This window comes from Myxocyprinus asiaticus, chromosome 1 (assembly GCF_019703515.2).
Source record: "Myxocyprinus asiaticus isolate MX2 ecotype Aquarium Trade chromosome 1, UBuf_Myxa_2, whole genome shotgun sequence".
Classification (NCBI taxonomy): Eukaryota; Metazoa; Chordata; class Actinopteri; order Cypriniformes; family Catostomidae; genus Myxocyprinus; species Myxocyprinus asiaticus.
Genome location: NC_059344.1, coordinates 20,559,372 through 20,620,319, shown reverse-complemented (window position 1 = coordinate 20,620,319; position 60,948 = coordinate 20,559,372). Strand labels below are relative to the sequence as shown.

The following is a 60,948-nucleotide window of genomic DNA, read 5'->3' as shown; positions in this document are numbered from 1 at the left end:
GGGCAAGGGGGAAAAACCAGAGGGGATAGTGTGACGTCTCGCTCGAAGCAAACAGATCCACTTCCGCTCTGCCATATCTTCTCCAGATTTGTTCCACAATCTCAGGATTTAATGTCCATTCTCCGGGCATCAAGCCCCATCTGGACAGGAGATCCACCCCCCATATTCAACCGGCCCAGAACATGTATGGCTCATAGAGACAGTACAATGTCCAGTGCCCACAGAAGAATGTGCCATGCCAGCCTCAGCATGGCATGAGACTGCACTCCTCCCTGGCGATTGATGTAGGACACCAACGTCCTGTTGTCCAACTGGATAAGACATGGCTGCCCTGAATCTCCGGGAGGAAAAATTGTAATGCCAGCAGCACCGTGAACATCTCCAGACAGTTTATGCACCAATATTGCCGCTGACCCATCCAAACCCTGTAGGCTGGATGCCCCTTGTACACAGTGCCCCAACCCGTGGAGGAGGCATCTGTCATTATAACTTTTCGGTGACACACCTGTCCCAACGGAATGCCTGACATCAGAAGGCGAGTCTGTTTCCATGATAACAGTGTTCAGTAGCACCCATGTGTCACTTTGAAGGGACGGGACGCATGCATCAGTGATTGAAGTCCCTTTGTGGTGTTCATCCAGCACTGAAAAGGTCTTGCATGCAACATGAGCCCCAAAAGCCTGTGAAATGTTCTCACCTTGGCAACAGGACACTCTTGTCTAGGTTTACACACAGCCCTAGATTGCTCAGATGGCTGAGAATGGCCTCTTGATGTTGGGCAGCCAGAGACTCAGAGTGGGCTTACACCAACCAATCATCGAGATAATTCAAAACACGGATGCCCTGAAGCCTCAAGGGTGTGAAAACCACATCCATGCATTTTGCGAAGTTCGTAGTGCTAGTGCAAGTCTGAATGGAAGGACACAAAATTTATACACTTTGCCGAAAGCGAATCTGAGAAAGAACCTGTGCTTCGGCACAATCTGAATATGGAAATAAGCGTCCTTCAAATCTATTGTCACAAACCAGTCCCCCGGCTGCACTTGTGACATTATTTGCTTTTGCATTATCATTCTGAATTGACATTTCATTAGCTTGGAATTCAAGCGTCTCAAACCCAGAATGGGACGGAAGCCGCCGTGCTTATCTTTCGAAGTACCCAGTTCAAAATGCCCTTCAACTGCTGCCAAGCCGACAGACGGGCAGACAGAAGGATTAATGCATGGCCTTTGTCTGCAGCGTGATTTGTAACCACTAGATGGCGGGCTTGACTTATTTTTGGTGGCTGCCCCTGAACCTGCGGCACAGCAGAGGGGAATCTTCTCTCCTTAATACCAAGGCTGGTTGAGGGGGATTTGATAATGTTTTGCCTTTATTGTATTCAGGTATGAAAAATTAACATCCTGAGATGCCTTTGCAGCAGGGATGCTGATAGAATAAACCTTTCCCTGGTATTTTGAACGGGGAACATTTTTTGTTTGTTTTCAAATTCTGTTAAGCATGTCTCAAAACCCTTGGTCATGGAGACAGAGGCCGAATTAGATCAGGCAATTATAAAGGCTGGTCACTCTGAATGTATTTACAGCAGAGGACGCCAAATAAATAATCTTCTCTAGCATAGAACCAGGGAAGAATGCAATCATGAGGGGGATTAAGAAAACAAGCAGGCTCGCACAACGGCCCCAGCATTCTGTATGGGGGGATAACGTGTGGTGCTTATGCTCACTGTGTGTTATGTGTACATAAAATTCTGTTATGCATGTCTCAAAACCTTTGGTCATGGAGACAGATGATGAATTAAATCAGGCAATTAAAAGGGCCGGCCACTCTGAATGTATTTACATCAGAGGACGCCAGATAAACCACCTTCCCTAGCATAGTAATGGGGAAGAATGCAAACATGAGGGGAACTGAGAAACAAGCAGGCTCGCACAATGTTCACTGTGTGCCTTTGCGTACACTTGTGCCTTGATGAACATCGAATTCTGTTACGCACATCTCGAGACCCTTGGTCATGGAGACAGAGGCTGAATTTTTTTTCGCTCCCCGGCAAGCTGCGGGGGAAAACTGAACTATATTCTGGTTGTCGTTCATTCGAAGCGCATACAACGGTGAACTAATTCCGATATTGACCGATGGGCAGATAGGAGAGAAACTGATACATTTATACAGTCCAATTTCGCTCACTGAATAGAGGCTCATCCTTCCCGTAGGCTCATGTGTAGATCTATTTTTATTGTACATTGAGTTATATTACACATAGTCATGGAGGCAGTGGCAAAACTCAAGCTGAAAAGTTTTGCCTAAGTTATATTACACTTAGTCATGGAGGCAGAGGCTAAACTTAAGCTGAAAATATTCAATGATCGTTTGCCAGCGTAATTTACAGGAGAAACGGAACTAAACACTAAACCAGTCCCAGCATTTAATGGGGGAACCATGTGTAGTACCCGGATAGCACGAAACATCCTCGCGGAACAAAAGCATCGCCTTGACCAACTCATTCCCCAGCGCAAGCAGCGGGGGGAAAACAAGGGAAATTTGAAACGGAGACAATATTAGCTCAAAGTATTCCTTTACACGATGTACTTGGTTGGACTGCAAAACCATCGTGTGTAGATCCAACAGCTGACTGAAAGTGGCGACATCCATGCCACTACCGAAAAATCGAGCAGAGATAACAGTGCACATCTCTTGCTCGCCAGAATGCCCACGTGGTCCATGAATGGACAAAAGATGAGAAAACGTGTTAAAATACCTCGCATCTCCTGATAGAATCCCGAAAGAATAATGGCACTGACAAAGCACCCTGTGCGCTGGTTTGCCATTACTCCACTGGGGAATATTATCTTATTCCAACCCCTTCGCTCTGCGGCTGGGTACACCGGTCCCTGCATGATCCCTTCTGCCGTGAGCAGTGCGCTTCTAACTGGGAGGGGAGAGAGAAAAGGCTGAGGCCGCTCCTCCATTGCCTTCTTCATATGTATTCTCCCAGAATGATAGAAAAAGACAATGAGGACAAGGGGCAAATTTATCCCTTACCTTCCGACAACAAATTCTCTATACAGCGGTTTTTTTTTAATAGCGTTGGATCAAGACGCACATGGGAACTCTTTGATAGTCAGAAAATGCCCACCAAGCTAGGCTTCAGAGCATGTCCGACGAGACTCGCACTTTCGCTAAGAGGGAGTGCGACAAACACGAAGAAACTGCTGTCCGTTCGCACTCCAATTTCTCAGACACAGAGCCGAAAATCCCAAACGGCTCCCACACACAGAGGCCGTGGAACTGGAACAGGTAGGGATAACGGCACGTGCGAGAAATTGCAAACCTCGAAAAGCGCAGCTGTCCCCATTGGACCCCTGTAACGTTTAGTAAAAAGGCTACATTAAATTGCTCTGAAATGTATGCTGTATAATTGACATCCTTACCATGTTCTCCACTCAAAAGGTAGGACAAAGAAAGCTCGCTTCGACGTGAGTCATTGGAACAAACACGGGCTTAGAAAAAATCGTGCACTGAAGAACAAAAAATTCGACGGGGATTGTATTGAAAGTTTAATGCCCGTAGATGAATAAAATCAACAATTTTATCTTTGTATTGGACTGTAAATCCAATCAGTGTAATAATCTCTCAATGTGATCAGTGTAATATACACACACTAAAGGAAGCAGCTTCTCACATATTTGCTCATTGTTTTAACATATACCTGTAATAAATTTCAAATAAGAATATGACATTAATAACATGGAAAAATAAATAAAAAGTATAATAAAATATCTGCAAAGAAATGTACAGTAATTCAGTACATTACAGAATTGTGACTGAAAAGGAGCACCATAATGCATAAGTAATTAAGAAAAACAAGTCCACATGAGATACGCAAACAGTTAGGTAAAATAGTATTATAATAATTATTATTATCATTATTATACAATATTGAATATCTTTGTGTCATATGATAAAATATGTTTTAGATGCTAAATGTTTACATTCTTCACCGTATTCCATGAAATTATTAAGATGCTCAAAGGGCAAGACCTCTGCGCTGTGGAGTCAGCTGCAATAGTTCCTCATTGTTTATACATGTTTGTTTAGTTCACTTTTATGCCACACTGTAATCTGTACAGCATAGAAAAGAATGAACTCATTAAAGATGAAACAGAAGAGCACTAAAAATGATCAACTTTACCTCCATGTTTGAATTTCATTGAGACAAAGGCTACAGTATTCAATAGAGCATGATACACCACACCGTAAAATCATTAAAAAGATTTTTTAACTTTATATTTTTTGCCAAATCAACTTAGATTCACAAATTTGTTCAGATAACATAAGAATGTGTTTTTATTGAGTAAACTAATAGCACAATGGCAATGCACTGATATAATGTAATAATAATAATAGTAAAAATAAATTATTATTTATTTATTTTATTTAATTATTACATTTTATTTGAAATTAACTCAAAATTTTAAGGCAACCAGGTTACTTAATTTAAGTTAAACCAAAATCATTTCTTACAGTGCATAGTTCAGCACATTACCACGTTCACCATGGTCAAAATACATAAAATCCGATTTGTCCCCTTTTTTAATAAGTAACATGAAATTTCAATGACCTATTGACCACTGAACTTGAAATGTCCCCGTTTTTCATTTCAGAAATCTACCCACCTTCCAAGGGAGGTTTTTGTCAGATTTAGTTAACTTCTGGAGACAATTTGATCCCCAAAGTATAAAAAGTAACCACACAGATGTGCATACCCTTGAAGCCAAGCTTAAGATTATTTCCTCACTCTCTGTTCTGATAAGTCTTCCAGACAACCTAGCTATGATTCACCATCATTCTCAATTCCGCTTGAGGTCCCAGTGTCTCACATTCACAAAAACAAAACACACTAACAGGCCACACACACATCCCAATTTGACTAAGCGATCAGTGCAGACCACACACCAGTCTATTCAGTTCCTTAGAAATGGCCACACACATCTCTTCAAACTGTCAGAAACACACAGACAGACTCATTAAGGCAGCCCGCCTTGAGCACCCAGACTGCTCGTTCCTGGCTTCAACAGACCCTCAGTCAAAACAATTCAAACACTTCATCACACATTCTGTTGGCCGGCTCTCCCTAGCAATCAGTCAGTCATATGTGTCATCATTAAACCTTTTCTGCCATTCATTAAGACCATCAGGCACTCCTTAAGAATTTCACAAACCCATCCTTGTCCTCCTGAATTCCCAGAATCCACCAGAACACTTTGGAATGTCACAGGAATTGCATCCATGCCAGGCCCTGTCCAAACCATTCAACGTCTCAGCACACAAGCATGGGCCTCACTTATCTCATTCATTTGCGCAGGGCCAAATAAATACAAACAAACAAACAAACAAACAGGACAGCTGGCAATGTGAGGCTGAAAGTCCTTCTGGTCAGTCAGATCGTCGCCCTAAGAATCCATCCCTATAGCCCACATTTGTCTCCTGTCCTCCCTGAGCAACATAAATTAGGCCAGTAAAACAGTGTTTTTATGACTGCTTGGACTTAGTGGGTGGTTACCAGGGTGTTGCTTTGCGACTGCAAAGTTGTTCTGACTGTTCTCTTTCATACTGTATATATCCATACGTAGATACCTCATTCAGCTGGTTCAGATAAGTCAACCACACACCTTGGAGCTATAAACAAGGAGACTTGTTTGATTCTAAGTTAATGGAGGAGATGCCTCAGTGTACTGACTAAACTGCTTTAGTGTGGAAACAGTTCATCATAAAATAAAAATTGGCTGTCTGGGTGCTAAACGTTAGTATGTTTTCCATGATATAATCATTAGTTGAAAAAGTTATTTGGAGTTTTATCCAAACATTTTTTTTGTGCTACTCTAAAGGAGTCATGAGAATTTTGCAACAAACAGGATTTATTTACAACACTATCTATTGTAAAACTCTGAAAGCGTTTTCAAATCTATGGTTGTAATTATCAGAAATATATTGACTGGCTAACCTACTGTAAATAATGTATACTGCACTGTAATTTAAATATCTCAGTTTATCAAAATTTTAAATAAGGCCAGGTTCTGTTTTATAATATATATGGACAGAAATTAGGTACAACGTGAATGATTGCTGCTATATATGATATGAACTGATAAGAAATATTATTTGAATAAGAAAATATATGATGGATTTTTTTTGGAGCTAGATTTCTTTATGGCTTGAGTCTCTCCTTCACTGAAAGTCTATGTGATTTTTCTCCCATTTTGTCAATTTTCTCATCTGCTAGGCCAAAATTTGAAGTCTAATTGCTTTAAAAAGTAATAGTACACCTTTACACAATCAGTCTCACGATTTTAAGTAACATCCCATCGCACAAACAGTGCAGGAGTAAAGCACTAAAGTTTAATACATTATCAAGGTTTAGGAGTTTAAAAGAAACCATAGCAAGCCCCACTAATAAAGGCAAATTAATCTGAACTAGAAAAGAATCATGAAGGAGATTCACAATACGTAAAATTATCCTCTTAAGTCATCCGTTAACAACCCCCCCCAAAAATGTTTTTGTCTGAGACACATCCTTTAACTTAGCAACTTCACTATACATTCATCTTTTAACAAAATACAAATGTTCAGATAATAAAGCTACAATATAATCATTAAACAGTCACTAGATGACCAAATATAAAATACGACTCGGCCCACAATCCTGTGGTGTTTTAAGAGACCCTCAGCAATTTCCTTTAAATACCACATTTAACACGAAGCAGCGTGGGCCTGCTTCTACAGCCACCAAAGCAATTTGCAATTTAGGGGAATAAAATGGGATTAATCATATTTCTGGCATTTAAATTCAGGTTACAGCTGATTCTTTACATACTTGAAATTGAAGCATAGACACATATTGTCTAAAAAAAATTTTTGGAATGCAATATTCTGATTTATTCAAACGAACAAAGGTGTGTTAAAGTTCATTTGACATTATGACATATTACAATCATGTACAATTACTGCAATGTAATACATTCTTTGGGAAAAATAAATATATTAAGTTCTCTCTTTTTCTACTCATAAAAAACGTACAAATTCTTCATTTCTGAGGAGTGCTTTGGAAAACCAATTTCGTAATAACAATATTGCCTTTTTGGTCAAAACAATTATGCTTTCTCAGTTGTATATCGTAAACGCACTCAGTGACGCCTGTAAAAGCAGTTCACTTAAGTTTAGCATTTGTCCTTGAAAAGGCAGGCACATTCTCAAGCAGATGACACCGAAGCAACTGTTTACTTGCTTCTGGTTTGCTTGTTTGCTTTACCGAGTTTGAACAGCATGTGAAACTTTGAACTAGTTTCAACACGTCAAGTTTTAACAGAAGAAAAAGGTATTAAAACAGAAATCCACACAGAAGGTGGAAGCCCATGTTCTGTCGATAAGAGCATAGGAGGTCTGTGGCATATCCTGTTTTACATTACAACATTTCATTTGGTCCTGGCTCGGGTCCTTCTACACCAGTTGTTGGGTTACAGTGCCGAGAGTGGCTCAGCACCCACCCGGACTGCAGGAATGAGTGGAAGTCCTTCATGCCAAGTTTCTCCAATAACCCTCCGTGTGACACAGAAGGGACCTTTGTGAAACGATCCTTCCACTGACCAGTAACACTGTTTAATTAACCTTTTCTCCTCTCCCTCATTCCCATGTTTTCCTAGGAGGGTATAAAAAAAAAAAGTCATAATCCCTCCTTCTGACACCTGCACAGTCCCCTCACACACAAACACCTTTACTTTTAGTAATCAGAGTGCAAGAATGTATTTTTTCCCTGCTGTATTATAGCAGTGTACAATTGCCCGTTGTTTAAAGGCCGAACCGGAAATTGTCTTTCTAAGAGTGGAAGGCGGTCGGGCTGCGTGACGGTGCTTGAGGGAAGCAGTCAGGGGACATCCTGGCGACTGAGAGCCCAGACGAACAGAAGCGAGCGGGAACAATAGCCCTCTCCGACCTCCCTACCCCGAATCTAACTCCCGGGAATTACAATGAGCAGGGAAAGACAAAGCATGAAAATAAGTAGAATGTCTTTAAGAGGCCATAAACTCAAACTGCCAAAGGGGGTAAAACATGCATTGAACTGACAGGGGGTGGGAGGGAAGAGGTTTCAAAACATAAAGTCGAACAAAGAGACTACAGTACATAACTATCAAACATTTCGCCCCTTTCATTACAGGGAGGATCTTGTTAATTCATGATCAAATCCTCATGGTCAAAAAAGGGAGGTGTCGGATGATGCTTCACTGAGGTTGTCTGAGGACAAGTGCATGGTTACGTGGGAAGGACTAGTGGGTGGTAGATTAAGAATGAGAATTTATGTCTGAACAGGTGCGGAATATAAAATCACCTACACATCACCAAAGATGTGTAGTATGTAAGGGTTCAGGCGCTCAGACATGAGGATAAAGAAACCAAGGGATTGCAAAAAGAGTCCCTGAGGTAATGACATGTAAACTTGCTGTAACCCACCCAGTGAGTGAACCCGGCCAAGAGTCAATCAGACGGCACACACAGTTCAGACTGGCGATCTGTGAAATAGTGCCTCCTTGTGGCTACATTGGAGATCTGTACAAAGTTTGTTTCATTTTGGAAGCAGAGAGGACATTGGTCATTTTGTAACCACTACAGATTTACATTTTGGAGAACATAAGACACTGCAAAACTCAATATGCTCACAACATTTGTGAGAGAGAAAAAGACAAAGATAAGGCCTCTTCAACATAAAGCATAACTAAGAACTATTGAGGCACATAAAATGAACACTGGCTGCTGTCCAACTTGAAGTCAAGCGTACACATAAACACTTAGACAGTATGGCACACTAAGTCTTCAGAGTGAGGAATGAAGAAAAATAACTACTGAGGTTAGTTAGTTAGTGAGTATTAGTGAAACACAGGAAGAGCATTTGTGACTTAACATGATGCACCAAATCTCTTTTCCACTAAATCAAATGCATATGTACAAAAGACCGGTACATCTTCCCACGGGGATTGCTCGACACACACAGGTTCTGACATGACACCATCAGCACATGTTCCCAGATCCTCTAAGGAATGTTCTCACCCTTCTGAGTTTCCTTTTGAGGTCAGACATCACTGCAGGATGACAAATGCACCATAAATAATTAAACAGCTCAAAAAAGTCCTTCAATTTGAGTGTATGCGTGAGTGAGAAAAGCATAGTCCACATAGGAAGTTGTCAAGTACTGCAGTCTTGATGGCAAAAGTATGTATCGGGGCTGATATGAGGTTTCCATGGGTGAGAGGACAACAGTTTCACATTAATGTCTTTTTAGCCTCAGGATAGGCTAATCAGCCACAGAAGTTTCAGGAGTCGGGACTGCTGCTCCTGTCAAAACATGTCCAGTTCTAGTGCCGTAGGAACCTCTCACACAGCTCTAAAATAGCAACAGTGACATACACACACATACTCCTACCACCATCATCACAGGATAGTTCAGCCATCAGTTTGTGCAGAAGAGTGGGTTTGCCCTTTATATTGAGTCTTGAGAGCCTTCAGTTAAAGAGGATTGAATCTGGATCTCTGTTGGCCAGCTGCGCCATGTGTTTCAGAATGTCCTTTTTAGTAATGATTCCCAGCAAACGCCTGAAACATAGAGAGAGAGAGCAGAGGTAAGGAGAAAAGGATTATTTTTACGGATCTCTCTGACAACTAATTGAAAACTAGATTTACATTTCTGGCAAGAAAATACCAGTGATTGCAAGACAGCAAAACTATAGTGTTCAGTTTTATGTAAGCTTAGGTTCAAGACTTTGGCTCTGTGTTAATGAAATGCTGCAACAGAGCTGCTTTGATGTTGTCTTGGCACTTCTTGTTTTCTGTCGGCTGTGGAGTGTGCCTTTGTGGCATAATGCTGACAACCACAAAAAATTATTGACTTTTCTTAAAAAAAAAAAAAGAAAAAAAAAAGCAAAGATTTGGCCTACAGTGAGGCATTTAGAGTGGAAGTGAATGAGGCCAATCTGTAAATGTTAAAATACTCACTTTTTTAAAAGTATAGCCACAAGACGTGAACAGTACGTTTTAACATTATTTTATTGTGAAAAAAATTGCTTACTAACCTTTTCTTTGTAAAGTTTTATACAAATTTTACAACTTTGTTGCCATGACATCATAACGTTGTAACTATAAATCCCTAAAATTACTGTAAAAATTACTATTCAAAAAGCTTTACAGCCCAATTAACATACCAGTTTTAACAGAAAAATTAATATAAGTGCTTTTATAAAATTGTAATTTTAACTTTAAACACTGGTCGTATAAACTTCCATTGTCAGTGCCTCACTGTAACCTTGATTTATTTCTTGTGGTAATTAACATTATGCAACAAATGCTATTGATTGAGCTTAACTTGTATTGAACCCAGAATATTCCTTTAAGTATAAAATGTATAGTATCTAAAAAAGATAACACAGCTAAAGCTGAAATCATGTAGAAAACAACGTTTCAAAGAAGTCTGTATGTCAAGCAGTTAGGACTGAATAAACGGCGAAGAAAAAGAATTATAAGATAGAACAGATGGTCCTAGTTAGTATATGCATGAGAGAGACCAGTGCAAATGGCTTCAAATAAATATGCTAGGCCACGTGTACAGCTTTTATTGTATTGAGTTTTTATTTTCCCATAATTATTTTTCTCCCTTTCTCTTCTATGTCATTTCCTTTTATGGTCTAGATAGAATAAGGGTGGATCACAGGGACAGAGAAAGACAAACAGCAAGTTTCATCCACTCAACATCAGGAGCTGATTAACACAAACACTTTAAAGGCAAAACAACCACATCAAGAATTAGCTTCAGCCGTTTTGAGAAAATATGGCAGAGAGGGCTCTATCAGGCCAGAACCTTTATGAAAACAGAAGAACAGAAAACAAATATGGACTTTTACAGGATAGAAACATGCTGAGGAAAATGTCCTTATCTCAGAGGTGCTGAGACGATTTTATTCAATCAATGCTACAATGGACATAGGTTTATTTTTTTTATTTTTTTCAATTTGGAAAAGCTCTAAGTCCTCATGGTGGCGTAGTGACTCACTTCAATCCAGGTGGCGGAGGATGAATCTCAGTTGCCTCCGCGTATGAGACCATCAATTCGCGCATCTTATCACGTGGCTTGTTGAGCACGTTACCGCGGAGACATAGCGTGTGTGGAGGCTTCACGCTATTCTCTGCAGCATCCACACAACTCACCACATACCCAACCGAGAGTGAGAATCACATTATATCGACCACGAGGAGGCTACCCCATGTGACTGTACACTCCCTAGCAACCGGGCCAACTTGGTTGCTTAGGACCTGGCTGGAGTCACTCAGCACGCCCTGGATTCAAACTTGCGACTCCAGGGGTGGTAGTCAGCGTCTTTACTCGCTGAGCTACCCAGGCCCCCTCAACCGCAGTGCTGAGACATACTGTATAGCTGCCTTGCTGTTTCTGCCTTCTAAGACAGCATCCTAACTGAAATAGGACCTCAGAAGTGACTGATTTGGAATGCTCTACACAGCAACTCAGTGCTCCACACAAATAGTGCCCCTCACATGACACACATGAGAGATGCAACATAAATTGATTACAAAAGTTTGATGTTAGCATGTTGCTAAGCTAACAATGTGACGGAAATGAAGCAACAATTCTGCCATGCATGCATCTTGTATACTCCTAAAAACAGATCACACTGCTGTACACTACATCCACACCTACATAGACCTTATTCATGCTAGCGCCATCGTTGATTATTAATGGGAATGACAACGAAGCTGTGAGGGATAGACTTACCATCTCTTCAATGGACTGTACTGCAGTTTAAAGTGTTTTTGGATCGTTCCATGGACAAAACATTGATAAAATATCTGTCCAAGAAGATTCAGTATACAAAGAACTCCGTATAACATGAGTTGTGGAAAATCAGATGTGATCTAGGAGCTTTATCCAGCTTTATACCATTCGTACCATTGAAGAGATGGTAAGTCTATCCCTCACAGCCTCGTTGTCATTCCCATTAAAAATCAAAGATGGCGCTAGCGTGAATAAGGTCTATCCTCACCCATTCTGAGTGACGAGGCACTGGCGCAGGCCAAGCTTGCGGAAGATGTCCACCACGATCTCCATGGGTGTGTGAACAGTGATGGTTGAGGGGCTGAGATCTAAGATGCTGCGCAGATTTACTGCAGGAGGAGCGTTGGGCGTCGAGGGCGGAGTACTCTCTGTGAACAGGATGGTAGACACGCTAACCACACCCTCCTGATGTCTGCATGCATTTTCTGAAATTAATAAGAGAGAGCGTAATGAAGGAGTACAAGAAGACAGACAGAGGTTACAGACAGACAAAAATCTTTTAATTACCAAATGTTTTGACTCAGAGCCAACAGACCATCCCTTTTTTTTTTATCCCCCTTTCTCTCAATTTGGAATGCCCAATTCCCACTACTTAGTAGGTCCTCATGGTGGTGCGGTTGCTCACATCAATCCGGTTGGCGGAGGACCAGTTGCCTCTGCTTCTGAGACAGTCAATCCACGCATCTTATCACGTGGCTCGTTGTGCATGACACCGTGGAGACTCACAGCAGGGGGAAAGCTCATGCTGCTCTCCGCGATCCACACACAATTTACCACGTGCCCCACTGAGAGCGAGAACCCCTAATGGCAATCACGAGGAGGTTACCCCATGTGACTCTACCCTCCCTAGCAACCGGGCCAATTTGGTTGCTTAGGAGACCTGACTGGAGTCACTCAGCACACCCTGGATTCAAACTCGCGACTCCAGGGGTTGTAGTCAGCGTTAATACTCGCTGAGCTACCCAGCATCCCCAACAGACCATTCCTAAACAAGCTGATGCATATTGCACACAAAAATGGCAATAACTGGCTGAAATTGCTGGCTCCAATCTGTTTGGCTGGCTGCTTTAAAATGTCCTGGAGTCAGGGTACAAAGGTTTTTATCAGTCAACCATGAAACAAAGTTGCATTTACAAGGCATCAGGCTGTCAAAGTTTCCAAGGTTTGTGGTATCAGATCTTTGTGTTCTGGTTTGAAACATTTAGTAGCAAGAAAACTAAATATCCTCAAGCACAACTTGAGCTTTACACACTCCCTAAATATATCACCAAAAAAAGGAACTATTCTAGATAATTTTACTTTTTGGTCAGACCGCCAGTTCCCAGGGTTCTTAGCCAGAATAAACTGTAATGTGGACCAGATTTATGCTAACGCTAAATATTTGGAGTAGCCAATATAAAAATAAAAAAAACATACACAAACCTAAAGATATGACTAGATCCCTTCTCAACACAAAGCCCACCAGTCTCTGAGACTGATGTGAGATGGTGACAGGAAAGCCGCTGTATGTGGTGTCTGCGATGACCCTCTCCACCTCCTCTACCGTCATTCCACTCTGGGTCAGCACAGATAGTGGTGGGTCACTCCGCCGCGGGCGCATCACGTCCATGGCTAGAGTCTTGTGGCGGAATTCCTCTTTGGGCTCCAGGAAGGGGTAACCATTAAGACGGATGTGGGCCTCGTAGATGCTCTCACGACCCAGAGCGTCCGAGACCCATTTACTGGTCATAGCGGCTGCCATGAGGGGCACAATGTACTCTAAACCACCCGTCAGCTCAAACATGATGACCACCAGAGAAACTGTCATACGGGTCACACCACCTGGAGTGGGAAGTGATAACTCAGTTTTATTAAGCTGGGTGATACATTGTGTTCTCAATAAATATTTACAATGACTGATGATAATGAAAGAATGACAACCTAAAATTGAGCAACCTCGTGAATATGCAAAATTAGAAATAGTTTTGTGACCCTTCCATGTCTTGCGATTTGCAAGTATGAAAGCACTAAAAGCCCTAGCACACTTTCTACAAAATCAAAGAATGAATGGGTGTGACGTAATTTAGAACAAAATCTGGCCAAAAAGAAGGCGTTAATTTCGGTGGTTCGTAACAGCTCGCCATGGCGAACTTTCAGGTAAATTTCTTACTGGCCATTAAAACACCTTACTGCTATTGGTCCACATCATCAGTAGGTGTGACCAGGATTTTGAGGCAGACAACTAATCTCTTTCAGTCAGTTAAGATCAGATGAACCAACATGAACACACCGGCGAGTTATTAGTGAGCTGGTGCCAACTTACCTACATACAGTGCTGGGGAGTAATGGAATACATGTAACAGGATTATGTATTTAAAATACAAAATATAAGTAACTGTATTCCACTACAGTTACAATTTAAAACATTGGTAATTAGAATACAGTTACATTCAAAAAGTATTTTGATTACTGAAGAGATTACTTTGCATTTTATTGTCATTTGCTTCATTTAATATTTAGTCCTTTCAGATGGAAAACATTTATCCATATAAATGATGCGATCCAAAGTGCATTTGAACAGCGGTGAAACACTTTCTTATGATGTGTTACATTCATACAAGCAGACAGAGAAGTAAGTTTGAAGTAAGTTTGGAGCAGAAGAAATAGAAATAAACCTTGTGTAAATTGTCAGATTTACACTAAGCTATAATGCTATTTCTAGCCATTTTACATGCAGATGTTAACAGGCACGATAAAACATTTTTATCAAGAAAATTCACGTTCATAATTTCTTTTTTTCTAGTAAGATCTTTGATATTAGGGCAAAAATCGTATTCTTGATAATAATTTTTTATTGTTTTCCTGTAAAAATATCTAAAAATCCTTAAAACAAGATCAATTTGATTTAGAAACAACACTGCATAAGATATTTAGGTTTTTCAGAGAATGTATTTTTAACATGTGTATTTTGTCTTACTGTACTGGCAGAGTTTTTATAGTAAAAACAAGTGAAAAAATCTACCAGTGCTGAAGAAGTAATCCAAAGTATTTAGAATACGTTACTGACCTTGAGTAATCTAACGGAATACGTTACAAATTACATTTTACAGCATGTATTCTGTAATCTGTAGTGGAATACATTTCAGAAGTAACCCTCCCAACCCTGCCTACATATATACAATCGTTTGTGTAGAGACATTTTCCAAGAACATGTCATGCAATTTTTTTTTTTATTAATCTACAAAAGGGATCAAATATACTCAAATATTCTTAAGTACCCATTCACTCTATTGTTTGATATGCTGCTTCACTCATTTGCCATCTGCAGCCGAAAGCCATTCACACATCTGCCCAAACTAAGATATGCCTATCATCATTCTTTTGTCTATATTCTACCCATTAACACTCTTTTATATAGCTGAAGTCAAAAGTTTACATACACCTTTACCAAATACATTTAAACTCAGGGGCCGTTTACACGACAACGTTTTCAACTAAAAACGGAAAACTTTTTATGGATTTTGGCTGTTTGTTTAGACGACAACGGCGTTTTGGGGCCTGAAAACACAGACTTTTGAAAACGAGTTTCAAAGTGCACGTTTTTGAAAACGATGCCGTTATCGTCTCTGTTTAACATACAAAAACGTGAATTTGTGAAAACGATGACGTCATGCGCACGCGTATTACGTGTTCAGTCTATAGGCATGCGCGCGAGTGCTTCAAAACAACGCGCGAGACATTCAAAACTGCAATGACGGACTACAGGACTGTGTTTGTGCTGCTCAAGATTTTGTCCAGACAAATTGCTCGATGCTTTCGCCATCTTCATTGTTTGTATTCACCGCTCTGTGGAAGAATGCTTATGTGCGCAAGTGCATAGTGTTTCTTTACAAAGTGACATCGCCAACTACTGGCCTGGCATGCATAATACAGCGTTTTTAGTCGTTTTCACGGATCCGTGTGAAGGGGGATCGTTTTGACAATGTTGTCGTCTGTACGTGAAACTTTAAAAAAATGCAAAGGAAAAACTTTTAATTTTTAGTACATCGTTGTCGTGTAAACGTACCATCAGTCTTTCACAATTCCTGACATACTCATAGAAAACATTCCATGTCTTAGGTCAGTTAAGATCACTGCATTATTTTAAAAATGTGAAATGTTAGAATAATTGTAGAGAGAATGATTTAGTTCAGCTTTTATTTCTTTCATCACATTATCAGTGGGTCAGAAGTTTACATACACTTTGTTAGAATTTGGTAGCATTGCCTTTAAATTGTTTAACTTGGGTCAAACGTTGTGGGTAGCCTTCCACAAGCTTCTCACAATAAGTTGCTGGAGTTTTGGCCCATTCCTCCAGACAGAACTGATGTAACTGAGTCAGGTTTGTAGATCTCCTTGCTCGCACATGCTTTTTCAGTTCTGCCCACATATTTTCTATCAGATTGAGGTCAGGGCTTTGTGATGGCCACTCCAATACCTTGACTTTGTTGTCCTTAAGCCATTTTGCCACAACTTTGGAGGTATGCCTGCGGTCATTGTCCATTTGTGATGAGCTTTAACTTCCTGGCTGATGTCTTGAGATATTGCTTCAATATGTCCACATAATTTTCCTTCCTCATGATGCCATCTATTTTGTGAAGTGCACCAGTTCCTCCTGCAGCAAAGCTCCCCCACAACATGATGCTACCACCCCCATTTCTTTTGATTTTCCCATGATGTCAAGCAAAGGGCACTGAGTTTAAAGGTAGGCCTTAAAATATATCCACAGGTACATCTCCAATTGACTCCAATTAGCCTAACAGTAGCTAATTGGCTAATTAGCTAAAGGCTTGACATAATTTTCTGGAATTTCCCAAGCTGCTTAAAGGCTTAGTGTATGTAAACTTCTGACCCACTGGATTCAATTAAAATTGAAACACCTGTCTGTAAACAATTGTTGGAAAAATTACTCATGTCATGCACACAGTAGATAGTAGTCTTAAATGACATGCCAAATCTATAGTTTGCTAATTGAAATCTGTGGAGTGGTTAAAAAATTAGTTTTAATGACTTCAACCTAAGTGTATGTAAACTTCTGACTTCACCAAACTTTGCAATAGTTTCAGTGTCATTATAAATTACAATAACAAGAGCCTAACTGACACATATTATGTCTGTGTTAGCGTTTTGGCATATTAGCGCCATGACTGTAAAACATGCCAAATTACACATTATTTAGTGCATCTATACTACTTGAATTCTACTCATAGATTGAGGCATGAAGTGATTGATAACACATTTTAAGAAGTTACATTAGTTAAGGTTTTACATGTAGTCTTGAGGGACCTCATATTCAAATGTAATTCTATACGCGTCCCACAGCGTTGTGGCTGGTGTCTGAATGTTCGCAAACAGTGTGTCTTTGCTCAGTTGTTTCAAATTTCTTTTTGGCTCTGAGCACTGAATGAAGAAGCACTTTGCCGTGAGTGTTCTGGGGCCTTTAAGACAGACTTATCTATGATTTAAACTTAAGTAGCAACAATGCGTTGGCAAGTTCACTTAATTTCCATGAATCATTCAAATTGTCAGTTTCAAAAAATTATTTGAAAACTCTAATTCAAATCTTTGCTTGTGTTTTCGTTCAAAAATATTCACAAAAGTCGAGTGGCATTTTTCATATTTTACCATTTTCATATTTAAAATTTTTACTGTGTTTTAGTTCTTACGTGAAACATTTTTAATATTTAATAGTTTGACAAAGCTGCAGAATTGTAGCTGGATATGGTGACACAAGAGTTTGAGTTTGTAGAAAATAAACAGAAGGGACAACAAAAGTGAGTGTAATCTAGGACAATTAGGATGTATTAAGGAAATAATTAATTAGAGTACAAAGGAGTCAATGATTAAGCAAGGTCAAGCTCCATTCCTCTAAAAGGCTTCTCCATGGAAGACTGCACGAGGAAATTTTGTTATAATTGACAACTGTAAAATTAAATAATCTGGCAAATTAATCTTCAGTATATTTCATATGAATGCAGCTGAATCACTCCTCACCCAGACAGGCTGCCGCGCCCACCATGGCATACAGGCCTGGTGTGATGCAGTCCGTCCCAGGAGAGCACCAGCCTCTGAAAACAGGCCAATCATGGTGATAGATGGCCAGCTGTTCCATGCCAACACCAAGCAGTCGGCCAGCTATGGCACCCACAGCCATACTGGGGATGAACAGTCCAGATGGCACCTGAAGAGAGAACAAGGGACAAAAGACAAGTCGTTGATAAATATGGAGCTTACCTGATATGCAAGCAGTGATTTGATCAGAATCTGTTTTGTGGACAACTACCTATCAAAAAAGTCCATTACCTTCATGCCAAATGTAACCACAGTGATGAATGCCTTAAAGACCAGTGCCAGTGATAGCTGCCAGATTGCCGTATAGAGGCCTGGTCCAGCCGGGCGATCCGCCAGACCGTTAGCAGCCTCACTAGCATTAACGCTTCCTGGTCTGTTTCCGATAAAGCCGGTGTAGTCACAGAGCTTCGATGAGTCCAGCAGACCACAGTCGTTGAACAGCTCAGAGATCAGCTCGCTACTGCTCATCCGGGTGTACTCGTTTGGGAATGCCAGTAATGCTGTAACCAGGGTCACCACCAGAACCTCCACAACAGGGTAGTGCCCAAGGCAGGTGGTCTTCCGCCGACGGCACCAAGCAATGTTAGCACGAATGAAGAAAGCCCCCCAAAGGCCCCCAAAGATGCCCAGTAGTAAGAAAGGTAAGAGTTCTAGAAGGTGCCAGGGAGTGTGAAACTCCACATAAAAAAGAACCAAACGGCTGTTGCCAAAGGGATTTATGGAGCGAAGGGTGAAGGCAGCAACCAGAGCAGCAAAGAACGAACGCCACAAAGTCTTCAGAGGGAAGTAGTAACTGACCTGAAAAACAGAAAAAAAAACGTGAGAGAGACTGTACCGATTAACCTGAGATATCTATTCGATGTGAGTTTTCATCTGGAAGATGTATTTTTGAGAGCATTTGCTCCTTTGCAACACGTCAACAAAACGTTTCCTGTCGCAGATTAGAACAGCATTCGGCGGATGTTTTCGTAACGTATGATTTAAATGCATCTGAATCAGCTATTTTTAAAGAGCACCTATTATGGTTTTTCAAATATTACCTTTCATGTAGTGTGTTATATAGCTGTTTGTGAATGTAAAAAAGTCTGCAAAGTTTCAAAAATCAAAGTGCACGAAATATGGAGTTATTGACACCCAAAAGAAAGAACCGATTTTGAACATCTGAAACAAGTCGTTAGTAATTCCAGATTTACTTCCTGTACTAACCTACGAAATTTGGTAACAAAAAACCCGCCTCTGGTCTGTTTACATGTACAGCCAGTGCAGGCTGTTAGGCTGTTAGCCTCTGCTAACCGGCTAACTCACGTTATTGTCAAACTACATATAAACTTACCAATGAGAAATGTCCTGTTCTCGTCGTGCTTGCGATGGTGGTTCGGGTTGATCTTCCGATGTATCACTATCAGACTTGGGCTCAAATTGGTAAGGTAAAACAGACATTTTTTTAGACGGAGCTGAAACTCGGATATGGTAGTGGGCATTTCCTTTCCGACACACGCTGTAAGCGGTAGACCAATCACAACAGACTGGGACATCTGACCAATCAGAGCAGAGTAGGCTCTCTGAAAGGAGGAGTTTAGAATGAATCCTTTAGAACGGATCATTGAAGGAGTCATTTTTGACACTGGGGAAAAAAAGGTAATGCTTTTGAGCAATTAAAGTGTTTTTTTGACCTTGGATGCATGTAAATCTATTGTATGAGACCTTTAAAACAAAATTAGGCATGTTTATAAATCATAATACGTGCACTTCAAGATGTTTATAAGACGTTTGTATGCTAATATGATGTTTACAATAGAATGCAACCCAGACAGCACACGTTCTGTATGTCACTCGATTTGATGTGCAATTTCCTCTATAAGATTAAATTTTTGCCGTGTTTGATAATCTGTAATATGTCAATAAAACGTTCCCTTTTGGATGTTGGAAGGACATTCAGCAGATGTTTTCACAATGTTCCGAATGTATTCAGAATGGATGTTAAATCACTCTTTTTAACCCTCTTATTCTGTTCAAGAAGAGCCACTTTACTGTTCACGGCCATTTTTGACTGGAAGCACTAAGGGGAGAATTTTTTTTCCATTATAATCTTTCTTCTTCCCTGAAGTAAAAACAATAAAATTATGCATTTCTTTTGGGATTTTATGTTTTTTAGATCTTATTTACATATGTACAGTATTTATCAATTCACTATTTATTTGTATTTGCAAATAAGCATATTTCTTTAACTTCACTACAGTAAACACTTAATTGAAACATGAAGAAAACATGAGAATATCTCATTTATTGGGGGCAGATTGCTGCCATCTGGTGAAAAAAATAAAAAAATAAAAATCATGTTATAACAATAATAATCAGTAGATGGCTGCTGTATGGGTGTTCTATGCAGCCATCTACAGAGTAAGTTATGCATTTGGATATATATATACACATATATAGACATTACCAAACTATTATATGTCAAAGTGTAGAATTGTTTTTATTTTATTTTTAAAGTTTCAGTTTTTGTGTGTGTGTGTGTGTGTGCGCACGTTTGTGTGCATGTGATGTGTTCTGTAAAAAAAAATGCTCTTTTTTTTTTAGTCTTTCCCATTCATTTCCTATGGCCGGTCAATTTTGACCGTGAACAGAAAAGGTGTCCCATTTTGTTTTACAATCACATAGACGTATCGAATCAAGTCGATTTTTTTTGTGTGTGTTCAGTTGGCAAGTGGAGGAAAAGTCACAAAGTCACAAAATTCATCCAAAAAATTTAATTATGTCATGATTTACTCACACTCATTTAGTTCCAAACCCGTTTGAGTTTCTTTCTTCCGTGGAACACAAAAAGGAGATATTTAGCAGAATGTCCAACCTGCTCTTTTTCTTTCAAATGAAAGTGTATGGTGATCAGGGACAACTGTGGTCACCTTTCACTTTCACTGTATAGAAAATAGCAGCTTGAAACTTCTGCAAGATAACTTCTCTTTCATGATGGAGTAAACTCTCCCTTTAAATCTATGTAACAGAATACAGTGCTTACAGGATGCACTTTTTCTAGGTAGTAAAACAGTCCATATTAAATCATTTAAAAAAAAACTCTAGTAAAATATAACATTTTCTTTTGATGTGGAAGGACAGCAGAAATAAAAAGTGTTGCTCACCTCCTCCAAACTGAAAAGCACCCCTCCGATAGGAGCACCAAACGCAACAGAAACCCCCACTGCGGATGCTGCAGACAAAACCTGACACACACATACATTTATCTTATTTACAATCCATTCCAATCCCATTTCAAGTAAAATGCCTAATAAAGAGCATATTAACCCTCCTGAATTGATTAAAACAATGAATTATACAATCCTGATAAACTAGAAAAAGCTTTGACTGTTCAAAATGTCTCCTGCCTGTCCAGATTGGCCCTGGCAACTTCCAGCACATCAGCTAACAGAGACCAAGCCAAGAGGCTTATTTCAATGTATTACATTACGTTTTTTGATCCAAGACATAAAACACACTCTCCCACCTTCTTCCCTCTCCCAAGCTCTCTGCATCCTCTCTAACCTTTCCTTCAATGTATTGCATACTCCCTTCTTCCTTATCTCTCTATCACTCCATTCCTTCTCTCCTTATCTTCATCCCTGTTCCTCTCACCTCTCGTCTCTTGGCCTCGTTCCGACGGTATTTAGTGAAGAAATGGCAGAGGATGTTTGCGCAGCAGCAGGCTACGTGAACCAGCGGGCCCTCCTTCCCCAGACTGAGGCCTGACGAGACAGCCAGCACCAGTGTGATGGTTTTTATGATCAGAGTCCACTTCCCCAGGTACCCTCTGATTATAAAGCCACTCAGGATGGTCTTGATCTGCAGGAATTAAAACAGCATAACATCGAAATTTAACGTTTCGTGACTTTGAGTCCTTTTAGTCCATGTCTGTTAGCTTTGATGCCATCTACAGTATATGCTTGTGTACTCCTAAAAGTTGACAAATTAACTTTTAGCAGATATAAACACTTAAAATGTACAGTCTCTCTCTTTCTGGGAAAATTACCCCAAATACTGATGTCCCCTCCCCTAGTGCCACCTGTAACTGACAAAAGTAGCAAATCATTGGTTATGGCTGTGACATAAACTAAAGGCTCTTGGCCATTTTTTCCCCCAAATGTCATGTTTCAATAGTAAATATATCAAAACAGTCAGTCGTCAAGCCATTTCATGGGATCTTCAAGGATTCGTTTTGAAAGGATTGGAGAAATTATCCACAAACTAGCAATTTCCCTGACCTAGACTTGAGTATTTAAAATTGGCCTTAAACCTCCACTGAAAACTCCTCCATAATAATTTAAGTCAGTAGAATCAATTCAATCAACTAACATTTTCAGACAGACTGTGTGGCCTATGAAAGAGAACTCTTCATTGTTCTCTCTACCAGGGTTAAACATCTGAAAACATTAAAGAAAACTCTAAAACTGATGAAAAGTATAAAACGCATAAAGCATATGATCCAACTCCATGTCTGTCTCGCTGCCTCTCACTTTACACAATGGTTGGAAAGCAGTAAAATTGTCTACAAAGGTCTGGCTCACTATTTTGTGCTTAAAAAGAGAGTGTAACTGTCTACAGAGCTGCAGTATGAAACTTTCACGCCACTTGCACCATGCTAGGGTGTTGTGGGTGGTTGCCAGGGCATTGCTATGTGGTTGCTAAGGCTTTCTGTTTGGTTGTTAGTGTGCTGCAATGCGGTTGCTTGGGTGCTCTGGGTAGTTACTAGGTGGTTGCTCACTGGCCCAAGTTAAACCCCCAAGTCTCTATAAAATTCTAGACCCTAGATATGGCTCGGGTCCCTCCTTCAATGTAAGTATAGGGCATTTTTTTTTTTTTTTTTTTTTTTTTGCCTGTTTTACCATGTGCCTGGTGAAAATCACCAGTTTGAACACTTAAAGTATAAGTACACCTCTCCTCAAGCCATTCAATTTATCATTCTTGTCCGTAGCACAAATAGAGCAGGATGAGTTAAGCAGGTGTCCCAATAGCCAATTTTTCAAGCAATTTTCAGGCTTAAGCTTCATTTACATAATTGTTGGCCAGATGGAGGGAGGCGGAGCTCAGATATTTATCTGCCAGCGGGAGGTCATTAATCCTTGAACAACAGGACTCTCTGATGAGGTAACGGCTCCGACAACTGTAAAAGCAGATTGAACTTGTTAGAAAAAAATTGTTCTGTCACTGGGCTGGGCTCTTGTGGTCTCGTCAAGGGACCAATAAACTTATTTTACTGAAGAACTTACAACACACTCAGCCGCTTATCATACCAAACGCGGATTGTACCATAGTGATCCTGTCAACAAGTGTTTTTCTGGAGTTCTCCTACACTAAAATGACTAATGAATTAGAAAGCCCCCATATGCTCAGAAACGGCCCTGGTTGTGCCCTATGTGTTAACTCAATAACTGCAATGGTTCTTGACAATAAAACTCTTTATTGCTCCATAACATTCAACACGGTAGATCCTTTTTCCATAGGATGCCAGACTCTCTCCGCTCCCAGAAAAACGCGCTAAACCAAAAAAGGTGCTCTTCGCACATGCTCAGTAAACAAAACATAACTTAACAATCTCCCTTTTTTCCTTTTAAGAAGAAAACTGTTCAAGTTTAGAACATAAGCATTTAACATGTTAACAGAATAACAGGTTAACTTTAGAGTTTTAGTTTAAATGACTAGACATTGACAAAACATAAGCTAATCATTGTCAAATCCATTCAGCCCTTAAGATAGCAAACACCTGTGCTGAGAGCTTTCAGAAGGCCAAGTCCAGATGCCCCCTTTTTTGTCAAGCAGTTAGCTAGCTGCTCTTTGGTGGTTGACCACAAGATCTGCTGAATGGTTCCAGAGTGTATAAGCTCCTTCATACTGCTGATTTCTAGGCGCAGTCTCTTTTCGGTGACAGATTTTGTAGATTTGAGAGCATCGAGAAGGGAATGATTGTCTGTTACACACACAATAGGCACATTGATGCATGAGCAGTCACCAGTGGTAATCTCAGAGTATAGTGTAGCGAGGAAAACTGCACTGTCAACTCCATCTGGAAGTGCCAAAGTCTCTCCTGCTAAGGTACTCCGTACAACTCTCCTGATTCGTTTTGACTGCCAAGATATAGGTGAAAATTTTCCATTTTCTCCCATAAGCATGATGAAATGTCCACCCTGTGTGCCACCATCCGGAAGATTTCCCATTGAGGAATCACTGTACACCACCAATTTAACAGAACTGTTTATTCCTAAGTACTGGAACCTCAAGATGACTTCTTCTGATTTCAGTTTTCTGACAAGTTTATTTGCACAATGCAGGGTCTGAACAGTAGCATGCTTTGTGTTAGATGCCAAGATGGATATGTCATATATTATGTCAGGTCTGCTTTGCCTGGCAACCCACAATATTTGTCCAATCTTTGATTTTAGGATGTCCATCTCAACGTCTGTCAATGAAGCTTCACGCTGTGTTGCTTTGGTGGAGTCCACTGGGATAGGTTGCAGATTTTTTATGTACGTTCCTTGTTGTACTTGTATTTCATCCTCCTTAGAATGTACTTCTATTCCAACGTAGCTGAAACTGTCATGTTCTTCCCGTCCAACTTGAAAGGCAGCTTTCAATTGAGGAATGATGTTTATGGTGAATGCATCTGTACCACCCCAAATAAAGTCATCCACATGTGATGCAAGAATTCCCATCACCTTGCAGGAATCATCCAGCCAGTAAAATACTGCTGGATCTACCTTTGACACTGTAGCTCCCAATTGTTGCATGGTGTCTTTCACCCTATTATACCAGAATAAAGAAGCATCTGTTAGGCCATAAACACATTTTTTCAACTTCCATATGGTTCCTTTGTTCTGCACTTCTTGTGGTGGGCAAATGTAAATATCTCTGGTTAACTCTTCACCTTGTAAAAAGGCTGCTTTAATGTCCATGGAGTTTAGCTGCCATTTATTTTGACATATGACTGCCATGATCATTTTTAGAGACTCTGAGGCACATGTAGTGGGGGGTCTTGAGTGTTTATTTCTTCAAAGCCTCTCGCAACTAGTCTAGCCTTACGTACAACTCCAGCAGCTGTTTCTTAAAGTGTGCACACCCACCTCGTGGAGATGCACTTCTGGCCTTCATCTTTCACTTCTTCATAGACGTTATTTCTCTTCCAGGTGCTGAGTTCTGTATTTTTTGCCGGCATAAAGAGATCATCATGTACTATCAATATATCATCTTCATTGGAGTCAGTGCTCAACTTAGCATGTTCGGATGGAATCACCTGAACATTGTCCATTTGTCCTAGATTGACTGATGTAGTTGTGCCAGCAATTTCCTCAGGCTTACTGTACTGCAAATTGTACCAGTTTTTGTGTTTACTGGTTGCCTTTCCTGCTTGGCTGAGGATTTTCCCAGTATGGATTTGTCCAATTTGATTATCTGTGTATTTAACTATTTGGTCTGTTTTCAGTCTTAGACCTTCACAGCTCATGGATGAGTGGGTTTGTGGCGTGTGGGATTGATCAAGATTATCCCCTTCAGGTAGCACTGATGCAGAAGGTTCACTGTCATTAAGACGTTCATCATTAGCTGGTGTTATTTCCTCATTTTCACTTTCAGTGTCACTGAGAACTGCTGCTGGCGTTACTGTGGGATATTCATTTGTTTTCATTTGTTCCCTTTCTGTCTCCTCCAGTTTTGTTTGTGGGTCATCCACCTTTCTTAGTCTAGACTGATGCACTCAAACATAGGTTCCACCATGCCTGACAAATACAACCACATTATCTTGGCCTATGACTACACCTGGACCTTTCCACTCATTACAATCTACTCGCTTATAATACACTTTGTCCCCCATTTCATATCTGTCATGAATGGGCCGCAATTGCTTACGAAGGGCTCTTCTGATTCTCTCTTGCTTCTGTGAATGCTTTTCTCATTGCATGTAGTGTGGTGATTTGTTTAGCTATCCAAGTACTCATACTTATTTCCAGAGCTGGAGGCTTATTAGTGAGGACTGAGGGCAGATTTGGGTTCTGCCCAAACACTAACTGGTAGGGACTATAACCATGCACATTGTGCATAGAGTTCTTTGCCATCAGTGCCCAATCTAGAGCTGTCTTCCAGTCACAGTTGTTGTCCTTCTTCAGCTTCAGCAAAATTTCAGTTAGGGTCAGATTGTGCCTTTCTACAAGGCCATTACTCCATGGACTGTATGCTGCAGTTGTTTTAACTTCAATATTAACTTTTTCAGCCATGTCCCTCATTTCATCATTATTAAATTCACCTCCATTATCACTAAACAGTCTGCATGGAAGACCATGAACACTTATCCAGCAGTGAATAAAGTGCTTCACTATCTCTTTTGGGTTCTTTGTTGTGACGATACTCCCTGCACTGAAGCGTGTGAAGTGGTCAATAGCTTGCAATTACCATACTCCCGTCTCAAGCTCATGTAAGTCCACAGCCACAGTCTCAATATAGGCTGATGCCATAGGCAAACCCACTACAGGCTTATGTTTTTTCTTTTCCAGGTCAGTAACACGTCTCCAAATTTAAATCTCATTTTTCCAACTTTCGTAAGCCGTCTTCTCGTCAAACAGTGGGGGATTTTTGTAATTCCCAGCAGCAGCCATCCTCTGCTACCAATGTTAACTCAATAACTGCAATGGTTCTTGACAATAAAACTCTTTATTGCTCCATAACAGTCAACACGGTAGATCCTCTTTCCATAGGATGCCAGACTCTCTCCGCTCCCAGAAAAACGCGCTAACCCAAAAAAGGTGCTCTTCGCACATGCTCAGTAAACAAAACATAACTTAACACTATGTTGCAGCGTCTATTTTTATATACCTCCTATTTGCATTTTGTGTAGTAATCAGTTGACCTATTGTATGGGTGTGCTTACGAGTCCATCACTGATTCTTGAGATAAGGGACAAAACATGTCCTACATACAAAAATCCTCTTTATGTTAAAAATCATGAAATTCATAATAATAAATATAATGAAAAAGATCAATATAAAGGAAATGCATATACTCTGGGCATTTATCACTTACATTTTTAAATAATTTTATTGTAATTTTTTTAAATGCATACTCTACACTTGGAAGCACATAACTTAACCTGTCCTCAGCAAGAGGTCACAATGTTAAACTGCAAAAAAAAAACAAAAAAAACAAAAAAAAATTAAAACTGCAACAAATTCATAAATATAAACATCAAATGAAAGGATCTGTAAGATATCAAACAATACATAAAGTAAACTTTAATTTTAATGGCAGCTTTTTATGGAAAATATAATTTAAAGTTGTGTCCTCACTTTACATCAACTCTGTCAGATTATTAAAATATCATGGTCAGCTATAACTCTGAGTACCGCTTTCCCACCTCCTGCTCATAGTGGATGCAACAGTAGGACACATGGTCTGGTAAGTTTCATATGTTTTTATATTTTAAACAATGTTGAAGTCTCTGAGGTCACAGCTTCAACATGTCAACTCCGTCATTCCCATTATGATTATTTATGTTAGAATTGTGGAATAATTTTGGCATTTTAGTTTAGGTTTAAAAGGCAGCTTTGCTCCAGTGCACAACACATGTTTAAGATGGAATATTACATTTTGACAAAAAATTACAGAATGCGTTTTATCACTTAACTCCTTTACTGAACACCATTATTAGATCATTAAAGACATTACACTCTTGTTTGATGGATCAAATTAAAATAGTATGCTTTTAGGTGTGTCTGATGTAGTTGACACAAATGACATTAATATGTAAGTTACGAAGTGAATAAATGTCAATTTTCAGAAAAAAGCGTTTTTATAAAAACCTGTTCCCGTCTACAAATATCTCCATTGCAAATTAATTTTGTATTAATCATAGAGCGATAGAGAGTCGGGGTAGGTTGGTTTGTTTGTCACCCCTCCACTATTCTAAATCAGCAGGTGTGTCATACCTCTGATTAAAGGGTGTAAAATGTTCACAAAACATTTGGTAAGTGTGACACCCCCATCCAAAATTGAGCTGTTTGCAGTCAGCTAGTGTGACGGCAGCTTTACGCACCTTCGTTTAATACTTAGGATTAAAGGATCAAATTTGAGCTAGCACAATTAATGATTTTTTCCAAATATAGGTTATAATGCCCTCAGAGGCTATAACAAGACTGAGGAATAAAACTAATGCATGGTCTCTGTATGTATGGAAACCATCACTATTTGTGCAATTCCATTTGGTGCTGCTAGAGGTGCAGGAATTACACACTTCACTGATAAAGTACTCCAGAAATGATAAAAAGCAGATACTAGACATAGAGTGGGTGACCCCCATCTCTCTGTCTTTCTGTGCTTGTGTTTCTCTCTCTTTCACCATGAAATGAACTTCCAGCTGCCCATCAATAACAGAGGTTCTCAATTTGTGCATTTGTGTGTTCCTTTGGATCCAGATCAGAGAGAGAGAGAGAGAGAGAAAATCACAGAAACTGTTCAGAATGATTTACACTGTGATGAGCTTCAGGCACGATGTCAGAGTCATTTCCAGACAGACCGACCACACGTGTGCAACCTCAGATCTTTGCAAACCTACTTTTGCAAACAATGGTTTGACAGATGATCAGAGGAAAACACTTCATGAACACTGGTAATGAACTATAAAGTTACTTTGGCAGGAGGAAAGTTGGAGGAGGTCTAGACATTGCTGCCCATGTGGAATGATATAACCACCCACAAGTAGGACAGAGTGTTTCAGGAGCATCTCACCTCTGGTATTCCTGAACCACAAGCATAGGGGGCGAAGGCTCTCACCAGAGACACAGCCAGGAAGGCGAAGAGAAGAGCCCAGCACACATACATCAGATAATTCACCACATATGCACTGGCCCCCTGCAAGGACACACACAGGATAAAGCTGAAGTCAAAGCAGCTGATACACTGTCACCCCCTACAGGACATATACAAACTTAAAGGCCACAATTATTCAGTGAACTTATTATTTAGTGAACTAGTGGTCAGAGAGCTGTAAATCACTATGTTTACTTTCTTAACACACGTTCCAGGACTGATTATTAATCAGTGAATCATGCACATTGTTCCAAAGAAAAAACATGCTTGTCTTCGTAATCTTTCATCAAATTGATGTCACCTGGCTGCTTAAAGGAATATTCCGGGTTCAATACAAGTTATGTTCAATCGACAGCATTTGTAGCATAATATTGATCACCACAAAAATTTATTTCGACTCGACCCTCCTCTTCTTTAAAAAATGCAAAAATCAAGGTCACAGTGAGGCACTTACAATGGAAGTAAATGGGGCCAATTTCTGAACGGATATGCATGTAAACATGATTTTAGTGTGATAAAATCACTTACTAAACTTTTCTGTGTAAAGTTATAGCCAATTTTACAACTTTGTTACCATGGCGATGTACTGTAATGTCAACAAACCATAAAACCCTAAAAAGACTGTAAAAATGATGATTTAAACAACTCTACAACTCAAATAATACATGAGTTTTAACCGATGAATTAATGCAAGTGATTTTATAAAATTATAAGATTCACATTTCTGTGTTTAAACCCTCCAAAAATTGGCCACATTCACTTCCATTGTAAGTACCTCACTGTAATGTCGATTTTTGCTTTTTTTTTTAAAGAAAAATAGGGATGAGTCGAAATTATTTTTGTGGTAATCAACATTATACAACAAAAGCTGTTGATTGAGCTCACTTGTATTGAACCCGGAACATTCCTTTAAGTCTTAACCCCTCCCCTCCATCCACTTCTGGTGTGTAACACCCAATTTCATGAATCAATCAAGTCCCACCCTACATTACTTTAAAAGAAAAGCATCACATTACGCAAGTAAATGGGTTGCTAATGCCATTTCCCCTGATACCACACGTACATCACCCAGACGTCAATTTGATGTGGGTGTTTACATCTGGAAGACATATTTTTGAAGTTGTTTGGTCATCTGCAATACATCTATAAGACGTTTCCTCTCGGATGTCACTAAGACATTCAGCAGATGTCTATGAGACGTTTATGATTAAGAATGTTTGTAAATCTGATCTCTTTAAGATGTTTAGCAGATGTTAATTAGAATGTGAGGCTCTCCAGATGAAACTATTTAAATCACACATCTCGGAGATGTACGTGTGCTATCTGGGTCATATTGACTGTAATGTTAATTATTTTCTACATAAAAGCCATAAAATATTTAATTTCACAATTCAATTTATAACCACAACAAAGAAATATAAAAAAATGCTGTGTCTATTCAAACAGCAGTATTACAAAATTATCTAATATGGAAAATCAGTGTTGTGTTATCATCAAAGATAAGTATTACAGCTTTGGCTTTACACCACAAGGGGGAGATATTCCTGCTAGAGCAGACCACGAGCAAAGATGAATTGCCAAATGAAGAGCTCTAATCCACAGGAAAGTGAGCCACCTGGAACTCATTTCAGTTTGTTTTCACAGAACACATATGTTTGGAAATCCTGGAGCTAAGCTGTAAAACTTGGATTCTGCTGAATTAGGGAGATTTGTTATCAGAATCAGACAAAAAATGTGATTTCTCATGTCAATGAAAACATATATGAAACAAACTCCATATTTACTTTAAAATATGGCATTTAAAGTAACGTTCCTACTTCAATACAAGTTAAGCTTAATCGACAGCATTAGTGGCATAATGTAGATTACCACAAAAAATGATTTCGACTCGACCCTCCTTTTCTTTAAATAAAAGCAAAAATCTAAGTTACAGTGAGGCACTTACAATGGAAGTGAATGAGGGCCAGTCGGTAAACGTTAAAATAATCACTGTTTCAAAAGTATAGCCACAAGACATAAACAATATGCATCTAAACATGATTTTAGTGTGAGAAAAAAAAATTAATCTTTTCTGTGTAAAGTTATAGCCAATTTTACAAATTTGTTGCCATGACGATGTAATATCAACAAACCCTAAAACGACTGTAAAAATGACAACTTAAACAACTTTACAGCTCAAATAATACATGAGTTTTAACAGAGAAATTAATGTACGGGCTTTTATAAAATTATAAGCTTCAAATTTCTACCTTTAAACTCTCCAAAAAGTGGCCCCATTCACTTTAACTGTAAGTCCTTCACTGTAACATCAAATTTTTTTTTTTTTTTTTTTTTTTTAAAGAAAAGGGGGTCGAAATAAAATTTTGTGGTAATCAAAATTATGCCACAAATGCTGTTGATTAACTTGTATAACTTTAAAAAAGCAAAACACTACATTGCACTTTACATGTAACACTCTCTCGTTAGACTTTTACCCTTTTGCTTTTACTATTAGTAACACAGATCTCTGCCATGTAGTGTGCCCATGTGGATGGAATACAAAACCCACCTCATTGAATCCAACCATGAGCTCCGCCCAGCTTCTCCACTGAGGACACTTGTCTCTTTCCTGGAAAGTGGTCTCATTGGATGCCCAGCAGCAGTGCTCACGGTTAAACCAAAACCCGTTCAGGCACACGCCCTCTTTAAGGTCTGTCATCCAGTGGGCAGCAATGTCTATCCCTCCAGCCAAAGCCCCTGCAAAAGGAAGATATGGAACAAAGAGACCTTTAAATCACAACCTAAAACACATTTTCACAAAATAATGAATCCTCACTACTTTTACAGCTAAAATAACTTGTTAATTACACAGCAGGTGTGGACTAAAATACTAAAAGCATCTAGGCCTTTGAATACAAAAACTTTACTGTACTTAAATAATAAGAGGCTAAAGCGAAGGATCATTTAGTTGATGAAAAAGAATATGTTTGACTATAATCAATAAGTGAGAATGCAAATAGAAAGTGGGCAAGATGTAGGCTGACCTGACATGAGTCCGATGAGGAGCATAAGAAGCCAGCCAGAAAAAGCATCACTGATGCTGAAAAGAAGTGCTATTGTAGACTGCTTACTCTTGTTTGTGATCTGAAAGAAAAAGAAGATATTGGAGCAGGACTGAGGAGTTTCGTTTCATATGCATCACTCAGTACTTTTACATGCACTTTAAAAGTTCAATTTGAGTAGGACTATAACAATAATTATTTTTAAAATGTCCTACACTTTAGTACAACTGAAATCGTTCCAGTCTGTTTTTTGAGACGTCGGGCTAACAGACCTAGATAACATGTCTGTAGCTCAGCTTCGCCCAGCATTAAAGGGATAGTTCACACAAAAATGAAAATTGTCTCATTATTTACTCACCCTCATGCTATCCCAGATGTGTATGACTTTCTTTCTTCTGCAGAACACAAACAAAGATTTTTAGAAGAATATTTCAGCTCTGTAGATCCTCACAATCCAAGCTAATGTTGACCAGCACTTTGAAGCTCCAAACGCACATAAAGGCAGCATAAAAGTAATCCATAAGACTCCAGTGGTTAAATACATATCTTAAGAAGCGATATGATAGGTGTGGGTAAAACAGATCAATATTATGTCCTTTTTTTACTATAAATCTCCACTTTCACATCTTCAACTTTTGTTTTTGGCGATTCGCATTTTTCGAGCATATCGCCACCTACTGGACAGGGAGAAGAATTTAAAGTTAAAAGGACTTAAATATTGATCTGTTTCTCACTCACACCTATCATATCGCTTCTGTTGATGAAGACTGAACCACTGGAGTCATATGGATTACTTTTATGCCGCCTTTACGTACAATTTGGAGCTTTAAAAGTCTGGCACCCATTCACTTGCATTGTGAGTATGAACAGAGCTGAAATATTCTAAAAATCTACATTTGTGTTCTTCAGAAGAAAGAAAGTCATAAACATCTAGGATGGCATGAGGGCGAGTAAATGATGAGAGAATTTTCATTTTTGGGTGAACTATTCCTTTAATACATGTTAATCAGACCACAACTGACCTCAGAATTGTGCACATACATGCTCCAAAAGACTTGGTGACGTGCAACATGTATTTAACACTTCCTCAGCTGACGTCCGTCCTTAAATTATTTGATTACGCATTGTGTCATGTATACTTGGACAAACGGTTGAAGACTGTAGCTCGAATACACAAAAAACTGCTGTAGCTCGGTTAAAACTGTGCATGTAAACATACTGATTTATCCCAATAGAGCGCACGATGACCGGACAGTTTTTCAGTGGTTTTGGTTCTGGAAGTATTTTACCCCATTACTTTTTCCATTGTGATCTAAAAACAAAATCTCCAGTAAAGAGTTCTAAGCCATGAACCAAACCAACCAGCTCCGAGATGCATCACAAAATCACAAGCTTTGATTTGAACCAAAAAGTTTATAGAAATCAGAAAAAAAAAAGAGAGAATGGTAGAAGACAGTAATTAATGTCTTTTATGAGGAAATTAACTACAGTCCCCTGAAGCTTTGCAAATTATATAATCAAGTGAAAAACAGTGATACAATATAAAACTATTGATTTATAGTTAAATTAAAACAATATATTTTATGCTTATTGCAAAATATTCAGATATATACAAATGTAGAAGTAGTTTCAGATAGTAGGAAGATTTTTTTTTTATTATAATTTTTTTTTTAAACAGATGTTATCAGTGAGTTTTTCTGATTGGTGGTGCTCTCTTCAGGATTTATGGGTAGATTAGTTCTTGACCAGGAATTTGTTAAAATCACTTGAACTGACTACAAAAAACTCTGAAATCATGGTAGGTCCATCTTGAAAGGCTTATATGTCATCATAAAAAAATCAATTTCTCTATGCAGAAAATTAATTTGATTTTACCTGACTCCTCACTCACCTCTCTATGCCGGTCTCTGTCTTTTGACTTCTCCCTAACCCAGTCAATGGTGTTGAAGTCCTCGTAGGTTCCAATGCCAGGAACAGTCTCATCTAACAGATCTATCAGCTTTGGACTGCTGTTGTGTCTCCACTCTCCTTTACAGCGACCTACAGAGACAAAAGACAATAGCTGGACAGTTGGACTCATGGGAATCCAACCAGCAGCCGATCTACTGGTTTTATCATGTGCAGCAGTGCATGATTATGCATTTTTTCCATTGTGGAAGCAGAATGCAAATAAAATGGCAATAAACTATGGACGATTCTCATTGTGGCATGAGAGGAATTACTGATAACAACAAATTCATAGTTTCATTCTCATGCAGAGCTGTTAGAGTCTATGTGATATCACAGCTTGTGCAATTTCAAAGTGCCATTCAGATTCAACAAAGAAAAGGGCTGGAGTTGCCCACAGTGATGCTGGCCACAAATAATAGTAGGCGTAGTCATCGAAATACAAGCCAGTACGAGCACAGAGATACACAGAGAATGACACGTATTTACATAGTACATAAATGTATCAACTTTACTTTTCAAGTTTACTTAGAAACAATCACTAAGCTTCAGAACATGAAACCCTTGAAGGCTTTTTAAGTAAATGATTATATCTATAATTTCTGCACATAAATAAAACAAATAAATTCTGCCCTATTTCAAGGTCAGTAATCAAATACCAGTCAATTTGACTCTGCTAACTCTTCCACAAGGTCAGATTTCCTTACTTCTACTGAAGTAGACAAATATATGCTGTCTAGAACATTCTCAAATACTGCCAGGAAAATATGGATCATGTTGTTGTTGGCAGTGGTAGCACCAGCGCGTGCAGTGCAAAATGGAACAGGACAACCATTTACTGTTGGCATGACGCAAATCAAATGACACAAAGAAGTTAAGCACATGACTTTGAGTCATGTAAAATGTTACTAATCAAACAAGTACAGCTGGTTTGACAGATGTAGAGGCAGAGACACCAGGCTGGTTTTGAAACAATGTGACATAGGCACAAAGACTCAGGTTCAACTTGAAACACTGACAGTTCAACTGTTAGAACTTACAACAGGATAGGGTATGTTGATATTTTCAACATTTCGCATGGCTTCATGCTGATCTAGGTCCAGCCTTTTGAAGCCATATGATAACTTTGTGTGAGGAACAAACCAAAACTGAAGTCAATATTTGCTGATAATCAGCACCATTTGCTGTAGATCTAAAATGCCATTCATGCTTGCATATTTTAATACACGAAACACATGAAGCAATACAGTAGGTGTGTCCCAAATTGCACACTTCTGCACTATTCTATGCCATTTTGTAGTGTAAGTAATCTGAGTAGTATGTCTATACTGAAAATGCAACAAAATAGAAGTGTACTACGAGTACCCAGATTATCAAAATAATGGAGTGTGGTATGTCAACATGATCACACAAAGTCGGCATGCTGTTTCCGAAAGTTCCGGTACCCTAGGATTAGCGATAGTATGCAGACTCACTGACATGCGACGACATCTACCATATTATTTAGCAGAGACGGGACACTTCTATTGAAATGAATGGGAGAGATTGGAACGCTCAACCAAGGAGCTGTGAGCGCCCAACAGTCAGCAGATGTAGAAAGGAAGTCCCACCTTACAGGTACAAGAGCCAATCACCTTTTAGATACAGATATCACCTGTCAATCAACTCTAGAACGTGCATGCACATTAGCTATACAAGCTGGGAAATTGTGTTTTTTTGCGTAATATGAGGCAAAGAATCACAATTTATGATTCCAATATTGTCAAATTGTATTGCTGACTTGAAATACGTTCTTTGATTGTAATATTGACCATCCGTTTTTGAGATTTCGGTCTTTCCCCATTCAAATAAATAGGAGCTGCACTGTCATGACTGGAAATAGTCTCCCGAGAGCATTCCAAAAAATGGCAGTTACATCAGCTGGCCTGAAACTCTCATCAGAACATCCTTGCTTTTAAGCCCTGTGCAAGAAAAAGGCCTGTTTCCTTAATAATAAACTTCAGTAGAATTATTTTTTTAATTCAACACACACAATCTCAAACAAATCTTTGCTTCAAACACAGTGTAATGTACAATTAAACAGATTTGCTTCATCAGATTTTATCCTTCTGTCAAACCAACAATCTGGTCAAACAAACTATTCTATCCCTAACCCCAACCTTAACCATTAACTGGCCCTAAAATCAGTGAGAAATTATAGGTCGGAAATGAAATGTTCAATTCGATAACAAAAATGTTCAATCAGTCCCAGACCAAATCCTAACCCTAAAATCGGATTGATTGATCAAAATATTGTTCCATGTTGATTGAGGAATATTCCAGTTACATTGTCTGATGAGAAAGAAAAGTTAAATGAGGAACAGAGCACATATTGTGAAAGACTAACAAAAAGAGAAATTCCTGGTATAATAACAGCCTGTTTGTGACAGCAACGCAGCATCATCAGTCTCTGTGCAGACAGAGAACAGAGAGATCCAATCTGTCTACAATGACATCTATGTGGTGATGGGGGCGTGGTCATGTGTCTGTCTGCGGGAGAGAGGGAGTGGTGTGGCTCATCAAGCTGGCTGACATGATTTCTAACAGCTATTTCTCATTACAGTGATAGCGGAGAGACGCCTTAAAACAGCTGAACATGCCAGAAAGAGTACGCAAAACCAGAGTGCCAGACTGGCGTGCCTTATTGTGTGTTTTATTGTTATTATTGTGAAGCTGAAGTGTTCAAAACGTTTATTAAGAGTTTTGTTGCATTGAGCTGACAAATAAGAAAGCCCTGAGAAGGCTGCACTCAAATGAACTGAAAGCAGAGAATAAAAGCCTACCTGAAGTGTGTCACTGCTCCCCGTTTCCTCCTTTTCCATACCCAAACTGAAGTTATATTACAATCACCAAAAGACTGCACACAGATAAACTGTATGATATCACTTTCAGCCATAAGTATGGCAGCTCGGATCTGTTGTCTTTATGATGCACTTATCAAAATATGTACAATACTCGATGTCTTTAACCCCAAAAACCTAGATTAAAGGGATAGTTCAGCCAAAAATGAAAATTCTCTCCTCGTTTACTCACCCTCATGTCCTCCCAGATGTGTATGGCTTTCATTCCTCAGCAGAACGCAAATGAAGATTTTTAGAAGAATATTTCAGCTCTGTAGGTCCATACAATACAAGTGAATGGTGACCAGAACTCAGAAGGTCCAAAAATGACAAAGACGGCATAAAAGTAATCCATAAGACTCTAGTAGTTAAATCCATGTCTTCTGAAGCAATATGATAGGTGTGGGTGAGAAACAGTTCAATATTTAAGTCCTTTTTTACTATCAATCTCCACCTTTGACCAGTAGGTGGATGAATGTGAAAGTGAAAGTCACTTCAACACCAGTATGTGGAAGTGAAAGTGAAAGTGTAGATTTACATTTAAAAAGAGACTTTGTTTCTCATTCACACCTATCATATCGCTTCAGAAGATTTGGATTTAACCACTGGAGTCGTATGGATTACTTTTATACTGCCTTTTGAGCTTCAACGTTCTGGTCACCATCCACTTGCATTGTATGGACCAACAGAGCTGAAATATTCTTTTAAAAACCTTTGTTTGTGTTCTGCAGAAGAAAGAAGATCATACACATCTAGGATGGCATGAGGGTGAGTAAATGATGAGTGAACTATCCCTTTAATCATCCAAAACAAACAGTTCTTTAATAAAACGCTGTTGTGTAAACAAACAACTCATGGCAATATATAACATCACTCTTTGGCATGCAGTGGCTGCGGTATATTTCTGTGTCTTTGGTTTTAAACATTGCCCACCAAAACCTACAACATCTAGTTTACTAACAGACTTTACTAACCAGACTTGTACAATGGCATTATATTCATGCTGTTGAGCCAGAGGGGAACTGGCTCCCCCAGCTGAGCCTGGTTTCCCCCGAGGTTATTTTTCTCCATAAACTAATATCTTACAGAGCTTTGTGTTCCTTGCTTTTGGCTTGCTCACTGGTGGCCTAAAGATAGTCATTTTTAAGGCATGATTTTCAAATGCGTTGTTCATTTAAACAGCACAATGAGACTTTAAAGGCATTACAACATCATTTTCTGTAAAGCTGCTTTGAAATGATGTGTGTTGTGAGAAGTGCTGCACAACTAAAAATGACTTGACGGGTGGGTGGGTGGGTGTGTGTGTCCGTGTGTGTGTGTATGTGTGTGTCCCCATACCCGCGCTGTAATCTCGGTCCAAAGGCGGCACATCCTCACTGAAATCCACCGTAACATCTGAAATATCCACCAGCTCATCATCGCTGCTTTCACCATTATAATTTTCGTTGCAAAATCCTTCATTCTCCATCATCCACCTGTCAAAGTACAGAGAACATGAATTAGTGTTTAAAATAACGCAGGCGGACAATAACTAATGGTTGTCAATAATGTGATCATGAGAATGAGCTAAAAGTGTAGGGAAACGCTCATTTAAGGGGCCGTTCACTCTGAAAGCGTTTATGCGTTTCTGAAGTTAGCTGTCAGTTGTCAAGTTATCTGTCATAAAGCGCCTTTTAAATAGACATTTGTCGCTACAATAAAGTATCGATTGATTCTTTCATTTAAGTATTCGAGTCCCTCTAAATGATTCTGTTTGCTGGGTCCGAATAAAACAGTTTGATACATACCTCTCTGGGTCTTTCAGTAGTGACGCCGGGGTCTTGTGATGTGGATTTTAAAGTCTGTCTGTTGAAAAATGCCGACGTAAACTTCACCAGCTGTCAGTCAGTTCCGTCAACTGGTGCGTCACAGTTCACCCGGCAACAGCATCTCACAGCCTCTTCACCGCTGATGTCTTCAATTAAAGCACATAGAAAGTTCTCATGGGATGAGGTCTGCTGGGGACAGGACGGGGGTCTGTCCGAAGACCGATGCTTTGCTTCGGGGTTTTCCGCTCAATAAACTGTTCCTCTTGAAAAAAAGAGCCTGAAGTGTTCGGAGGTCAATACCGCCACCCGACGTATTGGGGAGTTACTGAAAGTTGTAGTAACGAATCCCAATGACAACATTTATGTTGTATGGGTTTTCAAACCCCCAAAATATGAAGACCCCCTTGCGGGGAGCCCCTTCCTATAGGAAGCTATAGCCTACATTTTCATGTATAAAAATACATTTTTACTGTTAGAAAAATAGTAGGCCTAACTGTGATATTATCAATAAAAAAAATGTTGTTTGCAAACTTGAATAATTGGCATTGCACTAAAATATTTGGGAAACTTAAAGGAATAATCTGTGTTCAATATAAATTAAGCTCAATCAACAGCATTTTTGGCATAATGTTGATTTCCATAAAAATGTATTTTGACCCGTCCCGCCTTTTCTTTAAAAAAAAAAAAAAAAAAAAAATCTGGTTTGCAGTGAGACACTTACAATGGAAGTCAATGGGGGCCAATCTGTAAACATTAAAATAATCACTGTTTCAAAAGTATAGCCACAAGACATTAACAATACAAGATGTGTGTTTACATGATTTTAGTGTGATAAAATCGCTAACTAATCTTTTCTGTGTAAAGTTATATCCAATATTACAACTTCGATACTGTGACGATGTTAACAAATACTAAAACCTAAAAAATTTTTTTAAAAACTGTAAAAAAATATTATGATTTACTGCTCAAAAAAATACACAAGTTTTCACAGAATTAATGTAAGTGCTTTTATAAAATGACTGCTTCAAATTTCTGCATTTAAACCCATCAAAAATTGGCCCCATTCACTTCCATTGTAAATGCCTTACAGTAACCTCAATTTGTGCTTTATTGTTAAAGAAAAGTAGAGAAGAGTCTAAATTAATTTTTTGTTGTAATCAACATTGTCACAAATGCTTTAGATTCTAGGATTGAGCTCAACTTGTACTTAACCCGGAATATTCCTTTAATAGTGTGAAACTGAGAGTGTATCATAGAACAAAATAATAATTTTTTTTTTTTTTTTTTTACATTTTGTAAAATCTCAGTAGTGTTCTGCAGTGTGACATGCTAATTCCTCTAAAACTATTTTAAACAACATTTTCTAATTATGTTATAATAATTATTGTACATCAACTCAGTTCAAATGACTACATGGAGTATTGGTACTTTGAAACATTTATTTGTCACACCTCAGTAGGCTACTATTTCATGTCAATTGTCAGTTACCCTTATACAGGCACCAAGACTAATGTGTGCAGGCCTACATTATGTATGAAAGTTATTTATAAAGTCAAATATAAGAACATATGTAATGAATACACATACACTACCGGTCAAAAGTTTTGAAACACTCATTCTTTATTATAATTTTTTTTTTTTTCACATTTTAGAATAATAGTAAAGTCATCAAAACTATGGAATAACATAAATGGAACTATGGGAATTATGTTGTGACTAAACAAAATCCAAACAGTATTGAAGGAGTTCCCATCTATGTTGGGCACTTATTGGCTGCTTTTCTTTATTATTTGGTCCAAGTCATCAATTTCAAAAATATTTTTTTTATTATTACATTTTAGTTTTATGATGAAATAAATTAATATGATGGCACAATTATATTTTTGTCTACAAATCTAATTTCAAACATTTAAGCATACGCCTTCAGATCAAAACATTTTTAAGATCATGAGAAACATTTCAGTCAAGTGTTTCAAAACTTTTGACCGGTAGTGTGTGTATATACAGTGCATCCGGAAAGTATTCACAGCGCTTCACTTTTTCCACATTTTGTTATGTTACAGCCTTATTCCAAAATGGATTAAATTCATTATTTTCCTCAAAATTCTACAAACAATACACTCATAATGACAATGTGAAAGAAGTTTGTTTGAAAGCGTTGCAAATTTATTAAAAATAAAAAACAAACAACTGTTTTTCTTACCTGTCATGGTATATCAGCATGTTGACAATGTCTTTAAACTGATCAGGCTCTCCAGGACTAAAGAATCCTCCAGAGATCTGATCAATTACTTGCTTTAGCTCTGGAATGCAATTATAATACTCCATGGCATCGTATCTGGAAACAAGCCAACTTCAGCTATGTTAAGCAGTACTGTATCTGGTTTCCTCACTTGTGTCACTCACAAGTACAGTAATATTGACAATACCTTTTAATGTAGTTCTATGTTTTTCTGGTGTTCCAATGTTCATCTATCTTTTTAAGTAGATAAACATTTAATAAAATAAAATAACAGTTTGATACACAGCCTCACATATAAGAGGTCATTTGTTTTATAAAAGCATACTGTAAGTTTCAGAACTGAAAATGTCCACCTTAATAGAAAAAGAGCATTTATTTAAACCAGGCTCCAAAAACGGGTCATTTGGAATGTGGAACTTGTGATGTCACAAGGACCAAATACATCTGCATATGGCTGCCTCTTCAGCAAGACATCAACGCCTATTTTTCATCATTGCACCCTTGGCCCCGCCCACTGGTGCTCAGGCAGTCACACTCACACAGGTGAAGAGAAGAGAGGTGCCTGTCATGGGAGATTCATCTACAGCAAAGGGGACTTACACAGGACACCTTCAAGTGCCTATCTGGATTTAAATGTTTTTCTACATAAACATGCACTAGATGAACAGCTTTGACCATTATCATACATCTCGCACCTCTTTTCAAAGACGCAATATCAAGTTAGAACTCTAAATAGGAGACCTCCATTCTGTTTCATTCAGCTGCACTGTGTTGCTGTTGTGCTGTTTTGAAGCGTCCTGTAACGTTTTTGCACCCATCTGTGCTATTTCTAATATATAGACATCTTTGATCATTTTGATGCGTTTCCGGCGATGTGCGCCATGTTTTAAGAGTTGTACAAGCGCAACTTTTAAAAACACGTCTCATTCTGCTGCTGCCACAGACTCTATGTATTTTGGCTCATATCAGTGTGGATTGCTTGTGAACCAGTAGCAATATGATTCAAGCTTTGCAAAGGAACTGTTATTGAAAGATGGAGCAGTTAAAGTACTATTGGACTGCAAAAAGTAAACCATTGAATAGTTAAGGTGCTGCTTGAGTGAACAGTTTAATACATTCAGATGAACTGTGTTAGATGTACTTCATATGTTAATCCTGACATTTATTTTTATATATGTTGTGGTCTTGTGGAGTTTGTTCATTTTCTTCGGATTGCGTTTCAAATATGGCTGTAATTGAGGGACTGCAGGATGTTAGCCAATTATAACAGTGGGCATTTACGCTGAAGTCTTAAAGGGCCAGAGAGCTTAAAATCGATCGTTTCAGACAGAGGGCCAGAGACAGGTGGAAAATTATTATATATTACTAAATTATGACTGTTTTGGTGCAAAAAACTATACTAACATTATAAGTGGACCTCAGGGAGGATAATAAAATTATATAAAAAAAATGTATGTCATGACCCCTTTAATAAACTTTACAACTGAAAACTAAATGTTAAAAAATTTAAATCTATAATTAATTTGTATGTGTCCATGTTATGTCACCCTTTCTTATCCAAAGCTTCCACATCCTTCACTCTCATGCCGAAGATGAAAAGGTTCTCCTCTCCCACCTCTTCAGCCATCTCTACATTAGCCCCATCCATGTTGCCGATGGTCAGAGCTCCATTCAGCATGAACTTCATGTTGCCTGTTCCAGAAGCTTATGTTCCTGCTGTGAAGATCTGCTCACATAGGTCAGCCGCAGGAATGACTGTAGAAAGATGAAGAGGAAGAGAGAGAACCAATGAGTGGATGGCAAGAGACAGGAAGTTGATGGAATAATCAGGTAGGCAGACCACATCATACCTTTCTCGGCCAGTGTGACCGTGTAGTTCTCAAGGAAGATGACTTTCAGACGATCACCCACCACACTATCATTATTTACCACTTCTCCAATTGCCGTGATCAGTTTGATGATCATCTTAGCAGTGTGATACCCAGGGGCAGCCGTTAAGACACATAATTCAACCAATGACCGTTCAGTGTCTCAAACTTCAGTAGGTCAGATCTAACTGCAATTGATCGGTCTCACCTTTCCACCAATCATAATTGTCCTAGGTGTCCAGGCCTTGTTAGGCTCCTCCTTGATGCCTGGTCAGAAAATAGAGTAAAGTTAGCTAGACTATATTCAGAATGCAACATTACCTCACGGCATACTGCACATTATACACTGTATATGCTGCCTATTAAAAAGGCTAAAAGGGTATGTGAAATAGAATCATTTAGTTGGAAATTGTTATTTTGAATTTGCAACCTATTTCTGTGCTAAAATGTTTGAACAATTTGGCAGTCTGATCAAATAATAAGACACGAAAATGATCACAGTTGTAATTACTTCCGGTTAGTTCATCACAGTTGTGTCTAGATGGTAACTGTAACTGGGAAAAGTCTTGAGAGAGTTGCATGCAACATTCTTACGCTGTGCTTATTCTGCCTCATTCATGAAACTTTTGTAAATATATGAGTACATTCGGAGTAATTTGCGGTCAGAACTGACCTTCCCAAAATTCACAAACGCTTCGTACTCACCAGATTTGTTAGTAAAACGTGCATATGTTAGTGAATTCCAAACATTCAAAAATAGGGGTCGTGTGCACATTTATTCACAATTATCATAATCCACCCCCATGAAAACGCCATATAAGGAAGGCACCAGACTCACTAGTAAATGATGTTAACATTTATGCGGAACAGTAATGAAATCCTTTTTATGAATGAACATTGTAAAATTTTGATCTAGAAGCACGATAGCATCTCAAAGAAAGTGAGGACTTACTGTCATTGCATGTCTTTTCTGACATCAGAGGCTCTTTTGTGAATAAAGCAGTGCTGGAAGTCAATAAAAATGGTTTGACATGAGTGTAAAAATGATCAGTTCATGCAAGGAGGAGGACGTCCACCACCATAAACCTTCTCTGGTTCTGTTCGCATCATTTGTGAAACTTCTGGAGTAAATCATGTTGCAACTGGAAAAATCTTCAGAGAAATTAATTGAATGCCTGAAAAAAGATCTTTGACCGAAACACTAAGATATTACAGATGTGCAGGTTTTTCTATTTTTTTCTCCCGTTGTACTTCTGCGTACACACCTTAACGCGATGTGTTTATGATTTTAACAGCATTAGCATTGACCATGCGTTATTAAGTTAACATGATTTACCGATGCCTGTACTAAATTATGAAACCTAAATTATAGAGCTCATATAAAATAATAATAACAAATAAAAATAAAATAAAAACTGTCCAACCAGTCACGTTTGTGGTCATTCATTTTTTTTTTTTTTCGAGAAAATCAAATGCAAACTGCGTCTTTCCATTAACTTGTCACCCCATGTCAAGCACTTCAGCTGGAAAAACGATATGCAGAATTTGGGGGTGGGGGGAAAAAACAATACTTTGAAAAAAATAAATGCAAGCAAAATAGTTTTTTTTTTTTTTTTTTTTTTAAGGTGAAACTCATTTAATTACTAGTTATTTTTTTAATTACGTATTTATTTTCACTTTTATCAAAATATAGTCATGTCTGTTTGCCTGAGAGAACACAACACGAAAGAATCTGTCGAATAAGAGTGAAGAATCCTAAAGGAATCCTAATGACAAATTATCAAAAAAAGCAGTTATAACAGGATTAGTAAAGAAACTAGTTGTCCTTGGAAGGAATCTATCAATGTTAAATTAAGTGCCTCACTGAAATCTCCTCCAGTAATAAAGGAGGCTGAGGGGAATTTGCCTTTAATCTGAAGAATCTTACTGGAAAGTTCTTGAAAGAGAACTGTACTTGCAGCAGAATTATTGAAGCCATAAACATTTCCTAGCATAAAAAATAAATCCTCAAGCTGTATCACAGTTGCAGAAATGCAATTCAAGTACATTTCCTTTAAAATTTCTATCAAATATAACTGCCATATTAGAACAGTGACTTAATAGAGCTTTCCCTCCCCACTGATTTTGCCAAAACTTTTCACCCCTTTTACATGAGTGAGTTTCTTGAAGAAAGTAATTGTCCCTTTTTTGAGAATAACAAAAAATAAATAATAAATAATAGAGATGTCACAATTCCCTCATACATTAATTGAAAAACAAGAAAGTGAGAACCTTAAAATATCTAACTTATAAAAGTTAAATAAATCTGTTAAACAGAGTGCAAAATCTGAGCATCTAACAGTACCCTTTTGTAATGAATGTTATGGTGCATTAGTGTACCATTATTAGCTTCTCTTTTTTTTTTTCCAGGACAAATAAAATGGGTATAACAGCATCAATGGATTAAACAAAATAAAAAATAGTAGCTGCCCTTCATTATATTTATAAATATATACATATATATATATATATATATATATATATATATATAATGAAGATTCTCGGGACGAGGATAGTTTACCCAAAAATGAAAATTCTGTCATCTACTCACACTCCGTAGGTCAATACAATGCAAGTGAATATGACCAAAACTTTGAAGATCCAAAAAAATAAAAAAAAACACACACACAAAGGCATAAAAAGGTAATCCATGCAACTCCAGTGGTTTAATCCATGTCTCCAGAAGCAATCTAGTCTTGGGTGAGAACAGACCAAAATATAACTCCTTTTTTATTGTACATCTTGTCATTGCAGTCTCTTGGCAAGATCATGATTTCAAGCCTGATTACACACTTCCTAGTGCTTGATACATTCGCAGAGTGCTAGATGGTGCAAGGACGCGTAATAGAGCTTGAAATTATGTTCGCCAAGGAGACTGCTGATGTCAAGATTTATAGTGAAAAAGGAATTACATTCTGGTATTTTCTCACCAAAAAACTATTGGAGAAGACATTGATTAAACCACTAGAATCTCATGGATTACTTTTGTGCTACCTTTGTGCTTTTTGGAGCTTCAAAGTTCTGGCCAACATTCACTTGCATTGTATGGACTTAAAGTGCTGAAATATTCTAAAAATCTTTGTTCTGCAGAAATCACACATCTGGGATGGCCTGGCTGTGGGTGAGTAAATGAGTGAATTTTCATTTTTAGGTGAACTATTCCTTTAAAGAAGCAAGGCCTCCATGTTGTATACTACAAAAGCTAAACATGTAAATAAGCTAAACTTCAAGAATTCAGATTCTCTGCTCTGTTCACCCAGGTTTTCAGTGATAAAACATATCCAATGTCACAAAATAACACCAAGCATTTTTGTGGCCTTGAGCCTAACGAAAAGATCAATTAACAGATTTCTCAAATCAGCACTAAAAAGTGAGCTTCAACTCAACCTGACGCCATGCCAACTTTTATTTACTGTTTAATTACAAAAATACTGAAATACATTTGATGGAAGGCAATAATTGTAAATAAATTGTAAAGTTCATAATTAAATCTGTGGGGGGTACAGTGAATAAAAAAAAAATTAAAAAGTCGCATTCACAATGACCATCCAACACTAAGCTAATCGTCTATTCAAATTTTAAACAAAAAATTATTTTAGGCAGCAACAAATGCACTGTTGATTAAGAATGTAAGAATGGTAATTTCCATCTGTTGGAATGTTGCTAATTGAATCAATTGCAGATTTATGTTTTTTTTTTTTTCTCACTGAAGAGGGACAGTAAAGAAAACATGGAAAAGTAGGCTGGCAGAAAACACACAAAAAAAAAAACAAACCAATGCACATTTCCTGCACATCAACATTTTAACAGCATGAACAAATATTCTACCAATGCATCAAAAACTAGTTTAAAATCATTAACAATTTAAGCAAATTTACAAATTCCAACCACACCATCTCTCTCTGCCTCTGGGTTGATTTATTTGTCCAAACACGAGGAACAAAAAAAAAAAAAAAAGTGAACCAAGGCCAATATGAGAAAACAAAAAAAAAAAAGCTTTTAGCAACTAAACACATCAAGCTGTTAAATGAACAGAACCAGGTATAGTCCTGTGGTGTATGTGTATATATATTTTAGGCATCACTGCACGGTCACAGGGCCATAAAGACTACACCGAGGCTTTAACTCTGGGGTGGAGGAGGTGGAGGTGCTGGGGGCATCCCGTAAGGCGGCATTCCAGGAATCCCCATCATGGTTACAAAGTTCGGGTCCATGGGTGGGGGTGGGGGAGGGGGTGCGTACATCATGCCTGCTGAGCCAGGTGGAGGGGGTGGTGGAGGTGGTGGTGCACCAGGCGGAAGTGGGGGCTGGACCCCAGGTGGAGGGGGAACCATAGAGCCACCCATGGGTGGAGGGGCCTGAGTGGCAGAGGTGGCCGTCGGTTGAGGCTGCTGCCAGGGCGGCAGGTTTCCAGTACCAGGGGTAGATGTTGTGGTTGTATCTGTGATGGAAAGAGAAGCAAATCAGTGCCAATTTGCCAAGTTCAAATGTTACTACAAAGAATGATTTTGCACTTTCAAAGAGGCTAAAAATTAAAAGAATACTTTCAATGACATGAAATCTTTACTCACTCTGTTGCCATGGTAGAGGAGCACTGGTTGCCATGCTGCTGGTGGGTGGTGGGGGAGGAGCCTGCTGTTGCCATGGTGGCAGAGGCCCTGAGGGTGGAGGTGGTGGCTGGTTGTTGGGGGGAGGGGGAGGTGGGGGCATCATCCCCATGGGTGGGGGCAATAAACCTGAACACAAACCAAAGGTTAGGAAAAACCCTTTTATAGCTTTCTGGAATACTGCCTGATGACATCAAAGTTTTAAATGCACTTCATTAATGCCAAACATAGATAGATGTCAGTCTGGATTTACACCCACCAATAGGGTGTCCAGGTGGTGCTGGGCCTTGGCCCATTGGAGGAGGGGGAGGCTGCATCCAGGGGGGAGGCATTCCGTTGGGGTTTGGAGGCATGGGAGGGCCACCCATGTTCGGCATTGGTGGAGGAAAGTTATGAGGGCCACCAGGACCCCCATGCATGCCATGGAAATTCCTGTTATCAGCAGGGCCTGAATTCATCCAAGGTGGACGATTCTAAAAACAGTTTCAAAAACACAGATCTTTAGTTATTAAAAAAAAAAAAAAAAAAAAAGACAGTTAATAAACACATGCACATTATACACTTCATTTCACACCATTTAATACTCAGGTAATGTCCAACACCCCGTTTACACCGGACGCGAATAGCGTGTCGCATCAAGAGCAAATAGAACTCATAATAATCAATGATGCTGTCTACACTGGATGCGTCATGACGCAATGTAGTCAGTAGATGGATATACTGCAAATGCTGGCGCAGCTCCTGCCAATAAGACAAATAAATGGTTTAGAAAGTTCACTTCGACAAGTCCACTGAAGACAGCCTCAAGCTGTTGCGACTGGTGTAGACAAGGTGTTACGCTCTTTTAATAGCAAATAAAACAGAGAAAGCATTATTCTTTAGAGAATGTTTTACTCATCCAAAGAAATTGTTCATACTGGTGGTGGCTGGTTGTTGGTTGGTCCTGCTGGACGTGGTCCACTGTGGGGAGGGTTGCTGTGGCCCCCACCAGAGGCTGGGACTGGGGCCTCTCCAAGCTCAGCCATGAGGGACAGGTACTCTTTATCCATTCGGGCCTTATCCTGGGCAGACTGGGGTGGCTCGCCTGCCCGAGGAGCAAAAGAACTGCCAAGAGGACAGATCCAATTAAATTTGTAGTGCTGCCTGAACTTTAAGAGGACTTGAATTATATTCAAAGTCTGACATTGCTAAAAGGCACCAAACTATCATTGTAAAGACTTCATATCTCATGAGTATGGATCATGAGACAGCTGGTGGTTCTGATTACCTGGTGAATTTGCAGTCTGAAGAAATGTGACCAGCTCCACCACACTTTGTGCACACAGTTGTGTTTGTGATGCTGCGAGGCTCTGTGCTCTGCCATGGACGCAAGATCCTGAGACAGCGAGAGGTACATGAGTATCAAAGAACATCTACATGCATACTGCTCTGAGAAGATGGTCCAAAGATGTTCCATCTCTCACCTGTTGTCATCCTCTCTTAGAGTGCCATTGAGTCGTGCCAGCTCCCTCAGCTGCATTTTTCTCAGGTCATTCTGGTCCTCAGGAGTCTCAATGCCCTGCTTGAGGATGTTACGTATCTATGAGGACAATCAAGAAGAGAAACCACTTAGTGATATACAAAAGGGTTCCTGATAGCTCCATAAGTACAACCAAATGTACAGTTTTTGTACAAGTTGTCATACGTATGATGCACAAGTTATCTTCATTGAAAGCATCTCTGACCCCAGCTTAGCTGGGATATGCAAAAAAAAAATTCACTGTATATATGCAAAATGTATAATATGTGACAAAAATAAAGGCTTCTTCTAATGTATTTGACAGACTAAGAATTTCAATCAGGTCTGAAGGAGACTCACCTGCTCTACAGCCTTCTTGACATTCTCCATTGTGTTAGCAGTGACCAGGGCATGAAGAGGTTCATCCTCACCAGGCAGCATCTGTCCATCCTTACGACCCACCTTCCCTTCCTTCACTGAGCCTTTGCCACGGATCATAATCTTCGCACAGCACTCCTTCTCGATGTTCTTCAGAGTGTTACCACTGGGAAAACGAGAACCAGACAGAAATTGGATTACGATATAGACCAAAGCCAGTGCCACACTAGCCGATTTTTCTATCGGTGAGAGACAGAACACACATTAGCATCTGCCAGCAGAAGGCCTTCCTGCTGAGTTAATGGCTTCAAAAACTGAATAAGCACATCAAGCTTGCCTGAAAAGAAAAATCATTCTGTCGCCAAGGTGGGCTTGTGTTCTTGTCAAGTGACCAATGAACTTCTTTACTGAAGAACTGACAAGATGTCAAGCCGATCTGCTATCACACTTACCTGCTTATCTTCACAAACGCTGATTGTAATCTATAGTGATTTGGTCACCAAGCATTTTTTCTACACTAAAATAACTAAAGAAATCAAAGTGAAGACATAACAGTCTGTTTTTATTTAACGTAATTTCTTTACTCACTGAAAGCTGTATATGGACATACATGTTCTATGGCAAGGCATAAGAGGATAAAAACACAATCACATACTTTTACAAGTCTAAGTTACTCCATTAATCACATCTTCACTCTATTACAATTGTTTTGCTAATGTGGTACTCCTGTTGTTATTTCGGCATACTCCACATGACAGGGAATAAGAGAGATGCGAGTTGGTATGACTCAATCCTCCACCAGTTTGTATCAGCAAGTGCGTCATACCGCCAACTGAAGAGAGCAAAATCTCGGCTACAAGTCTGCAAGTGTGACTCCCTCGGCCAAAATAGTGTGTTTTGGAGTCTGCTAGTGGTGCCAGTTTAAAGCACAACCAAGTTGTGTGTTCAAAAACCTCAGAAAAATCAACTTGTGACTCACCGAGGCCCGATCAGCAGTCCAACAAAATTAATCTCCGGATATTCGTCCTGAGGAATCATCACTTTATCACTGACCCGAGTAGCTGGGGGTCTGGAAGTGAAGAACAGATTAGAAAAGAAAATACAGAACAGTCATTACAGAACCAGAGAAAAGGTAAATACTACAGGGAAAGGGAGTGACACCATACTTGTAGTCAGCAGGGGGTTTGAATTCAGGGTTGAGTCCCACCATCTCAGTAATTAGAGAATGTCTCTCTTCCTCTATTTTCTTGCGTGTGCGGTATTCACGCGTGTTAAGCCTCTTCCCCTCACTGTTGTAGATGGGCTCTGGAGATGGAGACCTGTGAAAAGGAAGAACAGATGGTACAAAACAAATGGTCAAAATCTTAAGTGGTACTTAGACCTACAACAACTGTTAAATGCTCACTGGATTGCCTACTCTAGACTGATACTCATTTGGCTCCTGTTTTGTGGTCAATTAAGTGCATGGGATGCCCCAGAGTGTTCGTGTGCCATGTGGACAGGCAACACAGGGGCCCGAATGGGCAAAAAGACATGCCCAGACAAGTCAACCTAGCATACTGAACCGCTAAAAAGGTAAAAACAAATCTTGGAACTCTGAACAGGAATATCAGTGATTTCTTAAAAAAATAAAAAAAATAAAAAAGAAAGAAAAATGTCTAAAGAACCTATCAAGAAGCCTATTGAATTAAAAAAAAAAAATATATGAGAAAATGTATTAAAATGACAAAGTGGGTTTCTATAGTCTAAATAGTACATGGGACAAAAAAACGGATCCGAGACAAACGAGTCAACCAACACACTTGAAGAGCATCTCTTCTTGTATGCTGATCTAAACCTTCACAACCTCTCAGAGAGAATTCCAATGGTTACCTTCCCCTCGGATGGTGCTGAAAACCTGTTAGTCGGCACAATGAGGCTCTGTGCTTGAAAAAAGTTACGAGAGGGGGAATTTGGGTTAGAGAAATAAATCTGGATTATATATTAACTTTCCACACAAGCGTGACAGGTTGATTAGAGGCAACTCGAAGAGGAGAAAAGTTTGGGGGAAAAAGAGGGAAGAATTTTCTGCTGGTTTCTTTTAATTTGATATCTCCAGCGCTGACAACCTGAAGCCCACCCAGCTTTGTTTTGCGAGCTGGAGGTTGATGAGCGATCATTCCTAAATCCTGGAATGGATAGACCTTTAAGAAGAACCTTTTTAGAGCTGGCGCTGTAAAAACTTTGGATTAAGTTCTGCCGGAGAACCTACGGCTGTTCAAAGAGCAAGGGGCATGGCGACTAGAAAGACACTCTCACGTCAGAAACATGACATTTCCTGCTATGTTAAATGCTTATGAAGTCTATGTGCGGCCAAGGTCAGTGTTAAGGTTATGGTTATTACAAGAAAGAAAAGGTCAGAGGGGTCTCCTCCGAGCGGTCTTCAGTGCGGAAATCTGGAATACTGTGGAAATTCCTGGACAAAATGGTGGTAGCCCCATTATGGAAAACCATTACTGACCATCCAATCAACCAACAATTTGGTGCTTAAGGACTTGCGCGTTTTTGTCAATCCTGCATTTCAGAGGTTAACAAAGAAAGGCCTTAAATTACATATATAATCTAATGAAAAGCAAAACACCTTTAACACGTCTTACAATTCTCTTCCAAAGGAGAATTTACTTTGTTCCTTGATAAATTAAAAATGAGTAACTTTAACTACAGGAACCACACTGGGATAAATACAATACATGCCAATATGAATGTGATAGGAAAACACTTTTAAAACGCATGCAATAAGATATCAAAGCATTAATATCAACTCAAGAACAGCTCAGAATAAAATATAAATCTGATTTTCTTAGAGAACTAAAATTTCAAAAGACTAAAATCAACAAACTGTATTATTTCACATCAACAGTAAATCTCAGGTTCACTGGATGTCTTAAATTAGAAATACTGCAATATAAAAGGTAACTATTTATAATTTTACAGTATATTATTGGCTGAAGTACTAGTTATCTGGCAGCATTAACTGAAATAATTTCTGATTTGGGATACAACCATAACTAATAGCCTTTGGTCATATCTTTGCTTCTCCATATAAAATAGATCCAATTGTTTGAGTACTAAAATTCTACCATACATTTTACATACTGGAATGTTTTAACTCCAATAAGATATACATTTCTAAACTTACCGTTACAAGAGATGCAAAGATATGAGCTCATTTTAGAGCAAGGCATTAATTAAGACTTATTCATTTAACAATCACTTGTGAGGCATCACATTTACAAACTGGCCTCACATAAAATGACGCATTGAAAAGGTAAATAAAATGTTACTGTTGGTGGGTTTAAATCGTTATTCCGACCTGTCCTCAGGGTTAACAGGGATTCCCAGGTCTCCTGTACGCAGTTTACGTGTCAGGTCTTCAATCTGCAGTTGGACTGGAAGAAATCAGGTTAGGAAAGAAAAAAAAAAAAAAACAAGGATGGAGAGAAATGTGGTTAACGGCAAAAAACCCACAAAAGGCAGAAACAGTACACTGTAAAAATCAATGTGACTAAGGTTAAACAACGAATAAAAAAAACAGACCATGGTAATTGACAGGTCACTAAGAATCAAGGTCAATTTAAGACTTTTGATCCTCTGAAACAATTTTCTGAATTACTGAAATCCCACTTAAAATTGTGGAAAATGCACGTATGTTTGAGCTTTAAAGTATTCATAAAGGCTCATATAGATTTCCTAAAATTAAGTTAAGAAAATGTCTAAGTTTATTGTAGGGCCAATCCAAAATCCAGACTCCGGGAGGGATTTCAGTAAAAAACCATTCCACAGGAGAAGGTTCTTCGCAGCTGGCTTTCGGTTTTATGCCACCAACTTTATAAAAAAATAAATAAAAATAAAACAATACTAAAAGATCACAATTTAAACATATGTAAAATTATCATTAGTTTACAGACAATCATCATTTAAATTGGGAGGAAAAGGTGGCAAAAACAGAAAGGCCTGCCAGGGGGAAAAAGCAGAGTTTGAAAAAAATTTCATACTGGCTAAAATTGAGAGGCTTGAGCAACTACAACCTCATGAGATTGAAAGAGGCTTAACAACCTGTACAATGACACTTAAGATGAGTTTTGCATTACTCTTTTAATTTGCCCTGTTTATTATGTCAACAAGCAAAGACAATGCAAAAAGAAATGAAGAAAATTATATAGGCCCACAAACTAGAACAGTTACATACTACGAGCAACCATTAACAAGAAACTTCAAAAACTCATCAATAACAGGGCGAGTTATTGACGGCTCACGACTTACCAGCAGTTACCAATAATAGGCAGTTAGGCTGAAATCCAATATTGAAAAATTATCAGATGAACCAATCAGCTTTAGTGGATTGTGATCTTTCATGCATTAAAAGACTAGATTTACCCAGGCCTAATCCACACCAATCATATTAGTTTGTACAAACCCAAAACTGTGACCTGTAATCAATCAAGGTTTTGCGTCACTCATGGAAGAATTTAATGGGTTTACACATGCATTTCTCTACGACATGCTTAAGAGAATCAGACCCCACAGTTCACATGTTGTCTGAATGGTGCAGGTTGATGGTAAGAGACATGAGGCGTCAGTTATCAATAAAGGACTAACTAAAGTGATGCATGTCTGGTCTTCGAGTCACATTAGCTTTGAACAAACACTACACCACATGCCACTGCAAAACAAGTGCCTGATAGCAATGAGAAAGCAATATACTACACAATGCTTTCAGACACTGGGGATGGAGATGACTCGCAATTCAATGTTGGACCAGCATTGCTTTGTGGTCAAATCTGACCCAAGACATTTGGCATAGTAAACATGAGCAGTGATGGAGCCCTGCAGCTAGAGACCTTTCACAGCAAACGGCAACATCAGAAAACACTGCGGGTTCTTGCTAATGGACATCAGATGTGACGCAAACATTCACAGTGCTACTATTTCCTAAACAAAGAAACATCCTCACGTTGCACATCGATGGAGTTAGTATATTCCGTGAATTCGGGGCAAAGTGCTGAATTTCCATTGAATGACTCCTTTGAGAACATCTCAATATGGTCAATTAAAACACTGCACTAAAACTTGTAAAACGCTAAAAGGAATCACAATAATCAGCAAATATCCAGGCATTAAGCCTTAAATTGACTTCAATTTGATCAGCAATGATGTCAGACTAAGGAAATTCAGCAACTATATACTGCATGTGATGTGCAAACTGTGAGGAAATAATAATAAAACACATTTTTGGGCTCGGTGACAAAAAAAAAAAAAAAAAAAAAAAAAAAAAAGTGAGCTGTTTGGGTGCAGATAAAACATCCCCCAATTCATAAACTCAATAGAACTCATCAGACACACTGCATGACGAGGACATTCAGATATTCACCTATGTAAGCTCGCTCCTGGTCGCAGGTCAGCCCGGGAGGGATCACGGTGGGCATGCCCGGGATAACGGTCTTCTGATCGGGGGTTTCGCTGCTCCAACGGCTCCTTTTCCGCTTCTTCTGGCCGAAATCTATCAGGGATGGGGTACATGTGAGGTGTCAGCACATTGCATGCAAAGAGCATCCCATTTTGTGCGTTTAATTTACACAACAACACAGTATTCTGCTATTCAGAATGGAAAATAATTCAGCTGATGCATCTAAGGATGTGCTAAAGGGTAGGGTAATGTAATGTAATGTAATGGAAAGAATGAAGAACCCCGAATAGCAATAACGGCCACAACAATAAAGGACCGGGCCTTTGGCCCTGAACGAGCCTACGGCCTTTACCTCCACTCCCCGCCTGTGCCTGCATCCCTACTCCAACCGGGTTTGAGAGCGCAGAACTCACGGCTCCAGGGAACTGGGGGAAGCCTGGGTTTAATAACTGCGGTTGCTGGAAGGTCTGCAGCGGGAAAGACATCGCAGGCACTGGCGGAGCCATAAGCCCCGTGCCGGGCCCGGAGTCGAAGCCTCGCTTAGCGCCAATACTCGGGTGCAGCTTCCCCAGCGGGGTTGCGTTGGCTCCCGTTGCCATTTCTGGACGTCAGAGGCTTGCCTGTTGTTAAATATCTGCACAGAAAATGTCTGTAACCTTTTCAGATCGCCTAATGTAGATAAACGTGCGTCGCTAATCTTGGAATCTTCTTCTGTAATCCGCTGGTTAAAATGGCGTCCACGGTTGACAAAGGAGATTCGACGTCATTGAAGAACAATCCGATTGGCTTACGAGCATGTCAATCTAGGTGTGGGTTAAAGTCATTGGACCATTTGGAGTGTGTCGCGCTTCCGTCAAAATGATTTGTTGGCCTTTCATTGGCTGTTCAAGAGCTCAGCAAACCAGTCAAACATTGCAGCATGTTAGACTGTCTCGACACTCACCCCGACAGAAATATTACGGGTTCAACCGACACCATTTGTGGCATAATATTGAATACCACCATCATTTTAAATCGGCCCAACTTTGCTTGAAAAAAAAAAAAAAAACAAATAAAAAAAGAAGCAAAAATCGAGGTCACAGTGAGACACTTACAATGGAAGTGACTGGTGGCCAATTTTGGAGGGTTTAAAGACAGAAATTTGAAGCTTACTTTATAAAAGCAATTACATGAAATCTGTTAAAACTCATGTATTATTTGAGTTGCAAAGTTATTTAAATTGTCATTTTTTTTACAGTCATTTTAATGTTTGTTGACATCGTCATGGTAACGGATTGAAAAAGTGGCTATAACTTCACACAGAAAAAGATAGTACTTGATTTTATCACACTAAAATCATGTTAACATGCATATTGTTTATGTTATGTTGCTATACTTTTGAAAAAGTGAGTATTTTAACGTTCAAAAATTTAAAAAAGTGGAAATTGCAATACAGTGTCTTTTTCCAGCTGAGGTATTGAGTACGCTTGCATTTTTTGTATGTTACTTGTACACTTGCAGGACAAATTGTGGTTTTAAAAATAACCAAAAAGAAACATATTTCTCCTCAAATTCATCAATCTATTGTTCTTTTGAGAGATATTCCATGCATTTCTGTTTTGAAAGAATAAAACAAACTTGATCTAATCGGGACAAAGAGAGAAGTGGACAATCCAGATGCACAACATTAAGAAGACAAGTACATCAGAGTCTCTAATTTGAGAAATAAGACTCCACACAGGTCCTAAACTAGCAGCTTTAATGAACAGTATATGCCGAACGTTTGCATTGCTGCAAGTAGCCTAAAGATTTCTTGGATGAACAGAAAGTTTGAAGATTACAGAATTTATTTGAAAAGAAATAGTCAATAGTAACATTATAAATGCTTTCCTGTAATTATTCAGTTAATTTCAATCAATTTAATGCATTCCCCCCACCCCCCAGCTTGAGTCCCCTCCAGTGAATCTTGGCCATTTTCACCACTGTATATACAGCTGAAGTGAGAAGTTAACATACACTTAGGTTGAAGTCATTAAAACTCATTTTTTAACCACTCCACAGATTTAATATTAGCAAACTATAGTTTTGGCAAGTCGTTTAGGAAATCTACTTTGTGCATGACGAGTAATTTTTCCAACAATTGTTTACAGACAGATTGTTTAACTTTTAATTTACTATATCACAATTCCAGTGGGTCAGAAGTTTACATACACTAAGTTAACTGTGCCTTTAAGCAGCTTGGAAAATTCCAGAAAATGATGTCAAGACTTTAGACAATTAGCTTCTGATAGGAGGTGTACTGAATTGGAGATGTACCTGTGGATTTATTTTAAGGACTACTTTCAAACTCAGTGCCTCTTTGCTTGACATCCTGGGAAAATCAAAAGAAATCAACCAAGACCTCAGAAAAAAACTGTGGACCTCCACAAGTCTGGTTCATCATTAGGAGCAATTTCCAAACACCTGAAGGTACCACATTCATCTGTACAAACAATAGTACACAAGTACAAACACCATGAGACCACGCAGCCATCATACCGCTCAGGAGGGAGACGCATTCTGTCTCCTAGAGGTGAACGTAGTTTGGTGCAAAAAGTGCAAATCAATCCCAGAACAACAGCAAAGGACCTTGTGAAGATGCTGGAGGAAACAGGTAGACAAGTATCTATATCCACAGTAAAATGAGTCCTGTATCAACATAACCTAAAAGGCTCCTCAGCAAAGAAGAAGCCACTGCCCCAAAATTACCATAAAAAAGCCAGACTACAGTTTGCAAGTGCACATGGGGACAAAGTGCTTACTTTTTTGGAGAAATGTCCTCTGGTCTGATGAAACAAAAAATGTAACAGTTTGGCCATAATGACCTTTGTTATGTTTGGAGGAAAAAGGGTGAGGCTTGCAAGCCGAAAAACACCATCCCAAATCAAATCAAATCAATATCAAATCATTTTATTGTCTGTTCTATGGGCTGTTCTCACTGCTACCATCAGGCAGGCGGTATCGCAGCATCAGGACCCGCACCAGCCGACTCCATGACAGCTTCTTCCCCCAAGCAATCAGACTTCTGAACTCTTGATCTCCCACGATCAAAATACATCAGCCCTGCACTTTATTACTCTTTTATCTCACACCGGACTGTCATAAATTATATTATTATTATATTATATTCTCTCTTAACAACTGACTATCAGCCGACAGCCTGAATGTCAATACAGTACAATACTGTACATTCTATATATACTATATATACTTTTTTATATATTTTTATTTTTATTGAATAATGTGTATCTATATAGTGCGTATTGTATACTGTACAGTGTATGTTATTATTTGTATATTGTTGTGTGTAATTATGTGTATATCAGACGTTTAAATTGTGCTGTGTTAATCTGATGTTATTGTAAATTGGTATATGTCTCATCACTGTCACGACTGCTATGTTGATCGGAACTGCACCCAAGAATTGTATACTGTACAGTGTATGTTATTATTTGTATACTGTTGAGTGTAATTATGTGTATAACAGATGTTTAATTGTGCTGTGTTAATTTGATGTTATTGTAAATTGGTATATGTCTCATCACTGTCACGACTATGTTGATCAGAACTGCACCCACGAATGTGAACAGTGAAGTATGGGGTGGCAGCATCATGTTGTGGGAGTGCTTTGCTGCAGGAGGGACTGGTGCACTTCACAAAATAGATGGCATCATGAAGGAAGGAAAATTATGTGGATATATTGAAGCAACATCTCAAGACATCAGCCAGGAAGTTAAAGCTCGGTCACAAATGGGTCTTCCAAATGGGCAATGACCCCAAGCATACCTCCAAAGTTGTGGCAAAATGGCTTAAGGACAACAAAGTCCAGGTATTGGAGTGGCCATCACAAAGCCCTGACCTCAATCTGATAGAATATTTGTGGGCAGAAATGAAAAAGCATGTGCGAGCAAGGAGATCTACAAACCTGACTCAGTTACATCAGTTCTGTCTGGAGGAATGGGCCAAAATTCCAGCAACTTATTGTGAGAAGCTTGTGGAAGGGAATGTGATAAAAGAAATAAAAGCTGAAAGAAATAATTCTCTACTATTATTCTGACATTTCACATTCTTAAAATAGTGATCCTAACTGACCTAAGACAGGGAATGTTTTCTATGATTAAATGTCAGGAATTGTGAAAAACTGAGTTTAAATGTATTTGGCTACGGTGTATGTAAACTTCTGACTTCAACTATATATATATATATATACACACACACACACTGATGATCCAAAACATTATAACCACCTGCCTAATATTATGCTGTTGTTCCTCCGTGTGCTGGCAAACAGTGCGGACCCGCCAAGGCATGGACTCTACAAGATCCCTGAAGGTGTCCTGTGGAGTTCTGGTACCAAGACATTAGTAGCAGAAGTCTTGTAAGTTGCGAGGTGGAGCTGCCGTGGATCTGACTTGTTAGTCCAGCACATCCCACAGATGCTCAATCGAATTGAGATCTGGGGAATTTGGAGGCCAAGGCAACACCTTGAACTCTTCATCATGTTCCTCAAACCATTCCCGAACAGTGCAGCATAACAGGGTGCATTATCCTGCTGAAAGAGGCCACTGCCATTAGGGAATACCATTGCCTTGAAGGGGTATACCTGCTCTGCAAAGATGTTTAGGTAGGTGGCACGTGTCAAATTGACATCCACATGAATGGCCGGACCCAGGGTTTCCCAGCAGAACATTGCCCAGAGCATCGCACTCCCTCCACCGGCTTGTCGTCTTCCCACAGTGCATCCTGGTGCCATCACTTCCCCAGGTAAACGGCGCACATGTACACGGCCATCCACGTGATGTAAAAGAAAACAGTACTCATCGGACCGGGCGACCTTCTTCCACTGCTCCAAGGTCCAGTTTTCAACGCTCACATGCCCATTGTAGGCGCTTTTGACAGTGGACAAGGGTCATCATGGCCAAACTGACCGGTCTGCAGCTACTCAGCCCCATACGCAGCAGGGTGTGATGCACTGTGTGTTGTGAGACATTCCTTCCATATCCACCATTAAAATTTTCTGTGACTTGTGCCACATAGACCTTCTGTCAATTCAGACCAGACAGGATAGCCTTCATTGCCCTCGTGCAACGATGAGCCTTGGGTGCCCAACACCCTGTCGCCGGTTTGTCCCTCCTCGGACCACTGTCGGTAGGTACTCACCACTGCTGACTCAAAGCACCCCACAATCCTTGCCGTTTCAGAGATGCTCTGACCCAGTCATCTGGTCATAACAATTTGGCCCTTGTCAAAGTCACTCAAGTCTTTACTCCTGCCCATTTCTCCTGCGTTCAACACATTGACTACGAGAACTGATTGTTCGCTTATCATCTACCCAGACCTTGACATTTGGCCCTGTTAAGGCTAATTTATACTTGTAGGGCGAACAGGCTTCACTTCGTTCGCCTTCAAATGATAACGAAATGCAGTGATGTTTTTGTTCTGCCAAGGTGTTCGTTTGGTGATGTTTCTCCTGTTCGTGCACATCTCTGAAATTCTAGATGACCTAGCAGAACTCGGCTGGACGAAGAGCGTTGATGATTGGTTAAAACTAATCGTGGGTGTGGTTTGGATGTGACATTTTTTATTTACAATCGTTTGTGCCAGCTGAGGAGTTGTTACCTAGGTCACTGTCTTTAAAATGGATAACTTTGAAGTCCAGAGATTGTGCAGAAGTATACTTTTTACATGGTTTGCAACACAAATATATATATATATCATTTTTTATCGAAGAAAAAAGTTATCCAACACCTATTTCACCCATGTGAAAAACTAACTGCCCCCTTAAACTTAATAGCTGGCTGTGCCACATTTAGCAGCAACAACTGCAACCAAATGCATCCGATAACTGCAGATCAGTGTTTCACACATTGTGATGGAATTCTGGCCCACTCTTCTTTGCAGAATTGCTTTAGTTCAGCCACATTGGAGGGCTTTTGAGCATGAACTGCCCGTTTAAGGTCCTGCCACAGCATCTCAAATGGGTTCAAGTCAGGACTTTGACTAGGCCACTCCAAAACTTTAATTTTGCTTCTTTTGAGCCATTCAGAGGTGGACTTACTCCTGTGCTTTGGATCATTGTCTTGCTCCATAATCCAGTTGCACTCGAGCTTCAACTCACGGATTAATGACCGGAAGTTCTCCTTTAGGATTTTCTGGTAGAGAGCAGAATTCACATTCCCTCAATTAATGCAAAGTGCCCTGGCCCTGAAGCAGCAAAGTATCCCCACACCATCACACTGCCTCCACCATGCTTGACCATAGGTATGATGTTCTTTTTGTGGAATTCTGTGTTTGATTTACGCCAGATGTAACAGGACCCCTGTCTTCCAACCAGTTCCACTTTCCACTTTTCAGT

The 60,948-nt window shown here is 39.2% G+C and overlaps 2 protein-coding genes and 1 pseudogene across 4 annotated transcripts; all 3 read right to left on the bottom strand.

Annotated features, from left to right (window-relative positions):
* Nucleotides 1-6,914: 6,914 nt before the first annotated feature.
* On the bottom strand, nt 6,915-38,746 carry LOC127440790 (H(+)/Cl(-) exchange transporter 5-like). Of its 2 annotated transcripts, XR_007897195.1 has the most exons (14): nt 38,477-38,746; nt 38,028-38,164; nt 33,755-33,903; nt 31,846-31,945; nt 31,371-31,558; nt 28,742-28,864; nt 21,614-21,820; nt 21,124-21,204; nt 18,212-18,778; nt 17,903-18,089; nt 13,313-13,711; nt 12,099-12,315; nt 8,506-9,642; nt 6,915-7,696 (listed from the first exon to the last, which is right to left on the bottom strand). XR_007897195.1 is itself a non-coding variant. In XM_051697701.1 (13 exons), exons 2-13 carry the CDS (start codon nt 38,158-38,160, stop codon nt 9,552-9,554), a joined length of 2,442 nt encoding a protein of 813 aa, XP_051553661.1. In that variant the 5' UTR covers nt 38,161-38,164; nt 38,477-38,746; the 3' UTR covers nt 6,915-9,551. The 2 variants fall into 2 exon arrangements, 1 of the variants encoding a protein (XP_051553661.1); XM_051697701.1 differs by having other exon boundaries at nt 6,915-9,642.
* A 1,950-nt stretch (nt 38,747-40,696) lies between these two features.
* On the bottom strand, nt 40,697-46,043 carry LOC127439673 (glycogen phosphorylase, muscle form-like; annotated as a pseudogene).
* On the bottom strand, nt 46,029-56,126 carry LOC127440827 (splicing factor 1-like). Of its 2 annotated transcripts, XM_051697775.1 has the most exons (12): nt 54,928-56,126; nt 54,540-54,668; nt 52,482-52,557; nt 50,296-50,448; nt 50,109-50,198; nt 49,112-49,295; nt 48,717-48,832; nt 48,521-48,628; nt 48,171-48,357; nt 47,513-47,726; nt 47,218-47,382; nt 46,029-47,087 (listed from the first exon to the last, which is right to left on the bottom strand). In XM_051697775.1, the coding sequence occupies exons 1-12, from the start codon at nt 55,172-55,174 to the stop codon at nt 46,768-46,770; spliced, it is 1,989 nt and encodes a 662-aa protein (XP_051553735.1). In that variant the 5' UTR covers nt 55,175-56,126; the 3' UTR covers nt 46,029-46,767. The 2 variants fall into 2 exon arrangements, with proteins under 2 accessions (XP_051553735.1, XP_051553744.1); XM_051697784.1 differs by lacking the exon at nt 52,482-52,557 and having other exon boundaries at nt 54,928-55,105.
* Nucleotides 56,127-60,948: the final 4,822 nt, after the last annotated feature.

Coding starts and splice junctions, on each gene's coding strand:
- LOC127440827 (XM_051697775.1), bottom strand. CDS start 55,174: ATGGCAACGGGAGCCAACGCAACCCCGCTGGGGAAGCTGCACCCGAGT. Junction 52,558..54,539: donor CCAGGAGCGAGCTTACATAG/GTGAATATCTGA, acceptor GATTTCTTCCAG/TCCAACTGCAGATTGAAGAC. Junction 50,449..52,481: donor CCTGTTAACCCTGAGGACAG/GTCGGAATAACG, acceptor TCCTTTTCACAG/GTCTCCATCTCCAGAGCCCA.
- LOC127440790 (XM_051697701.1), bottom strand. CDS start 38,160: ATGATGGAGAATGAAGGATTTTGCAACGAAAATTATAATGGTGAAAGC. Junction 33,904..38,027: donor GGACCGAGATTACAGCGCGG/GTATGGGGACAC, acceptor TTGTCTCTGTAG/GTCGCTGTAAAGGAGAGTGG. Junction 9,643..12,098: donor TGCCTCGTCACTCAGAATGG/GTGAGGATAGAC, acceptor TCTATGTTTCAG/GCGTTTGCTGGGAATCATTA.